General features: G+C 39.2%; 1 protein-coding gene across 1 annotated transcript; it reads right to left on the bottom strand.

Moving 5' to 3' along the window:
• Positions 1 to 34,105: 34,105 nt before the first annotated feature.
• LOC121955895 (ephrin type-A receptor 7-like) lies at positions 34,106 to 66,169 on the bottom strand. Its single transcript, XM_042503980.1, has 13 exons — positions 66,166 to 66,169; positions 64,040 to 64,164; positions 61,342 to 61,510; positions 57,445 to 57,589; positions 54,271 to 54,326; positions 51,142 to 51,267; positions 50,504 to 50,689; positions 49,622 to 49,683; positions 49,187 to 49,396; positions 48,264 to 48,479; positions 42,089 to 42,282; positions 41,296 to 41,451; positions 34,106 to 39,392 (listed from the first exon to the last, which is right to left on the bottom strand). The coding sequence occupies exons 1-13, from the start codon at positions 66,167 to 66,169 to the stop codon at positions 39,278 to 39,280; spliced, it is 1,764 nt and encodes a 587-aa protein (XP_042359914.1). The 3' UTR covers positions 34,106 to 39,277.
• Positions 66,170 to 72,089: the final 5,920 nt, after the last annotated feature.

Below are 72,089 nucleotides of genomic sequence, written 5' to 3'. Positions count from 1 at the left end.
CTCCTCTTCTCTAGATTCTTCCCGACACACATAAATGCTGCTACAATGAAGGCTCGATTTGTTTGTTTACATTTTTCTCTACAACTACAGTGGTGTATATAAAGGACGCCCGCCGACAATGCTCGGTTAATGCGTGTTGACGTCGATGGATGTGGGTCGTAGCCTGTGATTCAGTAGGTTATATCAACGCACAGTATGCACACATTAACTTAATGTCGTACCCAAGTTTACCAAGATTCATGTCACACAATGAAGCTTGCACTAAACTTTCAATATTGCAAAAATCTCACAGTCTGCAGGAGGCTTTATTTTAAAGAGAGGAATCTAACAAGTTGATGAAGACTTGTTTTTCCAGATGACAGTGTTTAGTGATTAGTTAAATTAGTTTGTAGTCACTTGTCTAGTTGTGGTGTCTGTAAACCAAACTTCGAAATGGTTGGTACCACACTTTCCAGACAAAACAATGTAATGTTTGTATACTCACACACACACACACACACACACACACACACACACACGCACACACATTTATCTTTATCTTCTGAATCTACTGTTTTTTTGGGGTTTTTTTTTTTTTGATAAATGTTCATAAGAAATAACTTGTCAAGATTTATTTTTTAATAAAATCACATACAGTTAGTTTTGACCAGAAACATCTTTTATGGCAGCCAACACATTGGACCAACCATGGAATTTGTGATAATAGTGTAAAATGGAGTTGATTATAAAATGTCACTCATCATCTGGCAATCTGGCATCTACTTTATTTTTGCTTTGTGGTTAATATTGGTCAACGACATCCCAAATGGAAATGATTTCAAAGAGACAAAATAACTACAGAAAGACACAAATAACCACAAGAAGACACAAAACTGACAAGAAGACACAAAATGAGAGTGGGGGGATGATTCTAAATGACCATGCAGAGACACAAAACCACATAAAATTGATAACGACTACGAAAAGACACAAAGTAGGTGTGTGTGTGTTTTGCTATAATGTTGAAAAAGTGGTGGGGCCTTTTGCATGTCTGTGCCCAGGGTTCCATTTTGTCTCATAATCCACCCATAGTTACAGAAATGATAGACAAAACAGCAAAACTTAGACAAAGGTGTTAATTAACTTGAAATTTCCCTAAAAAAATTTTCATCACGCTTTAAGTCACTAATTTCGTTTTTAAAATTTGTAATTTGAAATGAAAAGTTTGTTTACCGGCCAGTTAAACTGGAGAAAAACTTTCAGGCTGAATGAGAACATTTGCAATTATTCATACAAACTTGAGACAATTACATTTGGACTATTTGGACAGTTTGGTTCATGTCAGGCGTTTAGGTTTTCGAGGGCTTTGGACTCCGCATGTACACACAGGCACTGGCCAGCCTCCATTAGAAGACGTCCCATCGCAGTCCAACAAGCTCCTCAGAGCCCCAGCAGGGTAATGAGCACAGCCCTCAAGAGTAGCAGGTTAATGTGTTTTTATTGCCGTGGTGAAGCTAATAGAGTTGTGATGACTCCACACCTGCCACAGGCAGACGTGGGGGGGGGGGGCACCGTGAAGTCTCCCACAAGGCCCAGGGCTGTCTGTGGGCAAGAGTGCAGTTGACAGATAAAGCATTTGACAGTGACACATTGCTATGGGATGGCAACAAAAATGACTAGAATTTTAAAACACACATTGTCTCTTCTCACTACCCTCACCTCCCTTTCTGTCCCCTCCATGGTACTATCCTCTGGTCGTTTTGGCTTCTGCTTGAATTCTACATAAATAAGTGGAGAAGAGAGGAAATTGCATAGAGACACAGACATTAAGGGTCCGTCTATGTGAATTATTCCTTCCTTATTTCCTCTCACGGACATAATTTGGCTGATTTTCTCTTCACGCACGATTACTTTTCACTCATCCACCCTCCATAAATTCTCCAATTATTGATCATTACATTACCCCAAAATGCTCTTCATTAAGGTTATATCCTATTGTTAAAAATAATCTTAGCACCACCGGCAACAAAGTAATACCACAAATTAAAAGACCCACTTCAATGATATGGTGTCGTTCTATTCCAGACAGTCCCAGCGAGGGTGAGGAAGGTTACTTTCACAGTGTCATCTGCTACACAACACTGAACACCTGCTCTAAATGATACTGGGTAATGGAATGGACGGGAGAACTGAAACTCCATTGTAATCTCATTACTTTCTGTTGCTCTTGGACCACTTTTGTTCCAAAATCCATCGATATGCAGTTAAAGCAACATTCAGTTCTAATTTACAGGCCTTACTGTGGAGCGTATTAACACGCTCAACGACCACTATCAACTATTAGCCTATTTCAAGATGGCACACTTACCATTTTTTCTATTGGATTACTTAATGTGCCCACACTGCTAATACAGGGCAGCAGGCAAATACCTTCCACCACAAAAAACATCATGCCTTGGTTTCAAGACTAAATATATGCCCAACAAGCATCATAAATATCGTAACCCTCTGAAGGCCTAGTAAATTGGCTTTATTTCTTTCAAAACATGCAAAGAATGTGATAAGCGACATAAAAAGAAATTACCCAAAAAATAGCACAAATCTGTGAAAAGCACAAAAAATTACATTAAAATTGAAAAAAAAAAATTTTTTAAATAAATAAACAAACAAGGAAATGATGATGATGGGAAAAAATGCTACAAAATGATTATTCTATAAAATACTTTTAAATATATTTTTTTTAAAAATGTTTTCCACAGCTACTAATTGATTGCAATTTGTGAGACATTTCTTGTCTTCAAGTTGCTCAATGAATTAAAAAAAATAAATAAAGTTCACCTTTAACTCCACAAACATTGAAAGTAGCCTGTATCAAACATAAAATATGTTATGTCCACATAAAACATGATGTCACCATGATTGCTAAATGACAGTATTGAATCAAAGTATATAGACATTATACTATATGGACAAAAGTATTGGGCCACCCCTCTTAATCATTGAATTCAGGTGTTTTATTCAATCGCATTGCCACAGGTGCATAAAATCTGGATGAATGGGCAGAAATTCCCACAGAGACACTCCAAAATCTTGTAGAAAGAGTGGAAGCTGTTATAGTTGCAAAGGGGGAGCTAACCCCAAATTAATGCCTGTGGATTTAGAATGGGATGTCATAAAAACTCCTGTTGGTGTAATGTGTAGGTGGCCCAATACTTTTGTCCATATAGTGTATTTGTAAGGCATTCTGATTCTTCTTATACTCGTCTAATGCCTTATGAAGTAATACAGCAGCTCGTATGATGCATCATGCATGGATTATAATTTACTATGCAAGTGTCAAAAATACGTTTTTGTCCTCAAGTGATACAAAGAGTAGTTGTTTACTTTTTGTCCTCTCCCTGGATTGTGTACTTTGACATCAGGTACTCAAGTCCTACATTTCCCAGAATGACTTCTGACAGCACCCACAGGCACTCTCTTTGATGTAGTGGAGGCAAAAGCATAGTAAGTTTTTACCAGTTAAACAAAGTCAGAGGAGAGCACAATGCCTGGAAGTGTTGCTGAAAAAATCAAACATCTTAGCTGTTTGCAAAAGCAGCGAAATGTTTTGGGAATTTCCCTTTAACTCCAAGTGTGCAGGTGCCTGTGCAGAATAGAAGTTAGTTGTCAGATTAGTATTAATTCCATTTCAGCCCTGCTAAATAAGCACTGCATGACAAATCACTCAACAGTTGCATGACAGGGTTAGTTTGACACGGCATCAAGGCAATGTGAGTTTTGAGCAAAAAAAAAGTTTCTCTTGCCAAAATGTAATCAGTTTGGAATTTATTTAATCCCCAATTCAAAGGGCGAATAGTAATATGTCTTTTCCTTAATCACTGTGTCTCCAGCAGAGTTCAATAGCATGCTACATTCCTCCTCCCGACGGCTCAGCCTGTGTGCACAGAAAAGCCTTTCATTCCTCGTCACATCACTCTGACAACAGTATAAAATGCATGGAACATCTAAGCACAGCCCAGCAGCCCTACACAGTGTTGGTTCAGCCCCAACAATAATCCACCTCAGATCCTCCTAATTCTGTTAAAACAACAGATCAGGGCAGCCACGTCTGACGGGAAGATTTCAACAGCTTATCTTCCACCTTTCCAGCGATAGATGTAATATATTTTTCTCCATTCTGGATTGTTTGATTATGTACTGTACGTCTGTGTGTGCATACTCATGTATAGAGCCTGCAAATTCTGCGTACATTCTGTTCAAACTATCTATCATTTTTATGCCTCTGCGATGATGACAGCTGGGGACTCGAGGTGTTGTGTTTTTAGGTTGTCCATCGACATGTATGTGCGTTCATATGTCTCTTCATATGTCTGTTCATCCCGTTGTCATGTACCTGATATCTCTTCCAAAGGTCAAGGTCACTGGACCTTGCATCCATCTCAGTCTTGCGAACAGGGTGCATCAAGAAAGCCTTCAAAAAATTTTCAAATTTGGCAAGAACATCCACTTGGACTCAAAGATGAAGTGATACATTTTTTTTCAAAGGTAAAGGTTACTGGACCTTGCATCCATCTCATTCTTGTGAACATGATATATCAAAAACACCTTCAGGGAATTTCGAAAAAATTGGTAAGAACATCCACTTGGATCCACTTGGACTCAAAAATAAAGTGATATGATTTTCGTGTTCAAATGTCAAGATCACTGGACCTTCCATTCATCCTATTCTTGTAAACATAATATATCAAGAATGCACTCAGGTAATTTCTTCCTTTAGGGAATTTCTTCAAATTTGGCAAGACCATCCACTTGGACTCAAAGATGAAGTGATTAGATTTTGGTAGTTTAAGGTCAAGGTCATTCTTACTCTTGCCCATCTACTTCTCCTGAAAGCGATATATCAAGGAGGATTTGAGGAAATTTCCTGATTTTGGGCACAAACATCCACTTGTACTCTAAGGATGATTAGTCAACTACACAATGAAATGTTTCTACCCCCGCTAGCTGGCACCAGAATAACTCATCAGTTAAACTTATTATTGAGATACCCAGAGGAAAATGGGAGGAGATTTGATTGGCATGCAAGAACACTTGTTTTTCAGATTTGCGCTAACCCACTCTTCAAAAATCTGGTTTATCTACTGGATCAGTCAAATGATTTCGAGTGGGATCTGCAGCTTCCTTTGACACTAATCTGCAGATAGTGAATCTGACAGCATTGCAGCAGACCACCTCTGTACACACACTTCCACCTGCCTGTGTTGCAGTTCTGAATTCAGCTCAGCTTAACCTGCATGTGCCCCTGTTGGTTTAACAGATTGCATTCATATTTTCGATTCAAAGCTCCTCGCATCCTGGCTCGTCTCCCCCGGTGGTAGCATTTTCATTGTCTGTATTCAGTCACGGAGGATCCTGGATCCTGGATCCTTTCCTTGCTGTTTCCATCATGCCCTGCCTTCATAAGCTGGGCCTCCATGCTGAATAGCACCCCATTGAACATACTGTGGTCAGACAGAAAAGCTGGCCATTTATCTGTGTTTGCCCTGAAATCCAGCACTGTTCAGAACCTCCCTCCCTTTCCTCTGAAAGTGGGATTATTTCTCCTAAGGGGCCGCTAAGTCTCTAAACCCCAATTACTGTGCTACCATTTGATTTATGGGTTTATTTTTAATGACACATTAAAATGCAATTAGCATCTGTATCCAGAACAAACTGTGTGCATCCAACGCAGGACTTTCAGAGAAAAAAAATGACATGGATTCCTTTTCACTACATCTACACCAGACTCTCTGGCACACTGGCCTCGCAGTATTTTAGCACTTACTTTAGCTGAAACAACTCTGCCTTTAATGGTAGTCTATTAAAGCCACATATATTGACTTCTTTAACAGTATAGTGGAATAAAGACTTTCAAATGAGAAATACCTCCAGACTGCGACCTAAAAAGAAATCAAGTCTGAATCACTTGGGCAACATTCTTTGTTGTTCTCTTGCTTTACTCCTCAGTTTACACACCGAAAACCTGAAATCAACCACACACATGCCCTCACACACTGTGTACACATTCAAATTGTAGTAGTAGGACTGTGTTATAAAATATAAACTCACTGATTCCTTAAAAATATACCCTGATCCAGTCTGACAGAAATGCAGTGACTTCTCCAACCCCCCTGACCCGAGGAACTGTCACTGGATTTAATATGCCTGAAAACCATCTCAGTCAATACTGCGACTGACCTACACAGCACAAGACAGTGTGCTTCGGAAAGTCAGCTTTAGACACGGCAAAAGGCAGAAATAGCAGCGAGATCAGCAGCTTGCATTCCTGCATGCTGTGCTGCATGCTGATTGAGCTGCCAGTATTGTATTCTCATAAAAAATGGATTGGCTTTACACAGGCCAGCAGACAGACTATCTTTGATAATCTTCCTCCTCTCGGGTTGAAGATCTGTTTTATGGGCCTGTTGCGACCGCTTTGATATTTGGGCTAGTTAACTAACTTTAGCTATCTTAACTCCTTAGGAGCCAACCTGGGGCCAAAGTTAACTTCCTGTTAGAGGTTTACAGAAGTCAAAGCTCAGGGATTTCAGGGGCATGTTGGGAGGAATGTATGTCTTTTGTTTGTACATTATGCTCACTCAAGAACAAAATACATGAAATGATAATCCACTCATCAACAACATTGGGGATATTTCAGAACATGATGACTTCATTTAGATGGAATTTCTGCTGTGGATTTGCTAAAAGTAATTAAAACATAATTTTGTGCTACTGACTGATGGCAAACTGTAAATATTGTGCTTACCTTTTAGGAAACAAAGAGTTTGAAATACCATAGTTATGGAAGAAGGCTATTATAACAACACATTTGCAATGTGGCCCTACACCCCAAACTATGATGCTCTAAGTACCCATTTAGTATCAGTTTTGAATGGTAAAGTGTCAATTTTTAGTTTTTCCATGCACAATGTCTTTTCAAAAGTAACTTCCATGTTCATGGGAAATGTCGGTTTTGTCTCCAAAACTACTTTGGGTTTAGGTAACAAAACTACTACTTAAATATGTATGTTTGTCATGTAACCTAATGAGTGAATGTGTGAGTATAGTGAGTGACTTATGTAACGTCATGTGACTTTAACTGTGTAACATGCTTTGACAAATACTTAACATTTCACACAGGACACAAACAGTGGTCTCCTCTGTAAAAGTCCTGTGTTTGTTTTTAGCTCTTCATCTATAAAAGGTACTGTCATGGTGCCTGCCTTCCTCCTCCTCCCCTGCTGCCAGTACTTTTCCACTCACCCTCCCTCTGCTCCGCTCTACCTGCAAACCACGCCCACCTCTGCAGCCTGCTCACCTCACAGCTGCAGCTCATCACCAATCAACCCAGCATATAAGCCGCTCCAGCACACTCACTCACTGCCAGATGGTTCTTCTGCACCATGCGAGACTTTCCAGCGTTCTTCTGACAGATCTTCCGAAGCCGACTCTGCCTGTCCCCGACCTACTCTCCTCGCCTACCTCCCCGTGTACCTACCTGCCTTCTGTCCCCGACCACGTGCTCTGTTTCGGCGTCTCGGAAATCTGACTGCTCTTCTGGTAACGTCTCCTCTGCCTGGCTTCGACAATCCTCCTGCTCTCTCCTCGTCGGTACTGCTGCATTCGCGGACTGCTTTCCTGGTAACGGAACTCCTGCCTGCCCCCGACCATCCCTCTGCTCAACCGACGACGATTCCTCCCCACGTGTTGTCGGCTCGACGGGCTACGGGGCTTCCTGCTCACCAGCCACAGTTGCTGTAAGGTTCGTCTCTTCTCCTCGTGGGAATCCCAGAGACTGTGCTTGGGCTCTCAGTCCAAAGAACAAACTTTTCACACAACTGACTCTGTGCATATTGAACATTAACTGCGTTGGTTTAAATAAAGTTTATTACCAACCGTTGCTGAGCGTCAGAGTACTGCATTTGGGTCCTAAACACACCCGTTTCAGGTACCTTGTGTAAAGGTGTCAAATAGGCCTATAAATTAACTGTATGAACTTACTGAACTTTTGAATCAACTGATGTACAATCCTGAGAACAGAGTGCCTGAAAAGGAGTAAAGGGAAACTTGGGACGTTTTTTTGTAACATATGAGTACAAACATATTAGTTCACCAACTAGCCTCATGAGTACTTGCCACATCCCCAAGCCTGTAGTACAGTCTTTTTGCAAATGCACTTTGCTGTGCCACTTCTTGGTATAACATTTTTTTTAAATTTTTTAAGCATACTATAGTTGACAATGGACATGGGAGGGAAAAAAGGCAGCAAGAGAAGAAATGGCGTACAAAGATCCCACAATGATATCCTAGACTTTTGGAATGTGGGTTGTAGGATGTGGTGAAAGTTTGCTTTGCTGCATTTACCTGGCTTTGCTTGCATTTTACTTGTTATGCAGCAGAGAGGAAAAGCACTGCCAACAAATACAGTGTTGAAGCCCTATCAGCTAAAATCATCAAACAGTGGTGGGTAGTGTGGCTGACGATGTGGTAAACATCTTAATTAAGGATAAGTAGCACTAAGGTGTAACCTACCTGAAAAAGATACAATCAGCTGTGGGAACATGTAAAAGATGTAAGAAATGCCTAAATGGCTGTCAGCCACTATCATTCAGGCCAAACTATAAATCAGTTTCTGGGCATCCTGCAGTGATGGTAAAGATAACTGCCAATAATAACTTTTCATCTGGATTCAGCCATGCCAAGCCCCATTACTTTTGTAGAAATATGCCATTTTATTGCTGAACAAACTTTTATTTGGGTTGACACAGGAGTTGTGTTCTGACTTTGTGCTGAATTTAAACCAAGAGAGTTTCGCTTACGATCTCAAAACTTTATTGTTAACTTTTTATAACTCAGATCTTGGCAAAGACTGAGTTCTGGGAAATGACCAATAATGGCAGGATCGCAACTATGTATGCACAAATCCAAGTTTCTTGAAGAAATCAGGCAGAAAACAAGCATTGACTTCCAGCTGGGCATAAAATGTGGATGCACAGAGACCTTATTAAACTGATCTCATGCACTTCACAATAAATAAATTTTAACGTGAAAGCAGTGGTGGACCTTTACTGTGGAAGCAAAAGTGCTGACAATGACTGTTGCAGTTTGTACCAAAAATGCCATCTATATAGTTTTCAAAATGGTAGATATGAACTTTTTCTCCTGTCTGCACCTTTTTGAAACTTTGCATGGGTGAAATACATGCATGCTTGGTGACATGTGTGAACCCTCGATGATACATTACAGGAAAGTGGGAGGTAGAAAGACAGTGGGGGGTGAAGCATCACAGAAGTAGCTGGTTAGATGGTCAAAGGTTTTTGCTCTTTCACAGCCTGCACACCCTCTGAGGAATGTTCCAAATCCACAGTGATGGAAAAAGGTAAAAATGGATGTAGAGTCTGTCTTTTGATCGAGGCATTCTGAGCCATGTTCTCTTTCAGTCCTCTCTACATGCTCACAGTGTTCATCAATACTGGTCCCAGTCGAGACCTCAAGATGTAAACCTCCTGTTGAGATCAGTTGGTTGTTTTTATCTATGTAAAGTATCTCTTGTCTCGCATCACAGAACTGAACACAAGCTTGTAGTTTGACATGATAAAGGAAACATTTTTTGCTCTCTTCTGCTCTAAGTTCTTGGACAAATAAAACTTCATCCAAGAAGGATCTTTTCTCCTAAAGATCCTTCCGATTGGATGAGAATTTTTCAAATATCCAAAAATAATTTACAAAATGAAAACCAGCAATTACAACCTTATGTCTAGATTATAGGTACATACTGGATATCAGTGTTTGCCCCCTCATTTACTTACTGTAGGGAGGATAAAGTTACCAAATGTCTGCATCGATTAGCTATGCTCTTCTGAACTGCGGAGAGCACATGTGGCCACATCGATATCAGGTGAACACATCATTTCATAAAAATGAAGCATAACATTCCTAAATGAGAAATCCACCATTAGAAAAGAAATGACTCCGAGAAAATGACATTATGGGTCACAATTAAAGGTATAATTCAGCTCATGACCTTTACTCACATTTTCAGGACTGCATTGTGGGAAACATAATGGGGTCCTATTTTCCCAGGGTACTATGTTCCCAAGGTGCAATGTTCTCCAGCTCAATATCATCCTAATATGACACATTAAGGAGACCTTTCAAGGGTTTAATGTTTTCAGCAATGACATTTTTCTAGGTCATATATTCAATGTATGTTTCACTGGGCCAATATGTAGAAATCTGCAACCTACAGCTTATGGCCTACTGATCTTATACTCCTTGAAACCTTCGCCCTTAAATTTGCAGACAAGATTCATTGGCTTAAGAGGATGATTTTAACACATTTGCTGTGTGGGTATTTACCATTCAAACTGCATTTGGAAGATCCATATCCCTTCCTTCTCTTGCATTTTGAACTGAGAAGTCCCTGCCGACGACCTACAATTTTAGTATATATCAAGAGACACACATGCTCAAAACTCAACACAATATATTTACCAACTCAAAACAGACAACGTGCAACACAACAAATTTGAAAGGGCATGGCTTTTGTATGGTACAATATTATTTCACAAGGTTCAATTTACTGTGATCATGTGACTCTCTTTAAACCATAATGTGGAATTGTATGTAAAATTCTAAGAGCATAGGACCTTGGGAATTTAGGGATGACCGTGAATTGAGAGTGGTTAAGGCCTTATGAAGCTAGCATACATATTTGCAGTTCCAAAATATGACAAGTGTCTTGGCATATCAAAGATGTTGATTACTTATCGCCTGTTTAAAATTGTGCTTCAGTCTTATTTAGTAATATGATCTATCTTCATTTACTTTGCCACTAAATTCTGAGTCGGATTAAACCTTCAGGTGAAATAATATTTGTTTTGAATGCATGAGCGAAGAGTTGTTTGGTGGCAAAAAATAATCTCATAGATGCAAAGTTGAAATTGCAATTTCACAATATAAACTGGTCGGGTCACTTTATTATCTTTTACTGGGGTCCTGTGTTCCAAGTAACATTGAGGATATTGTCCAAAGATACATTTTAAATAGAAATATGACATGGTTAAAAACACTTCTACTTTGCGAATCTATCATATCAGAAGTGGAATTGTTGGATACTTTACAGATCAGATTCAAAAGAAGCAAAGAAACTTGATTAGTTGAAGGCTTGACATACTTTCTGCATTGAATGTCCACAGACAGCTGTGATCCTACAGATGTCCGCATGGTTCTATTCATAGTACCATCGAAGGTCCATGTCAGCCATTCACAGTAAACAAGGGAGTTGGGTGGTGAGCTTATCGTCCTCCTGCTGCCGACAAATAGTGAAAGTGAAACTAATTAGACACTGCTGGGTTTGGAGTGGGTGTCTGTGCAATATCCAACTTAAATCAGATTTGCTGGCTTGACAATAGTGTTTTGGACTAGACTGGAATTTAGAACATAGAGATTGAAGCAGGCGCAGTTGGCACAGTTGCAATGCATACAGTTCATGCGGTCATAAAAAACTGGCTGCACATGGAAGTTTGCAAAGGGCCTGTACGGACCCTTCCAGACATGGATGTATGACAACATTTATGTCATGCAGACCAAATAGGACCCTCACAATCATGCGGATGGTGAATTGGCCCATAGAAATCCAAAGGTCAAAATCTTTTTGAATTTCGAAAACAAATCTGTCATTTCAAATGGTGACTCTTACTATTGGCAGTTAGCAGGCAGAGTGGTGCTTTAGAAGTGAAATGAACCATAAATGTCAGTATTCATGTAAGTTATACAACCACATACATCCCACAGTATTCATAAAACACAAGGCTGGTAGCAACCATGAGTGAAGTGCACTCATTTTTTTACTAAAGAACTCCAAGGAGACACTTGTAGACTTGAACCTGTAACCTTTAAGTTGCAATCTTACTTTCTGGGATCAAATCCAAAGAAAAAAAAAAGCTTCAATGAAAAGAACAGATTTCTTCCACGGTCCCTTGATATATGGCTTCAGTACAGTCTACCTGCAGTTACACTTAAACCACCTTTTCCTCTATCCACCTCTCAAATGCTGTCAAAAGAGACATATAGCGCATGTTTTTCTATGTAAAGGGGGAAATTACAGTGGTTATGTTAAACAAATCAAAAGCAACAAGGAGAAGTGACCCGGATGAATGTGTGGGAGATCAAGAGGAGCCTCCGCACAGCTGAGTTAGTGTGTGGTGACAGCTCGAGTGAGTGGACTGACCTGCTACAAGACAGCAGCGTCAGCGGAAATGACAAGAATACAATTGATCTTGGCTCCGCCGTTGAAGCGACCTTGTATATAAAGTCTGACAAAGGGTCAACAGCTTCTTCCAGAGAGGGGCGTTTCAGCTCCCAGCTCCAGAAGCAAAACAAAAAAAAAAAAAAAAGGAAATGCCACATTGGATTGGAGATGACACAGCTATCACCGCAGGCGTTTCCTCTAAAAGGGAAGCTCTTCATGCAAGCCCCTAATCCCCCTGTGCTACCATTAAGCAATTAACGCAGGTGGAACATATGGGTGCTGCAGACTAAAGTAATCACTTATGCAAATGTACAAAATAAAATTCGGAGGATTAATTGCAGCACGAACACGTGCTGTGAGAGATGTCACGATTATCTCACGTACAGATGGAGATCAAGACGGCGTTTTCATCTAGCATGCTCGTCTCACAGTTTGCATCTTCAATGTCCCTTTGAAAACGCATTGGCTTTACATATGCAATCATAGTTTAGCTGTATGTTCATATATTCATTTTATGTCAATAATAATAATAATAAACTTAATTAATCTAGCACACTATAGAACATGAGGTAATAATACAGTCACAGTCAGTTCTTACTAAAATGTGTGTAGAGTGACTTTTCTAAGTCCAAATCTGTGCCACTCTTGACCAATTTGATAGTCTATTGAGATTTTATATCAAAATTAATTATTAAAAGAAGATTAAGATTGCCAAGTCAATATATGAAAAAAAAAGAAAGTGCTTGAGATATTTTCACCTGATTATTTTGTTGTTTGTCTCCCATCTGCCCTCATCTGCAAAGCCCCATGGGAAGTCATATTTGGAAGTCTTTGGTCAGAGACTCCTATCAATCATACAAATTACCCCTCACCTTGCAATATTTATGATAATGCAACCAATGACACAGCGTTAATTGCATCCATTCCTCACCTCTTCTGATGGTCTGACACACAGATCAGGAAGAAGCCGGTCCCCTCTCACTGCTGCTCACACTCAATCCATCATCTTTTATCCTTTGTGTGTGATGAATGCTGCATTTATGGGGCATTATTTCAGTTGTGTGTACCCTTCTGCCATTCCAGTTCAGCTGTTCATATAAAATTTGAATTTTGTTTGGTAAAGAGATATAAATAGTAACTGTTGTGCTTGAATGCAAGTACTTTCCACCAGTTTTGGGGGGAATTCAGTGCTGTCTGGATTGTGTGCTCTCTGGAAACTGGAAAGTTTTTTACATATCTGCAAGTTCTTAAATTAAGAAAAGGGTTAAGTCAGACTACTAAAGGTGCTTAGGAAAGATTGTGCTCATGATTAAATAACAAAAAAGTCAACAACAGCTTCAAGTGTGAGACAGGATGTGAACCTGTTTCTGAGGTTTTTATCAAAGTTCTGATATTTGCATATAGAAATGTTAAAAAGCCAATTTTAAAAAAAAGGTCATATTTAAAAGTTAAAGATTGTCTTTACTACCTTTTGCAGGATTTTATCCAGGGAATATTGAGGTCCTCCACAGTAAAAGATTAGGACTTGTCATTATCATCGTTTCCATGGTGACATTACATACTTATAACACATTATGTGTCACCACTGTATAATATGTTATTCAGAGTTTGTGGTCATTTCACATAGTCCTGTGACCAGGATGTATAAAATGGGGATCAAACTCCCATTTTCAACACAATATGTTATCTGGAAAATAAACTGCCATTGCTCTGAAGGTCCATTGCTCCAAAAATACACACCCTCCCAAACACATTATTGTACCTTCCTTATTGTTTATATTTTTTACTCTGGCAAAGGCATGGCTTGCCTTAGTCTGCCTCTGATTAGCCAGTAGCCTTTGCTGGGTTGGGTTGGTCAGGGTTAGGTAAGCCAATCAAGGTATGCCATTTAAAGGCAGAGTAGCATTAATGTACTTTGATCATGACCAATGATCCATCTGCAATCTATCAGATCTCTAGAGCTTACAAAATAAACAGCATTTTTAGGTCAAAGGAAAGGTAATAGAACGCTTCTATCTTTGAATGTCTGAGTGGGAGTAAAAGTGAAGCACATTTACTAAATCCAACATTTCACTTTGCAATATCCATAATACTTTGAACACCCACAACACATCTTAAGGCATCTTAAGGCCCAGACTCACTAAACAGACATCAAAGAATTTGTAGCAATGAAGCTGACTGATGCTTTGCCTCACTTTGCCTGTGTCTCAGCCAAAAAGCTGCACATGAACACCGGTGGAGGGTGTACGCAGATATACAGGGTATACCCACCTCTTTTTGTGGCAGTTTGGCAATATACCTATCTGCAAAGTGGTATATACAGGAGATTATACCAAGATTCTGCTTAGCAGCCTTTCCATCTATCTAGTTGTACACCAACCTCATCAACTACCACTATACTACTGATGAACACATTGCAAAGACTACAGCCAATAGCCAATAAGCACTTGTTCTGCGCTTGCGTGAGAGGAAATAACTACCAGCAGATGCCAGCAGACAGCATTGTCTGTAATTGCCATTCAAAGGGGAAACCTTAAGATTGCCTTTGCACTACTTTACCAGTTAGTACATGGACAACACAATCCACTGATGCAAGGACAAAACGTATTTACCACGTGCTAGTGAACAGTAACACAAGCCAGTGGGGAATGTTTCTGGGAAAGAGCTTAATAGTGAAAAAGAAACAATCTTAATTTTATATAGTTACTGTGAACTCACTCCCTCTTGACTTTAGCTCCGTGTTTACTTTCCTAACTTCCATCTATTTTTGTGCACTGAACAGAACTGCCAGCCATTAGACTCCACAGTCTCTGATGCCTACTCAGTGGAAAAAAAGCTGACAAGGGTCAACAGTGCAGGACATACATCACTGACTAAGGTGGTGGCGCTCACTGACGGCCCAACACCAATGGGTGACCATCAAGTTGGTGTGTCAGAGCTTTTAAAGATAAACACATAAGAACCCGTACTTTTTACAACCTGTCTTTATACTGCAAATGATGCAACTTCCTGCATTAGCACTATGTTAGTACTTCACATAACATTAAAGTTTACTGATTAAAACATTCCGTTCATTTTCTCCCATAAAGTAAATTTCCACTTTTCAACTCGTAAAAGCCAAGGAATGGGATTTATAAGTTTTTTTCACAGGCATCAAAGCCTTATTCTCAGAGAACATTTCAACACAGATGTCACCAACATTTTGTGCGAGATAGCAGGTGGAAGAAATCACTGGTTTTGTGACGGTCAAACTGGGGGTGAAGCTTGCTGGAAGACAGCCACTAATCCAGTTATTTCATGCTTTAAAATCACTCCACATGGATATCCCGGGTATAAAACTGAGATGAATTATTGCCTGCCTTGCAGTAATGTTGACTAAGTCTTTATATATATCGGAAGGAAGAGAGCAAAACTTCTGCTTCCCGAGTCCACTCACTAAACATCAGCAGAACAGCACTTTAATCTTCAGGCAATCATTTTATCATGCATTTAGTTGACCTTTCCCATAAATCACAGCTGAGTGATCCGATCGAACTCAGCAGGATGTGGAAAAAGTTTGCGGTATAATGCAGAGTATCCTTTCTGTGTTGGAGGGCGTCTCCGTGCTGGCTGCTGCGTGGTCTTTGCTCAGTTTGCCTGCAGATGTGCGCTGCAGCTGACAGCTGTGGTAGAGACTGAAATAGAATGAGCAATTGCAGGCGAACATTTCTTGTTAACAATTACAGTCGAATAGTGAGCTGAAGGTTAATTTGGTAATCAGTGAATCTGCAGTAATGGTAGCAGCAATAAATTATGGCAACGGGAGACATTTATCATTGAATCAAGAGAAAAGGATGTTCTCCAGCTGAAAGTTGAAAGGATATAAAAGTGAATTCTTTGAAACTGAGCAGGAGACATGACACAGAATAGTGATGAAATACTATAAAATACTCATTATTTTTATCTCTTTTTATTACTTTTGTATTGTGTTTCATTCATTTGTCTTTTATTGTGAAGCACATTGGGATGTCTGATCTAGAAACAGACTTTTTATTTCTTTTTACTAAGAGTAATACATTTCTAAATGTATCAAACATAGTTACCATTTTTAAGGTCAAACAAATGTACAAGGTACACCCCCGTTGGACTCCAACCATGCAACCCTACCCCTACAAGCCTGCCTCCTTGTCTTGTTTCTCTTTCCTGGAAAATAACCCAGCACACTTCTTTGCTGGAAATACAGCTGGAAAGTTACAGGATATATAATGAAGTAGACATTTTACATTCTTTTGGAATGTGCATACATATATATATATATATATATAATCTTAATCGATCCTCAAGAAGGCGAACGATTCGTTCTTCCCCCTACGCACATGCATGGTCAATCAGCAATCAGGTGTACTTTTGAAGGGTGTACTCTGTTGTATAGCAGGAAGGATAGTGTCTGCTTTAGGGCAAAACACCATTATGACCCCCCCTGTAATTCCTGAGAAATACAGTATTTACAAGGTCACTTTTGCATAAACACTCTCCGTAACAACATGAGCAAGGTCACGAAATGCACCATGCTTAACAACATGATCTTGACAGCGTAACCAGCTGAGTTCACAAACTGTCTCGATATATAGATGTAGATATCAATGTATTTGCCACATTAAATTATAAGGTACTATCCTGGTGAAATGCTATTCTGTTAGTCCCTTCAATTGTGCATAACAATGAATAAATACGTGTTTGATTGAGAAGTCTTAGATAGTGTCTTCATTTGGGATCCTTGTGACTTGAAGGCAGAAGTTCTTCCAGAAACTCTCATATCCCTTTTTGACCACCATAGAACTGGCTCTGTTCCGGTTCTTGCACCCTAATTTTAAACTGTTCAGAGCATTATGACGAAAAATAAATTGGTTCAGAAGAGAAGAAGAAAAGGTTTTTTTTTGCTGGAATAAAAAAATACCAGGATTTCCTTGACCTGAAGTGCAAATAGTGACATCAACGGGCATGTCATATTCTGCAGGTTGGAAAGACAGGATGGAGAATGGCAACCTTGGAGAAGTCAAGAGAGAAAACGTCAGTACCTTGTATAGGTTTAATAGTTGGTCTATGTTAGATTTGTGTGGGGTAAAAACAAACAGCAGTCTTTGCCTTGTCTTTTTTACCATTGAGCCAGTATGCAGCTCCTGGGTCAAGCCCTGAAAACTACTGATATGAAAACTACAGTATCCCCCCTCTCCAACAAGGACATGTCAAAATTATGGGAGGTGTATTAGGTTTGCTGCCCTACGGAAGCCCTAAGCGGACGTGTTTTTTTTTTTTTTTTTTACAAGCCGTTTTCTCGATATAACGAGATATTATCTCGTTATAACAAGATATTATCTTGTTATCTCGAGAAAACGGAGTTTGTTTTCCTGAGATATTATCTCGTTATCTCGAGAAAATGAACTTTGTTTTCCCGAGATATTAAGTCGTGTGCAAGGTAAGATGATTATTACAGGAACACATCACCCAAATTCATCAGTAATCATAACTACATTTATTATACGGTTGCTCCGGTGCTTTTTGGTACGTGCAGGGGCGAGAACCTGCACGCATTTGTCCGCGCTGAACACCGCACGGCACCTGCTGTCACATCATCCACCCGCCACTTCTTCTTCTGACGTTCATTCAATAAAGTTAAAAAAAAAAAAAAAAAGTTTGTTTTCTCGAGATAACGACTTAATATCTCGGGAAAACAAAGTTCATTTTCTCGAGATAACGAGATAATATCTCAGGAAAACAAACTCCGTTTTCTCAAGATAACGAGATAATATCTTGTTATAACGAGATAATATCTCGTTATATCGAGAAAACGGCTTGTAAAAAAAACAAAAAAAAAACACGTCCGCTTAGGGCTTCAGTACTGCCCAAAGTCCACAACCATCTCCGTAGTTTTTTTTATGTTTAGCTGTTCTCCTGATAACATTGGAGTAGGGATCAACCCTAACCCTACGGTGTGAGTTAATTAAAATCTATATAAAATTTCGCACCTGAAATGTTATATATGCCACATCATGGTGATAATTTAGTTCAATATGCAAATATTAAAAGGCTTCTGTTTAAAATTTGGAGTCTTAAAGACATGCTGTGTATGCAACACACAGCAAAGACATCCTGCAAAACTCCAGGTTTATTTTATTTATTTATTTTTCATATCAAAAGCCAACCTTTTTAAAATAACTTCTTTTTACAATATCTGTGCATGGTTGCAATGGGAAAATTGATGATTATGGCCAGAAAATTAGGGTTGTAGTGTGGCTAAGATAAGGCAAATAAACACCCAAGGTTTAAAATATAGTGGTTATGGTTTTTAAAACAGAGAGCATTGAATCTGAATTATCACTGAATGCAAATAATAGTTTTCCATACATGAATACACCAGTTAAATTGCAATACATAATCTATCCATTTCATTGACACTGAATGTTGACACTGGATTTATATATTGTGCAATATAAGCTTAATTCCCAGAGATACTGCTCTGATATGCGCCACACATCAGCAGAAACACATTACTTAACCTGCACTTTTGCCACACAAGCCGCCTGATCTGAATCAAAGCACAGCTGCCTGTTTATCTGGCCTCGAGACTGACGATGACCCTTTAGCACCATGAACCACACTTTATGCGCAAACATTCTCTGAAACCTAGTTTACATTCAATATAGCACATCAAGGTCATTAGGGGACATGTAGACTATACATCATAGCTGGTGGTTGTGAGCTCTTATTCAAAGGGGGGGGGCAGAGCGCTCAGGAGCGGCACGCTTTCCAGCATGAGCCTCGGTAGCTGCTCTATTACAATATTAGCTCACCTCACATTGACAAAACTACTCTCAAATAAACATGTTCTAGAGTAGTTTGGTGGATCTGAAGGGCATGGCAAAGTGAACACTTCTGCCCCAATGTGTGATCCAAACTCTCAGAGTGGAGAGCACTTTTTTTCCTTTTTTTTTTTCTGCAGTCTTTTCCATTAGACCCATGGGGTGAACACCATGGTAGGATCAATACAGGCCCCATTAGGGACCCCTATCGGGTCTGACTTCTGAGCATCGACCCGCCCACCCCGCTCTGTGCTACAGGCCCCGCCGGCTGCTGCCGCACTCATACATCGGGCTCCTAAAGGTGTATCACTCGCGTTTACCAACCTCTCATGCATTCTAGCTGAGCACTGTTATTATTACAGTCATTACTGGATACTGTGCGAGGCGCGTTTATTATCAGCTGTGTTTATCGAAATCAAGCTTCCTGTGAGAGGACAGCCAAGCAGCTGTTTGCCAGTAGGGCCGGACCATTATACATTCAGTGTAAGAGTTGCAATGAATTGTGTCTGATTTCAGAGGCTTTCCAATGTTATCTGCAAATGTGTTTGTGCAAAGCAGGGAAGGGGACAGATGTTAACAATTGCTGTTCGTTTTATGAAAATCTGCAGATCTGCACAGTCTAATCACTCCTAAAGGAATGGCATATCATGCATGTTATATATCAGTTTGTAAGTAATCTCCTGGCAGCGCCTCCACTACAGCGACTGCATAAATACTCATCTATTATTTTGTTTGCCCGTCTCCGCTCACCCGAGCCTTTTGGGATCTTCCATCTATTCATTCGCCGTGAATAATGTGGCACATCTCATGTCAGATGGAAAGATAATAGTGTCACAATGCTGGCCCCACATCTCCCGCTCAGCACAATTTACAATAGGCCATTCTGTGATTTCCCCGCCACTTCATGCCTCACATTGCTGCCCAGTGAGAGGGTGATTTGCAGAGAAGCGCGTTCTGACCTTACACAGGCACACCCACACAAATCACTCTTGTTCACCTTCGACTGCTGGGATGCTACTGATCAGGCCTGATTGGACTGGTTTGTTCACTTACTGCTTCTCTGCTGACAAGATGCTGGATACAGCATTGCCTCAAGGGTGAATCACTGGCTGTTTGGTACGCACAGTGTCAATGAACTTTGCTCCTTACCAACCAGTTATTCAGATTCTTATAGATTCCTATTTTATGAAAACTTTACAGATATAGAGATCGGAGAATACATAAGACGTATATTAAGCAGACAACATCTGAAATCAATACTGCATGAATCATTCCTGACTTGGCATTTGGCCTTCATTATCTTTTTGAGTCCTTCATTATATATATTATATATATATATATATATATATATATATATATATATATATATATATATATATATATATATATATTTGCCGCAACCTCCTCACCAATGTCCCACTGCAGGTCAAGGAACAAAGGTGATCGGGCCCTCTTAGTGCCTCGACTCTGGAGCATGGATGGTCATTCTTGACCTTCAGATCAGTATAAGTGGCATAAAAAAGGCCTACTTGGAGGCACTTTATGACCTTTTAGTCGCTAGAGTTTCAGCAGCAAATGGAAGCATATGAAAACAACTACTTGTATCAGTATGGGGGAGGATGGGGGGGTCTCAAAAAATTCTAAATGCTGCATTTAATGGTATGAGAAATTTTCTGACTTTTAAAATTACAGATAAATTTACAAGTGCACAAAGCTCTGACTTTGTCACACTAGTGAGAGTAAATGTAGTTTCACCCCCGACAATTGCTAACTGGAGCAGACCTGCTGCCAGCTCCTGCAGTTCAGCAGCCTCTCTCCCATCATGTCTGCCACACATTAAAGTTAAGGACCCCCTCTGTCTAATAGCATTCTGTGGCCTTCCTGATGATCACACAACTTTGTGCAGCAGGTTCCTCCATGTCAGCCACAAAAATAGGGCAGGGCACACAGAAATATATATTCTTGTCTGTTCTATTATGTAATGTATCTACAGAAAGTCATTGAAATTGTTATAAATACCAGAAACTTGGCGATTTTCACTGGGTCCAAGATGTTAACACATTTTGATGTTAATATTGAGTATTACTTCTGCTGTTCTGTACCAGGCAGCCTTTATGACAGAGCAGTAACAGTGCTGTTGCAGATGAAGGGTTTTTTTTTTTGTTTGTTTTTTTCTCACAAAACTCATTCATTCCACTTTAAGTTTGAATCAAATCAAACACACAGCACTTGTAATTAGAGTGAATATCAACACAAACTATTCAGTTTTTTTGTTTTTTTTCTCCAAATGCCACTGCATTATTGCCAGTCAAGTGAATCTGTTGAACTTTTCCAAAAATCACTCCGTGGTATTACAAAAGTCATTCAGTCCGATCATCAACAGTGGGCTCCTCTGCAAGTTGTTGAGGTACTTCATCAGTTTTTTTCAAACAGGAAGTACTTCAATCAACTCTTTCAGATTCTCTTTGCTTTTAGTGCTGCAGTGAAAGCATAATATCTGTATTCCATGCTAGTATCTCCAGGGGCGGGTTTAACTATTTCCAGGCCCAAGGGCAAAACAAACTCGCGGGCCCCCTTTAACTCTCTATTTCTCTCACTCCCTGTACAATACATCTGCACTTTTTTTTTTCAAAGGAATACAATTTGGCCCCAGATTTACTCTGTGTGGATTTGATTAAATTAGAAAAAAGCTTTGATAAGAGAAAGAACATAAAAATAAACCTCCCATTATATTAAAGCATATAGATAACCATTTGAATTTTATGGTTTGGAAAAAATATGTCTGGTTTGGTTTTATTTTATCAAATAATATTTATGTTAATGCACATTTTAAAAAGAAACATTCAAAATCAAGAACAAAGAAGAAAAAAACAAACCAACATAAAATTCAAAAAGTAAAGTATGAGACATGAAGTGTATATGCAAAGATGTAAATAATAAAATACACTCAAACAATGAGCTAAAAATAGCATGGCAGTAACACAAACAACAGCCTTGCATGTAATTAAAATGTGACAGGGTAAAAACACTTAACTGATTTACATATTGGTTCTGGTCATGATTATTACAGAATCTATGTGCAGTAATAACATTTCCATGTAGTGCATTAGTTTATGTGGTGGATTTTTTTAATGAGCCTCTCCTGAACTGGAAGCAGAGCCGAGCTCCTCTCAGCGAGCAGCGCGCTAATGGCAGCAGCACCATCACTCATTCTGCTCCACCGTGTCTTTGAAGAAACCATTGTATCTGCCAAATCCATCAACCTCTCCCACAGAGGCATTTGCCAGCCTGTGAAACTGATCATCTACCTTGGGGATTGCGGACCATAGCGGGGGGAAACCATATTTTACTGCCTCCTTAAATACTTACTGCAGGAAGGTGCCACAGGGCCCCGGCCATAAAAGGACCCCATGAATCCAAGCAGGCCGGGCCACTCTCAATCAGCCCAGAGCATCCTGAGACACTCTGAATACAGACATGTGATGAATCGGACTGTAGCTGCAACACTTAATCAAGATGAGATTTAGTTTCAGGGAATAAAGCAAAATGGTGAATGCGGTGTTTGTCAAGGTATGGCGGTCGGATTTGCATTGGAAACACATTATCCTTTAATCTGCCAGGAACAAATGATTGTAATCAACTTGTGGTGTACTTATACTATGCTTTATGAATAACAATATCTAATTTATGCGAGTTTTCCCCCAGGTAAAGTTATATTTTTAGTCTATCTATGATGAATAGATAGACCTTAGATTCTATTTAACACTCATGTTGTTACCAAGATTTTAACATCCCTCTTTAGTCCAATATACACTGTGCAATTTTGGGTTGTCCCTGACAAAAGATGATCAACATGGAAGAAATGTGGTGATATTTTTGGTCGTGGCTCCAAAACGGTGGTCAGAGTTTCAAGGATGACTGTCACAGTCGTGCGATCAAAGACAGCCTGGGATAAAATTTGGACAGTGTCAGAAATTTTTGCTGACCATTGCACATTGTGACTGCAGTGACCACCTACGTCTATTAACCAACCAATAGAAATGCAGCATGAAATGACGCACTGATCAGTGCCACTCTGCTAAATGCTAGTAGATCCTAATTCTTAATTTGAGCTTTCGTTGCAAAATTGGTGTGCCAAGTTTGCCTCCTGCGTCCACATTCTCCTCCTCCTCTTCAGACTTTTTCCAACACAGATAAATGCCACTATAGCGAGGGCTCAATTTGTTACATTTTGCTCTTACCACTACAGACGGATATGCATAGATGGATGATGCATGCAGGAAACATGTTGTTCTTGTTTATTGATGTTGATGGACATGCTTTGAAGACATTTCCTTTATGAAACTTGGAAGGAATATCCTGCCAAATGTTTTTCCTCTTCTTCAGATCAGATGTAAAAAATGGATCAAGAGATTTATTGAGAGATTTTTTCCTCACTTGCCCCTCCAGACTTCCGTAGTTATGCCACATGCAGATATCGTAAAAGGCAAAGATCTTTTTAATGGATGCAAAGAAACGTGATTGAGTATAATCACAGGTTTTGTAGAATTGTCCAATTCGGCATTCTCGTTTGGCAATGGGATTGAGAATTATTATTTTGTCACTAGTAGGGCTGCTTTTATGACCAGTAATCTTCTGTCTTCGTGCTTCCTGTATGATTATCTAAAGTACAACCTGGATAATTAACAGTAGTATTTACTGATATTACTGCCTGGCCTCCCTTGACAATGAGTTCAGGATATTTTCTTAGCTTGATTCAACATTTTAAGAAAAAAATCTGACATCTGAGGGACTTTTGTCCTTGATATCACTGTTCCTCAACTTTAACACAATGGAGGTGAATTGAACACACTGTGGACAGTATTTTTTTCAACAGAGAGAGAAAAAAAGAAGAAAACAGACAGTGCAGTTTGTCATTTATCCATTCACTTCCATTATTTTGTGTATTGAATTGGAAAGAAATATTGCAGAAGGGTTTTTTAAAAATGCTTTTCTCATACTGATAAAAGTGCAAGGAAATTATATTCATCCCCATGTCTCTGAGGTGGAGGAAGAAATCTTCAGAAGATAAATATCTGTCCAGAATAACTGCAATCATAATATATAGGTCTACACAAATAGATACCACTAGGTAACTGGAAAAAGACTTTGTACGTTTTTTGAAATTCAGGCAAACTGACCCTTTAATGGACAAGTGAAAGAGATATGCTGTGTTGTAATGTTGGAATATAAAAGTTCACCTCAATAACATTCCAAAAAACAACAACTCTAAATATTAATATTGATTCAATAGATTAAATAGGCAGGTTCTCCACTTAAAGTTTTCAGAGAGGATGAAAAAAAAAAAAAGCTTGACTAAATCTTGAATACTGATATTTATTGTGTTTTCTTCCACAAAGGAATTCATTCAATCAATGTGATGATCACCAGCCTTTTTTCAGAGTGCTGCTTTTATATTCACTTTTATATTTTCATAAAACCGAGCTACTTTTCAGATGCCCTTGTAACTGTCACTCAGGGTTCTTAATTACCTCCGCCATAATTGTTTATCCTGATTTGTCGATCCAGAGCGGCTTCAGAGGAACGCGGGTACTTTGTGCTAAAAATATGATGTTTACCCTCCTAATGATGAAACCAGAGAGAAGATTAAACCCAGAGACGATGTTTGATTTTCAGATTTTTTTTGACATCTGACACATGGAGCCTCAACAGCTTTTCACTCAGGATTACACATAACAATAAAGGAGAAATAGAGGCAAAGTTCGGCTGTTTTCCGAATCAAGAAGCACCTCATCATCCTCACGGCTGCAGGCAGAGAAAAAAACAGTTCTGATGGGTAGCTGGGTGGTGGAAGTTAAAGAGAGAAATAGTTGGGATTTGATGTCCCTTACTGTAATAAATACATTGCACTTAAAATGTGATTTGTTGGAGCTTTTGGCCTAAGTGTGCAATGCAAAAGGGAGACCTTTCATGTACGCGTGGAACGCTGCTGGATTGCATCAGTTCAGAACATGGCCGGACAGAACCAGTCTGTGCTGTAGTTAAGTTCTCACTCAAGAAAAAAAAGCAATGGGATTCTTTTTTTCTTTTATTGCAATTTCTATGTCCATGGGGATATAATTTTTTAAACCTTTTTTTAGACCTTTACCAAATGGTTGCGATGGCCATTCCAGAGACAAAATCAAAATGATAAATTATTTAACTGCACAAATGCTTTTAATATGTTGGCATACTAACAGGTAACAATATTAATTTTTGACTATTGAATTAGTGGTATTACCAGTGGCAATATTATTTCCATGCATATTTACCATTACAGTGCTTTGAAAACATCTCAGAAATGTTGAAAAAAAATCAAAGTAATATAATTTCTTGTTGTTATAAACTTCCTGTAGGAGGTGAATAAAAACGGCAGACTTTTTAGAGACAAGGCATCATCTAGTGGATTTTTTTTAACAACAAACTTAAACTGAATTATAGCCATAGCTTCATCAGGTTGACTTGAATCCAACACATTATTTCACACTTAAAATGTTCTCTACCAAACGGTTAAGCAGGACGTTAAAGGGTTAACTGAGACCAAGTCTTGATCGAGACCAGAGTGTTAACTCTATATTTTAACTTGCATTGATTTATGCAATAGATTCTCATTTTACTGGCATGATTTTTTTAATAACTATTAATGATTACTTTTGCCTGAGATCCAAGATTTCCATTGCCAATGACTGCTTCTCTGTATTTCTTGCGCATATGATAATGAATAAGTTGAACTTGGCGTGTATAGTGCTGTTTTGACTGATCCGTCACTCTTTTATGTTTTATTATTTTGTAAATCACACATCCATCTGCACTCGTATGAAATTCTGACCTGCCACTTGGACTTGAAATGGCAAACATGTCAATGATAAGCACCACACACACATTTCTAAGGACATTGTCCAGAAACTGGGAGTTTTCTTCAATTTTGAAACATGCAAAAACAAGAACTGTATTTACAGCTTGGTCAGAGAACAACAAATCTTTGGAATTAGAAACTTTGAACAATACCCAAAGCATAATGAGAATGGATTGATGCTCTTTTCCTACAGGCAAGTCAATGGCTAAACTTTTGATGAAGCACCAACACCTTTTTAGGATACAGGGCCCCTTTCCCCAGAAATCACCTCTATTTTTCTTCAAGACAACAGCAACAGATTAGCCGTGAAAAGTCTACTTTGTTGCATCTGTAAATACCACATTATATTTCCCCAAAGGACACACCTGAACTGTGAAAAGCACGAGCCTTTTGTTTTCTAAATGGGTCATGATCTGTTTTCCCTGTGGAGTCCAACAGGTAAACCATTAGTCAGGCCTGCACGTTCCTCCTAATCAATTTACACAGTTTAAAACCATTCATCTCCATATCCCCATTTGACTTCTATATTAGATGCAAAATGTCAGATACTGTAATAACGGTGAAGCGGGGCTCGGGATTATTGCAGAAACGCCAAATACAAATGATTTCTTTCCCTGTTATCTTCCTCTGGCAGTCTGCCAGGTTCCACTGTTTTTCTGTGGCAGTACATCAGTGCATTGGAGAGATGTAGATGAAGACATTTTGTACTCTGATATACAAAGATCCAATATGTGATCCATTACGGAGAGCTGATAAGATAACAATTGTATTAGAAACAATTGTGATATTTATCTGCAATAAACTAAATATTGGTTTATACTTCTTTGTTAAGAGATTATGGCATCCACACCTGCAATGGTTATGTAGGCTTCATATCTCCACCATAGGTGGGTCGAACCTCTTCAAGAGCTGATTAGCTTGGACCGCCTTTGTCATTTCCAACAGGTTTCTGATGCTGGAAGAAATAGCGACAACATTAAGTTAATTGGAAAAAAAATCATTGAGGGAAGACAGAGTGAATGAAACCAGCCCAGTCACCAGAGGCCAATGTTTGCATCCTAAGCTTCTGCAAGCCATAGATTTGCCAGTCTTGTATTTATCATTAGCATTTCTAAAGTGACATGGTGTATGACCGGACATTGTCATTGGGAGGTGGAGGGGATGGTGGAATGCATGATACCTTGGTGAAACACCTGTCAAGAGTGTTCTCTTAGCAAACCAACACTGTCTTTCCACCGGGGATAGTGCCATGAAAGTGGTTGTTTTTTTACCAAAACATTCCTGCTGGGAAAGTACCTCAAGATATCACTGTGCTTTCACTGACAATAGCGCCTTGAAAAGCAGTTTGTTTTTTTGTTTTTTTTTTAAGATCAGAATATCACTGTGTTTCCAGCGGGGGTTGGGTCTCAAAAAGCACTTGTCTTTGTGTTTCCACCACAGATAGTGCCTCAAAAAGTTTTTTTTTTTTGTTTGTTTGTTTTTTATTAAACCATGACTGTGTTTCTAGTACTGGAGAAAAGTGTTATTTACTGAGATGTAGCTACATTTTCAGCCAGGATAGCAGCACCAAAAGCTATTGTTTGTTTTTTTTTTGTTGTTTTTTTTTTTTTTTTTTTACAAGACTTAGCAGCATTTCTAGTCAGGATAGTGTCATGAAAATCTTTTTTTTTTTTTTTTTGTACATTAGACACAAAGACATTTCTGGGTTTCCACAGGGGGTAATGCCACAAAAGGTGATTATTATTATTTTTATTTATTTATTTTTTTTTTACCAAGTTAATGGATGTAAATCTAAATGTAGTGACACTGACACAGAGGTAGCATTACTCTTGATGTATGTAAGCAGAATATTATTACATGCTGGACCCGAAGTAATAACGGAAAGACCACTTTTAAGAAATAGACAAGAATCATTTCTGCCATGATCAAATTCTGACTGCATAAAAACAGAAGGGCTGAAGAGATAAAATACAACAGAAAACCCTCTTTGTATTGAACCTGCTAAGAGTATTGCTGAAATATTTATGATCAAAGTTTATATACCTCTCACTACCTGCTAAGATGTGCAGGTGTTCAATCCTCAGAGATAACAAATAATGCACATGACCTTGGATGAATGATAGGCTCTTGTCTTTGATGATGGGTTTGCATAAGCTCTCTTTAAATGTCCTTAACACAAATTAGCCAACCATCCCATTATTATGTGAATGCAGCAAAGAAAATGTTTCCATTCACCTGTTTTCATGCTCTTTTTGGGTATCAGAAACACTGAGTAGACATGCTGCAAATTGGGGGGGTCCAAATATTAGGAAATAAGATTTATGCTTTGGGTCAAATAGTTCTTGTATCAATGAAAACAAAGCAGAGGTCATACACTGTATTAAATAATTAACATAGCTACTTTTATATCACCCATTGGTTGGTGGACTTCCATTTTGAAGTCGTGAGTTTGTCATTTTGGCCATTGCTATCTTGCATTTTTACAGCCAGAAGTGAAGTCATATTTGGACAAAGGGTGGAGATAACCGCAAGGTGCATTTACAGCTGTGATTGTTGGTGAGATATTATGTCTTCAAAAATGACACAAAATGGCAAAAAAACGTCATACTATAGTATGCTGGCAAAAATGATCCAAAAACGTCATAGTATAGTATGTCCTCAATAATGGCCCCAAATGGCATTAAAATGTCATAGTATCATATGTCATCAAAAATGGCCAAAAAATGTCATAGTTCAATATGTCATCAAAAATTACCCCAAAGCGGGGTACTATGGTATGTTGGCAAAAAAGGCCCAAAATGTCAAAATAACGTCATAGCATAGTATGTCCTCAAAAATGGCTCAAAATGGTACCGAAACGTCATACTATAGTATGCATTAAAAAAAAAATGACCCACAATGACCAAAAAACTTCATTGTATAGTATGTCTTTTTGGACCGTTTTTTTCCAAAAGCTATACTACAAACTGCTTCAACATGCTGTACCATGACTTTTTTTTAACATTTGGAGCGATCACTTTTTTGACCATTTTTCGACATGCTATAGTATGGCTTTAAAACACTTTAAATATTGACTTTTTGGACTGTTTTTTAAACATACCATGAGTAAAAAAAACTTAAACATGCTATACTATGACTCTTTTATATCATGGTTTGGGGGATTTGTTATTCTGTGGACTTTGTTTTGGGGTTTTCTGTGTTCTAGTTTTTCCTTGTTTCTAGTTACTGATGTTCTATTTCCTGTTTTATTTTGTATTTTTACTCCGTGTGTTGACTACCCTTTTTCTCTGTGTCTCTCTCTCCTTGTCTCTGGCTACGTTCAAAAAGTCGTTCAACATGCCCTCGTTCACTTCCCCTTGGCACTTGCCCTCGGAGGAATCCCCACCGCCATCTTAAGGGCCATTTCAATAGTCTGAAAAACTGAAGTGAACATATCTCACTAGTCTGTACAGGTCGGCTTACACATATAAAAATCCACTCATCTATTAGCAGAGAGTTGCTTATTGAAAACTGTCATATAATTAATTGCAGCTAGGCTAATATTTATAAATATTTGTTCTGTTTGGCTTGTGTGATTTCTGTATTTCCGAATCACATACTTTTTCTTTTTACTTTTAGTAAGTACTATGGGTGCCCTTGCAAAGTATGCACTGTTGCTTGCTGTATGCACACAATCAGGACATACTACTTCTTCATAATACTGCACCCTGAACTTTGACCCTCTTTCTCATATAACTGTTACTATGGAGATAAAACAAATCGCCATTTGCCAAACTCATCAGAGACAGAGGTTAACCTGAGAGCTCTGCTATTGTTACTTTTTAGTTATATATAAGTTATAACTGCATACATCATGGATTCTAACATTATATATTCATTTTATTATCCTACATATGCATTTCTCTGTCACTGTTTTTTTCATGTATGATTTTTTATGTTCACTTAAACAATATATATTACTATTATTACCATGTGACTGGTCATCGGTCCCTTGGATGCAGTCATTAATCATTGCGGCTTCTGTCAACTTTCATCCACCTTTCAATATGTAACGGAGCTGCAGCTGCACGGTGGATTGTGGGTAAGAATAGCCAGAAAAGCATGCTGGCTTGCATACTGCAAAATGCAGCCAGATGTAGTCGGACATCCTGGTATTTTTGGCATACTGCATTTCACATACTTCATATTGGCACATACATCCTTTTTCTGCCATACTAAATAATATTGTAGTATGGGTATTGGAACGCAGGGGGAGTTTAATTTCAGTCCCCCGCCAGCTTTCCCTCGGCTTTCTGAGTGGCCTCCATGCGACGTCAGCTGTAACGTACCACCAAGGGCCGAGGGGAAGTGAGGGAGGGCAAGTGGAACAACTTTTGGAATGCAGCGTCTGTGTTTCCTGATTCTGTGTCCCTCTGTCTCTGTTTCCCTGATTTGTTTCACCTGTGTGATCAGTTTTATCTGTCCTTCCCTGTCAGTCTCCGCTGCACACCTGTTTCTGTTCAAGTCTCGTTTGCTCCAGCCTAGTGTTCCCAGTCACACTTCTTTTAGTTAACCAATCCCTGTGTTTCCCTCCTGCTTCTGTGTCCACCCACCCAGCTGTGTGTCATTGTCTTGATTAGTTCCTCTCTGTATATTTACCTGTGATTCCATTTCTCCTTGGTCAGTTCGTCTGTCTTTCTCGCTTTGATCCTGTTCCCCCTGCCGCTTTATTCCTGTTCTCCCAGCAGTGTTCCTGCCCTGTGTTTCACCCGAGTGCTTTTCATCAAACTGGATTGTTTCATTTTAGTTTTTGCTTATGTTTGAATTTGTTCTTTGTATTTTTGGTCACCTGTTGTTTGTTTGTGGATTTTCTTCAGCATTAAAGCTCGCTTTTTGTTTGTACTTCTGGCTCCCTTTTTGTGTTTCTGATTTTTGGGTTCACATCCTACCTAAAATGCGACATTTTCAACATTTGGAATGAGAAGTTTTTGGAGCATATTTCCAGATGCGATAGTATGGCTTTTCTCTACATACTATTTAAAACACTTTAAAAATTGACTTTTTGGAGCGTTTTTTCAACACTCTGGCCAAAAAAAACACTAAACACGATATACTGTGACTTTTTAAGACATAGACTTTTTGGACCATTTTTTCAACATGCCATGCTAAAAACTTCTTTTAATCATGCTTTACAATGACACTTCAACATTTGGAAACAACTATTTACCATTTTTTGACAGGATAAATTATGAAGTTTTTGACCTTTGATTTAATATTGTATACTATGACGTGTCTCTATAAGCTATAATTTTATATATATTATATATTTTTGGCCTTTTTTTTCAACTGTGTGTATGATGACACATTTCAACAGGCTATAATATGTTGTTTTTGGTCATTTTTTTGACATGCTAAATTATGATGTTTTGGGCCTTTTTTCCACTTTGTACACTATGACATGGTCCTGCAAGCTATATGTTGTTTTCAGCCATATTTATGACGTCAAAATTTCACATTCCATCCCCCCCACGTAAAAACTTGACGTTTTTCAACGCACTATACTATTGCGTTTTTTTCCACATGCTAAATCATGTTGTTTTGGATGACACATCTCTACAGAGCACTATGTTGTATTCAGCCATGAAATTTATGAAAGTTATTCAACATACTATGCTATGGCGTTTCCGGCCTTTTTTTCGACATGCTGAATTATGATGTTTCTGACCCTTTTTTTTGACATTGATTACTATGGTGTGTCTCTACGAACTATAATATGTTGTTTTTGGGCCATTTGACGTTTTTCATCAAAAATGACAAAAATGACACATGGCATCATGGTATGCCATCATGGTATGCCATTTAAAATGGCCCAAAAACATTTTAGTATAGTATGTCGTCAAAAATGACCCAAAAATATCATAGTATAGTATGTAGTCAAAAATGACCCACAAGGACACCAAAAAGTCATAGTATAGTATGTTATCAATGTGGCCCAAAAACATTACAGTATAGTATGGCATCAAAAAGGGCCCAAAAATGTCATAGTTTAGTATGTCATCAAAAATGGCTCAAAATAGCACAAAAACGTCATGGCATAATATGTCTACAAAAATTACCCAGAAACGTCATAATAGAGTATATTATCCAAAATGACCCAAAAACTTCATCGTATAGCATGGCATCAAAAATGGCCTAAAATGGCACTAAAACGTCATAGTATTAGCATGTCATCAAAAATGACCCACAAGGGCACTAAAAGGTCATAGTATAGTATGTCATCAATAATGGTCCAAAATGGCACAAAAACATGATCGTATATTATGTCATCAATAATCATCCAAAAACGCCGTAGTATAGTATGTAACCAAAAACCACCGAAATTACTCAAAAACGTCATAGTATAGTATGTCACCAAAAATTACCCAAAAACGTCAGGTTATAGTATGTCGTCAAAAGCCGGATATGACTGTGCATTTTGAGTTAATGGAAAGCGAGGAATTGCCAGAGAGAAACACATGGAAGGATTCCAAATTGATGGGAAAACCAAATTCACTCAGACAGCTGAGCAGAATTGGAGACAGCATGTTGAGCCACTACCGGACTTACCAAAATAAATACTAAAACTGCTCAAAGACGTCATCGAGTGAGCTCTATTCAAGCTCCTTCAAAGAACTGGAATTTCAAGAAGATTAAAGTACAAAACAGGGAAGTTTGGAGGACTGTTTGGATAGTTCTGGCTGTCTTAGCATGTATGCATGTACAAACAAGCTGCAAGCATGTCCACACAGTCTTACAGGCACACGCACACATAAATCTCAATGGAAGCTGTAAGTCTATTCAAAAGGAACAAGAATGGAAAACACACTGTATCAAGATTAGTGTTCATTTTGTTTATTATGGGGATGAAATATATCTGTGAACTATGATAGACAAGACATTGATGAGAAGAGATCAATTCCAAGAAACAAATAAATATGGATACATAATCCATATTTGCTACGGTTATCTTCCCATAGCCAGCCAAATATCCTGAGTACTTATGTCTATATGATTCGCATCTCACAATTTACTTTAAGTCTAAGTATTTAGTTGCAACACAGGAAGTAGTGGGACCTTTATGTAGTAAAGCAGAAAGGAGGGTGTAGAGGTCGGTGTAGTGAGAATGGCTGGTAAGTTTTTAACTTTCAGACAGGAGATTGTAAATGAAACTTTGTCTCTTTATTGACTGTAACCACTGTCTGTCCTGGGCCATACCATGACCATTAGTCTCTGTTTAGTGTGCACTGGGTGTATCTTTTCCACCAAATGTGTTGAATTAATTTCCCTCCCCATAAAGCACTGGAAGCATGTTTGGAAGATTCCAATTCCTGCATTGCTTTCCTGGCTTTATTGGCACTAATGAGAAGAAGACCGCCTCTTTAAAGTAACTCATGGTTTGTGTTGTTCACCCACACAAACAACAAGCAAAGAATTTGGCTATTGTAGTTCACCCACAGGCAAAACTTGCAAGGGTGCAAAGGTCCCACAAGGTTGGCGTATGACAACTGTTGGACATTATTGTCTTCTGTTGAAGGGCCGGGGGTATAGACCGAGTGCCCCGCCTTCTGCAGGAAGTACTATGATACTTGCAGTATCATATCAAGGCAGGCTGGGCCGCTGCACTCTTAAAGGTACACGTGGCAGCTATTTCTGTGAACCATGCTTGAATTAGTGTAAGGTCAGTTGTTGTGCATTATAGGGTGACAGTTTTGCACAGTGCAAGGATTATGCACTGGCGTAGCTCAGTGTCGTCCCCACCGCTCTCCAGGGTTAAGCGTGCCACAGAATGGGACCTGCCTCCGGTCCTGCAAACCTTCAGAAAGTCACCTTTTGAGCCTATGGCAGAGGTATCTCCTAAAAGTAAGTTGATAACAACAGCTACATGTCACTCGCATGATTTTGTTTATATTAGGTCTTGACCCGCACGTAGAGCGAAGCGACATATCCATTTTGTTTCAGTCATCCAGGAATTCACAGAAACATGGTTACCTTCAAAACCTTGATTTCTCATTAGTTTTTGTTCTTGATTGTAATAAATACATTTATCATAAAGAACAATAATAATTTGATGGTGGGCAGAGGGGCAGGGGCTGGCATTTGACGGTTGGCAGGGGGGGTTGCCCAGGGCAATGAATGTGCTAGGTCTGGCACTGGATGTAGTTTACTAATAACCAAAACTTTCATGAATGTCTACTTAACACTTGTGTATTAAAATGAGTTAGGGTAATGATAAAAAAAACACAAGGGACAACCCAAACTTCTATAGAGATTGTATTATATTTCCAAAAATATATGTACAGTCTATTACAAAGGTTACAAAGCAAAAAGAATTGTCTATGTAACAAGAAATTGTCTAATTAAATGATCTTACAGTTCTGCTGTTGGGGAAAATACTTTTGACCAGTGAATATTCTGAATACTTTCATCACAGAAAAATAAATAATAAATTGACAATTTGTATTACTGTACAACAACCTAAAACAAAGGCAAAATCAAAACAAAGTCAAAAGAAAAGATGGAAATCCTATCAGCTGTCTTTGGTCCTAAATGAAAAAAAATTATGTACAACTGAAATCTTGTGGGTGACAATAATTCATCTGCGAGATAGAAAAATATAGTGCATTTTCAATGTATTCAGAGCTCTCTACTGAGTAATATGTGTAAAAAAACAATATAAATAAAATGTACAAGTTTTACAATTAGAACATATACAAAGATTCCCTCAAAGTCTCGTCTCTCTGACACAATCAACAGTGCTGCACTCTTTGGAATTATCCACCACCTCGACAAAGCGGTGAAACTAATTTCCAACTGCTGAACCAACAAGATTTGAAAAATAACGTCATACTCTATCAGCTATTCCTGATTCCAACCAACCCTCTACTTTTTTTTTTTTTTTTTTAATATTTTTAAATTTTGTATTATTTTTTGTGTTTTTGCTGAAATAGAGCCACAACAAACCTATTCTTGTCAAGAGTTGAGCAACCTGAAGTTTAAAAATGTGGATGAAATAAGCTGGAACAGACAGTAAAGTGACTTTTCATGGTGAAGGTTACAGGTGATTTGGATGTTGGATCGATTGTATCCTGGCCTTAATCTCAATTTGGCTCAAACTGCTGTTTCCCCAGCACAGGAAAAAGGGGACTGAGGCATTCTACCCTGGGGTGTGAGGGGCCTCCAGGGGCCCTGGTTTTAAAATCAGAGCAGGGGGTGGGGGATGGGGGGGTGGATGGTGAGAGAGAGTGCTGCCTGTGAACTGGGGAGTTTTGTGCTGACTAAATGACTTTATGCCGGTATTCAATTCAAAGGTCTGGCCAAGGCCCAATTGCTGAGCTCTGCTGTATGGATAAAGGGAGGGTGTGTGTGACACAGGGGCTCAGAGCTGGTCAGGGCTAATTCCTGGTGTCTCCTCACAAAGGTGAGTCCCACAGTGAAAATGGATCAATGCATACATCCACGCTAAGTCGGATAATTTTGAAAATACATGTAAAAATGAAAGCATCCACATTAGCTTTTTCTTTTAATTTTTGTTAAGATGTCTGTCCTCACAAAGCAGCTGGACGACAGAAAATCAGGAAATGTAGTCTATTGGTGGAACTATGAATTACAGATTAAATCTGATAAAAACAAAAACAAAAAAAACCCAATAGCACAGATTGATTAAATCTCTGGGTTTCTGTGATCAGAAGTTTTTTAAAGGGATACTTCACCCTCAAAATTATTTTTTGTATATCAGTATATTACTCAGTTACTCACCCCGTGTTACCTTGATTTTGTGAGCCAAACTTTGTTTTTCTCGCATGCCTCAACGGTGAATAAAATCCAAAAACTGAGAAAATTCTTGATGAATTGAAGTTAATGGGGGCCATTTTAACAGCAGAAAAACTATATCAACACATCGGTTAACATACTCTCAAACAACTTGTGCAGTATAACTCGACTAACATTTATCTAGATGTATGCTTAGTTCTTACCAAACACATGCATTTTTGCTATAACAATAGTATTTAAAAAACAAATTCCACATGAACAGCTTCAGGGATGAAGTGCACCTGGTCAACCACGTGCCTTTAAACTCTGTTCAAGCGTTCCACTGAAATAGTTAAACATGACCCTGATACACTTTAATTCATTAAGAATTTTCTCAGTTTTTGGATTATTTGTTCACCATGGAGGCATGCGAGAAAAAAGTTATAAATTAAGCATAACGCAATTGGAGTAACTGATATACAAATGATCATTTTATGGGTGAAGTATTCCTTTAATACAGTCAAACTCGACAGTAAGTATTGTTTAATTACTTCTTTTTTCTGTTGTCAGTCAATAGTACTGTTACAGTGAAAAATAGTATTCTGATTGTAGCTAGTCAACATTACCTGCAAAATGGCATTTCAAATCCAACAGTGCAAACAAAATGTAAAGCTGAAATTAACTAATGAAACTAAATATTTCAATCATTCTTTAGGCTAAAAGTGTCAAAAATTCACAGGTTCCGACTTTAATGTGAATGTTTGCCTCATTTTCTAGTCCTAATTGAATATCTCTGGATTTCAGACAGTAAGTTGGACAAAACTAGGAATTTTGTACATAGGATATATGCTGGGCTTTCAGAACATGTGTTGGGCACTTTTTACTATTTTATACACCAATGGATTGACGAAGAAAATATCAGGGTAATCATAACACCCGTATTGTTAGATCAGCCACCGGACCATCTGAATCTAGCCCAATTATGTTTGACTTCACCGACTATGTGTGCAAACAGTGTGTGTGTGTGTGGACATATCCGTCTTTGCAGCCATGACTGTCTGCTGTGCACGTCTGTTTCAGGATTATAGCTACCCCCTTTATAGGTGACAGACTATTCAATAGTGTCTAAGCAGGCTTACAATGTCCTTGTTTCCTGTACCTTTCAGTATTATCCACCCAGGAGAGCCTTTTCTCAAGGCTCCACACCAGAGGAGTCTGGACATAAGACCAATATAGAAAGAAAAAGATGTGTTTTTAATGTAGCTTAACGTGGATGCAGTTTGAAATATAATAGAGAGAACGGACAAAGCTAGTAATGGTTTTGCATCTTGTCAGTGAGCCCATGGTTGATGATTTCTGATGTGGTTTTGTTACTTTTTTTTCTTTGCATTTGAGATGAATATAGTTGAATGAAGTGACTGTAGCTTTGAAAATATAGATTTATCTGCGGTTACAGCAGCAGTAAAATATATGGTTGTAATGGTTTTCCCCTCCGAACAACGCTCCTCTTTACATGACAGCTGAATAACTGCATTTTCTTATCAAAGAATACTGCACTAAAACATACTCAACATGGAAACAATTTTTTTTTTTTTTTTTTTTTTTTGCATTTGAAGTGGAGACAGATGGCACCGAATAGGTTGATTGGCTTTTAGCACGTCTTTTGCAAAGGCCCCTCGTCTCTGTTCTCCATACAAAGCTGTATGGAAGAAAAGAGGAGCAATCTTGAGAGACACTTTAATGCATGTTCCGTCACATCTACGCCTGTGAGGGGATGAGCGGCGGAGACGCGTGAATAAACAACGGGAGAGCTGCATGGCTGCCTACAGAGCCGGGACGGTGGGATTTAACGGCACGATCTGACTCGAGTTCCATCGTTTGGTCCTGAATTTTCAGACCCGAACCCTGAAGGAGGCTCTTTGATTTCTGGACGGTGCTTCGTGAGTCGGAAGATGATGTCAGCGTGGCTAATTGGAACCTTTCTAGTGTTCCTAATGGCGCCTCTTTCATCTCCGCAGCCACTTGGTGTGACATTTCCATGCCATGTTAGGTTTCCATCAAACGTTTAGCATATCATAGCGGCAAAATGTGACATGATCATTTCATTCGATAAATTGGCACGGCAGTTTAGGGTCTGTGCCTAACCCTAACCCTAGCCCGAGCACTTTTCAAAACTGTTTTTTAAGTCAAAGAGGTACATTCCTTTTCCTTTTTTCTGGAATCGTTCCGAAGGGTTTGTCTCAGCACACACATGCGATAAAACCTAGCACCTTAAGAATCTCAGGTGAGGACCATTTCTACCTGGTATTTATTGCTCTGTTTAGTCCGTCTCGTCTTCGCCGACTGTGTCACTCGTGGCATTAAACCTTGCACTTGATTTCACCGGTTCAAGTTCCAGATAAAAAGACATCACACTACAAGGAAAACAAAAAGTAGGGAGCTTGTCCACCCTTTAAATGAACCCAGGAAGCATTGCCATTGAAGTGCCTAAAATAGTGGCAATACTTAACACATTTTAAGGCAGTATTACGTCTAAGACGTTCTTGGATCCACCCTTAAAAAAAATTGTATTTGCACCAAAACAAACACTGTGTGCAATATTTTCGGCAAAATGATGGCAAAACAATTTGCGGTGGTGGCTTCGATTTCAACTTCCAGAAACATTCTACCCAACAAACCAGGTTCTGCGTTTCCTGTAGTGAACACTAAGACAAAGGATATTGCTACGCTGATATAAAAGTCTGTTGATTCGAAGAACGTTTCGTCCCCTGCGTCTCCTCAGTGTTGCACTCTTCAGGAAATTCCTTAATACAAAAAAAGGTTGAAACACATTTCCGTAGGCCGCAAACAAGCACGTAAGGATTTTCACTTCAACAACACATGAAGGGAAAAACACTGCAAACAGTTCACACAGTCCAGCATGTGTCAGCACAAAAAGTACCTTTGAGTCTAGAAGTTCCCTCTGCGTTTGGATAAAAGAGAGTTTACCCTGTTGTCAAGTCCAAATACGAGAGAAAAAAAAAAAAACAGCTGCTGCATGGGCCACAACGTGTCACTGTGGCGGACACAAAGAAAAGTAACAAATTAGAAAAAAAGGAAAACCACCGCAAGATTTGTTCGTTTTAAAGGAAATCCATAGCTGTGGTGTGCACTTAAATCAGTTGTTAAGTTAAAGAAACTCCTGTTCAATGCGCCATTTGATATGTGGTTGGGTTCATAAGCGCTTCAAAAAGAAAAGAAGAAAAAAAGGAAGTCATCCAGGTAGTTTCTTTTTTTGTTGCTGTTTTTTGCCCTTTTCCTCTTTAGTGCCCTTTGAAGAGGCGGACCACAATCCTTCACTGAGGAACAAAGGAATGATTTCACTCCAGACACAGCCGGAAGAGTCAGACATAACAGATGTCCGTTAACTTTGACGATTATCCCGGTTACGTCCCAGGCACTGCTCCGGATAAGTTCTGTCTTTGTGTGTTTTCCGCCCTGCCCGACGAGGCCTGTCGCAGTTCGTCACACCTGGACGCCCGTGCCGTGGAGATGCAGCATCTGGGCTCTCATAGTCTGTATGCTGCTCATGATCTTTTTCTGATGGCCCACCAGCGTGATCCCCAAGCTCATCACATCCCTGGGAGACAGGACAACACATCAATCAATGCACCGGACCACAGTGAGGGGGCAAAACAAGCGTGATTTACAGCTGCGGCTTTTTCATTATTGGGAGTAAAGGGTACAAAAGAGGCAGCTAAACACAGCAGCACGCTTGTTTATGAATCTCATCAATGTCAAGGATGATATAGCAAAAAAAAAAGTAGGATCTGAAAGTTTTCTTGGGAAGAATTTTTGGGAAAGTTTATTTCAACCCTTGAGCGTTTTATGGGGAAGCGGAGACGAATGTTGACATCTGATGGTCACTGGAAGTTTTGAGTAACAAGGGCAAGCCACAATCTGGGCTGATGCTCATATTCGGCTGCTCTCAACTGGTAAGAATGCAATAAACAGCAAAGAGTTCACACAAGTTCATGACGACTATGATGTGTGATGTGGAGGATGTTGATATGGAATTGTGAGACACCATAAATTTGAACGCAGAACTTAAAACTTGATTCCAATATTTTTTTTTTTCTATCTGTGTTTAAGTTAAAGGGACAGTTCACACCCAAAACAAAATACACATTTTTCCTATTACCTGTGGCGTAAATCTAAAATGTTTTTTTGAGTTGCAGAGTCTTGGAGATGTTGGTTGCAGAAATGTCTGCCTTCTCTCCAATATAATGGAACTAGATGGCACTCAGCTTGTGGTGCATAAAACACCAAAAAATACATTTGAGAAACCCAACATAATGTCTCTTTCCAGAAATCATGACCCACTTACTCAAGATAATCCACAGACCTTGTTTGGAGCAGTTTCATGTAGCAACTATTTTCTTCTCTTGAACTATACCGACCGGCTGTAACACCACGCAGAAGGAAGCTAGTGATTTTTGTATAGCCCTATATTTGGGAAGGCTTCGATCATGTTACAAATATCCTGATTGGACTAAAGAAGAAAGCAGTCCCTTAAGGAGCCACGTTGAGTTGGCGAATGGGTCACAAAACAAATACTTTCCCCAGGAGACTGTTGTTTGGAACCATGTGAGCTCTGAGTGAACTGTAAGTGATTTTAAGGTATTTCCCTACCAAGCTTTTTTTCCTAAACCATCTTACCTAATCCTAACCACAGTAACTTTACTTGCCCAAAACTACCCTCTGTAACATAACTTTAAGTACACATAAGCTTATGTTAAGTATGCAATGTCATTTGTGGGGTGTTTATTCATAGGATATCTTATGAGCTGTTGTGAGAAGGATGCATTGATGTACTCATGGATGGGAGGCTCGTGCTCATGGCAACGTGGGATGTAAACATTAAGGCATCCTCCTCAGCTGAGCCGTAACGTGGTGGTGCTCAGTGAGCTGGCAGCTGCACACTTCTTCTGCACGGTGATACAGTTGGCGGCTGTAGTTTGGTAGAAAGACGTAGTTCCTACATGAAACTGCTCACAACAAAGTCTGTGGATTATCTTGAGTAGCCAAGTCATCATTTCTGGAAAGAGACATTTTTGTTACGTTTTTTAAATTTTCTTTTTTTTTTGTGCTTTGAGCACCACAAGCCAAGTGCCATCTAGCTTCATTATATTGGGGGAGAAGGCAGACATATCTGCGGCTGATACCTCCAACACAGCAATCTAAGACGAAAAATATGTATTTTGGATTTTGGGGTAAACTATTCCTTTAAAATGAAGGCCTGGTTCACTCTGTAGTATGAATAAGTAAAGGCCCAGGCCAGTATTTAAAAATAATGGAAAGTCACAAAAACTCATAAACCTGAGGGGATGGCAGTCTACCAAAACCCTGCAAAATACACCAAAGTAGATTTGTTTACTCAGACTGGAATAAAGGGAAGTGTAGGTGAGATCACAGTCTGAATGTGGCTGGTATTAATGTTCTCTACTGATGCTTAACCACTCGAGGGCTTCATATCTACTTACTCGATTGACATCCTGGCCACAGATTCCAGGGAACTGTAGCCAGCTGCTGTGAAGTTGTCTCTGTATCGCTCCATCTTGATGGCTTCCAGCCACTCTCCCACTGAGCGGAAAGCGGTGAAGTCTGGTGTGCTCTGATCTAACAGTGGACTAATTGGTCTGTGGGATGAGCACAGAGCGATGTTTATGTCTTATGTGAAAAGGAAACGTTCCGCTGAAAACACAATCAAGCAGCAGACGAGACAAAGCGACAACCAAAAGCATCCAGCGGTGCAGTAAATTGCGAGAGGGGGGGAAAAAAATAGCTGATTGGAGTCTTCAATCAATAACAAATTCCCAAACAGATGCAGCATGTCAGCTTTCTGCTTCTGAAAATTATTTTTGTCGATAACTTTTCAGTCTGAATGCATTCACTACATACAGTCCTCATATAACAGAGTGCTTTTTAACCAGCTCTAACCTCCCGATCTCACCTCGGGAAAGTATGTTCTGACTGCAAATAGAACGCATCTGACAAACGTCACAGTGAGGTCTGGAGTTCCCACTGCACTTTAAAGTACCAGGAACTCATTACAGAGATTGATTTAAAAGCCCTGCTATTGACCATAAAGCCATGGAAGCTGCTTTGGGGTATCGATCCCCCGGGATTTATCTTTCATCTGTGAACTACAGAGGCTAAATCATCCGCTGGACACTTTGGATCATCCACTAATGGGCTAAATATAAAAGTTCAGATTCTTTATTGTGCAAAGCCACTTTTTTCATCTTGTTTTTTTTTTTTTTATTATTTCTTCACCTTGTACATGTTCCCACTGGGGTTTTCAACGTGTTAGGGTTGCGGATCATCTTATCAAGGATGCCGACTATCTGGTCGAATTTGGGACGTTCGGCTCTGTCTTTCTGCCAGCAGTCCAGCATTAGCTGATGCAAGCCAGGTGGACAGTCCATAGGGGCTGGAAGACGGTAGCCTTCCTCTATCGCCTTTATGACCTGGAGAATACAAAAAAAAAAGAGGAAAAGTCTTTAGTATCAGCATTTAGAATCATCCTAACCCTAAACTCTTTAGTAACACTAATCCCAACCTCTAATCTATTAGTATTGGACTTTAGTGCCACCCTAACCTTAAACTGTAGAGTACAAGCCTTTAAAAGGTATACGTGACCCCACAAATGATCACTTGTGTATCAATTACTCACCCTTACTTTGAATGTGTGAATAAAACATTGTTTTTTTGTTTTTCTTGAATGCCGCAATGCTTAGTACTAATCAAACACATGCATTTTCATCAAAACCTGCATAAAACAATCCTTAATTTGGACAGATAGCAGAGTCTGTTAATTCTTTTGCTGTTTTAAAACACAGCTACCATTTACCTCAAATGATCAAAAATTTTCTCATTTTTTGATTGTTCAGTCCTGGTGGAGTCATTTGAGAAAAACACAAGGTGAGTAAGTAACATATACAGATCATTTTGGTGGTGAGGTATTTAATAACCTCTTTAATACCACCCTAACCCTAGCCCCCAACTCCCTGAACCTCAGACTTTAGTACTAATCTCTATCTGTCATGGCAATATTTAATTGTCTAGTGTGATTGCTAAGATCTGGGGACAAAAACACACCAGTAAACAAAGTCCAGAAGAGTAAGCATAAGCAGTCACACTTTCATACATGTTTTACACAAGAAAGATGAGTGGTGAGGGGGTTTTCAAAGCTATGTGACCATCTGACAGCAGTTTTGAAGGAATTTATTGGTAGCTTAACTGTTTTGACTTTCAAGCATATGGTAAAGATAATATATTTGAATTGTGAATGTAAGGTCTGGCTTGTAGCTTAAGTAAACCTTTGTCTATCTATGCAGCGTGTCCCTACATTGTTGCTGATAATAGCCAAAACAAAGGATGTTTTGAACTTTCACTTGATGGCCATTTAAAAAAAAACCTTGATTTATTCAGCTCAGGCACATTACCAAAATCAGACCTTTTCTTGGATTTTCTGATCCTGAAAAGGGTACTTTTATTTTGCCTTGGCTTGATTATAGTAGCTCTCCTCTCACTGGGCTCGGTCGGAAACAATCTCCTGCCTTCAGTCAGTGCTAAACGCTGCAGCTCGGCTTTTGACCAACTCTTTGGGAGATGGGATCATATTACACCTGCCCTTGTCTCCCTTTACTGGCTACCTGCAAGTTTGAGAATTGATTTTAACATTTTACTGATAACCTTTTTGGCGCTGCAAGGTCAAGGTTGCATTGTAGGTATTTAGGACGTGATACACCACAGTGCAGACCAAAACAGCCCTGAGCTTAATTTCCCCTGCTACTCATGTGTGTAAACAAAAGGCTATATTTATACAGCTCTGATAAATAATAGAAAAGATCTTTCTGCGGAGTCTTCGAACCTAATCTATTGTCACTCTGCATCATGCATGCAGTTAAGCACAGAGTTCATTAAAAGTCGATGCCAGGAGAACAGTCGGTGCAGCGGACACTTTGATTCAAGCCCCTGGCTCCCCTTCCTTTATTGTTTGGATAAGGCGCTGTGTAGGTTTCTGCATATATTCATCAGCTATTTCTGTCAGGACTGCTCAGACAAGAATGAGTCATGGAGGGAAAAGGTGTCAAAACACTGAAACTGTTGGGAAAAATGCAAATAACGTTCTTCCTGCATCCCTGGAGGATGTTTGCTGACATCTTGACAAAGTGCAAAAATTTCTGACATTGATGTCTGTCAAGTAGCAAGAGCGTCAAAACACCACATACGCCGCTTTAATGTCCGGCCATCTTGTTTAGCATTTCTAACATCTGATTGTTCAATCAGCACGCCTCGGCTTTGGAGCTACGGAGAATCTTAATAATGTTTAGGCCTGATGCCGTGGGTACTAAACGCCGGGCACCGTACAGGACTCCTAAGGCCAGAACTAACTCGCCTTCCACCATCAATCAAAATGTGCCAAGTGTCCGACAATAAGGAACGGCTTCAAGTGGTTTGACGCAGTTGGACTCCCTCAGTGGGAGTTGGCAGGAAAGCAGGCAACAGCACTCAGAGAACTGCGGGTGAGTCAATCATTATAGCAATTTGTGACATTTGTAAAAAAAAAAGAAAAAGAAGTGTGGGACTTTAAAAAGTAAATGTGTTCTTTTTAGAAGAAATAAAGTCTGTGAAATGTCAAGAGTCAGCTCTTACCACTTACTTGATGGTGAGGCACCTTTAAAGATACATTCTCTGATTTAATTACAGCACCTAATAGAACCCCGAAATCTCCAAATTCCCCTTCCAGCTCTGAGTTTCACAACATCAGCAGTCAGGTGGGTGAAGATTCTGGGACTTTGAAGCTGTCTGTATCTTTACTTTTCTTCAGTTTCTAAGAGCTGCAATGCCAGAGCTAAAATATCTTGTTTTGACTGAGTTGTGCTCAACTGAGATTTGACTTGATTTAATATTTATAGTGACTCATATTTAAAGGCGTTCTACGCCCATTTTTAAAAATCATACATGGTCTAAGACAGTCCAAAAATATTAGCAAATGTTAACTCAGCCAAAATATAGAAAAGAGTGTTAAAACTCAAATTTGTGATGCTTCAAGTACTAAGTCTCAAAATGTTCTAAATACAATGAATTGGGGAATATGTTGACTGCTGGCAGTTGATTTCAGTTGCGGAGGTATGTGAAATCCATAAACTTGTTTGTTTCTATTACCATTTTCAGCTGTTACATTTAAGATGTAGAGTTAAATACAGTGGTCTGACCTATTTGACATTTCTGCTGTGCTTATTTTATGCTTTGTTTTGCTTTGGTTGCATCTTTGACAAACCATTTTCACCCAGTACAGAAGATAACAAATATACTGCTGTGAATGGGGGGGGTCGTAATAAAGGCATTAAAATCAGTTGAAGTGTGTTATATTTGGCATTTTGTTACAGATTTACTTTAGGCACGAACTGCTCCAGGCAGCAGTAGACCAGCAACTCCCATGTTGTGAGAAATATATTACTGTTTTTGTTAATGGGGTGTGGTGGTTTGAGATAGCTGCTTTAGAGTTCGATTATTGCATAAAATGTTAATCTTTTGTCGCAGTATGAGCCTTAAGTAATATGACGGCATGTTGGGGGCCTGAAAACGCAAACTTTTAAAACAAGGTTCCAGGGTGTAATCTTTGGAAAATGCAACCCTTGTCACAGTGTAAACTGGCAATGCACAGATCCTTAGAGAAAGGTGATGCTATGGCTGCATTTTGCGCATCATTACAAAGTTACACTGCGAACTACTGGCCCTGCATGGTCTGGCATGCATACTACAGCGTTTTCGGTTGTTTTTGCAGATCCGTGTACATGACGATCATTTTTGAAATGTTCTCATATCAACACAGATATTTTTTTATTCTTTTTTAAATGCAAAGGAAAAACTTTTCAATTTTCAGTAGTGCCGTTTTTGTCTAAATGTGGCCTTAATTCCCCTTTGAAAAAGGCTGCCTGACACCAAGGTAAGGTAATGAAAATATTCTAAATTTTATGCGCACTTAAATTGATGTATATATTGTTTTGTTTAAGTAGGCCTTTTTCTAGATGGCTAAAATTTAAAAAATTAGGCGCCATTTGCTCAAGACCATGCAATTGTATGTATTTGACTGAGCTCATTTGGGTATAAAATAGCAAATAAACATTGTGGACTTACAAAATTAATTTCCCTTTCATTGTCTGTAGAGCAGCTCCAGACTTAGTACAAAGACATCACAAGTTTAAGACATCTTTGCTTTCTGTCTTCGAGAGTAGTTCATTTTCACAAATACTGATTTAAATTGCCTAGACCATGGAGAATTCTTAATGTAGGTAGTATTCAAATAATGAATTATGTACAACTATTACCTTTTGAACTGATTTGGGTTACAGCTACAACATAATTTTAACTTGTTTTAAATATCCAACATAAATCTTACTATGTTTTATGTACAACAAAAGAGATGTTAACTAATTCTCTTACAGTAATTGAGTGTATAGGGGCCTTTAAATTGTTTATTAAAGGGTGTCAAAACATCTATAAAAGAGGCAATTAAAGCAGTATTTTGTGTTCATAAAGTTGGGGTTTTTGCAAAACACAGATGTAAAAATAGAAAAAGATCAAAGAAGCTGAAGCCAACATACCCGGACATTTACACATGAGCATGAATACCACTAATACAGAAAACTAATGGGTAAGTGTATAATTGGTGACGTGCCCCTTTATAATCATCCTTTGCCTCCCATTCTGTCTTTATATTCTTGACTTCTATGCCTAAAACAAAGCAACGAGCGCAATGCAAACTGCCAAATATGCACGAGCTGCTTGCTGTGTAATTGGTTCAACACTGCTACTCACACTGGTTCCCATTACCATAAGTAATTATAAAACTTTTAAAGGCATTTGAATCAAAAGCATTCTGCATGACAAGTGTTTTCCACTCCTGTTATTTATATTTGCACCAGCATCAAGCCCATGTTCCCGGGACTTCATTTTTATGCGTGTCCCATTTCAGGACTGTTTCTCCTTCAAATGGATTCAGACTGCATGATTATAGCAAGACTTCTTGAACTAATTAAGCCCAAGGTTAGCGTCCCCGCCGCGCTGCTCTCAGGAGGGTCCCACAAGAAAGCCTCAAAGAAGAATCACAAACTCGAATTTTCATCTGTGATTTTCTCTGTCTTAGTGGGATGACTTCATTAGGGATAATTAGGGACAAATCTGGGGGAAATCCCTACCCCCTTTCAGATGATGGTTAATGAAAAAGTTGTTCTCCCAGACTGGAAGTAATACATAACCTCCACTGTAGTAACACTCGTGTATACTAGCTTGTTATTTGTGAAAAATACATTATTTATGATGTAGAAAGTCATCCAAAAATTAAAATTACCACAACGCCTCATCCATGTCTGAGAAAATATGGATACTTCAAACACACTGTCCCCTCAGCAGCATCAAAGATTTAGACATTCAGCACAGTTTCAAGATGGACACCCAAGATTAGTGTCAACAATTCAGTATCTGGCCAAACGTCCCACCTTCTGTTTCTGATATGTGACACTGAGGAATGGCTAGAAAAGTGTTTTTGCATATGATATCACAGTGAAATTGACCTGTGATGCTTTGGACATAAAATGTCAGCACTTCAGCATTATGTCCTATTAGACATTTGTGTGAACTATTGTCATAATTAGCATATTAATTATTGAGTTACAGCCAAAAACTAAATTTGTGAAGTGAATGTTAGTGCCAATTAGGGGAAATGCACTTGAAGCCTTTTTGAGATCCTGTATTCATTAGAATGAGATGGAGGCAAGGTCACAGTGACCTTGACTTTTGATCACCAAATCCAAATCAGTCTATGTAAAACTGAGGCTTATATCATATTTAAAGAAATCCCCCCAAAGATGCAAGGTTAGAGTGACCTTTACCTTTGACCACAAAATGTGTTCAGTTCATCCTCGACTCCAAGTTAACATTTGTTGTTTGGCACAAGTTAATTTTTGTGCCAAATTTCAAAATATTCTCTTAAGGTGTTCCAAAGATATTGCATTCACAAGGATGAGATAGACGAGGTCACAGTGACCTTCCCCTTTGACCTATGACCACCAAAGTCTAATCAGTTCATCAGTGCTACATTTGAAGAGAAGTCCTCAAGGCATTCTTGAGCTATAGGGGTTACAAGAATGGACTGGACAGACAGAGCGACTAACGGACAACCCGAAAAGCATAAAACAATGTCAGAAAATCGTAAAAATGGCCACTACAAGTTCAATGTGCTCAAGGCAACATTGTTGAAATAACTTGTCTTTTACTTATTTTGTAAAAGTGGAAAAATCTATGTAGTACCTCTTTTACATCTAATTATAGCTATTTTTACTTAAGATTATGAACCTTGGTTATGAGGTAGTCCATCAGCAGAATGACAAACACACTGTTTTAGTATCTTAATTACTTTAAGTATGCAGGAGTAACTTACGTCTTGATTGGACATATCCCAGTAGGGCCGTTCCCCATAGGACATGACTTCCCACATGACAATGCCATAACTCCACACATCACTTGCAGAGGTGAATTTACGATACTGTATGGCTTCCGGCGCGGTCCATCGGACGGGTATTTTGCCACCCTGTTCAGTAAAATGCAGGTCAGTGGCTGGAGTAAAGATCAAATTCATAACATCCTGCATCTTCCCCTAAAACATCAATTAGAGAAAGTTTTACAGTTACACACAGGGTCAAAACAATCACTTTCCCACAAACTTAGCAAAAATACAGGCACTGCCCTCGACTAAGGCACCCTTTGTGGGTTCGTAAGATGCAAACGATTATTTTATTCATAGTTAGTAGATAATTAATAAATGTTTTATAGATTACTTGCATGTCATTAATAGGAACAACAAGGTTGTGTAATATCCCAATGGTGGGTGCTATTGCAGGGCACTTTTACTCATTTTTGGTTTGTTTGTTATTTTGCTGTTTGCAGCGTTTGCACAGCATTTCATGGCAACTTGCTCATTATATTCTTTCCCATGTTTTCGACAAATATTGCACTAATATTTTTTTAGGTTTCAGAGGTTTAAATTCTTGTGAAAGGCATCTGAGTGCAGTACAAGAAACGGTGACGATATGTAGGTGTTAAAGGGTTAATGGTAAATATCAAATGTATAAATTGTTAATTAACCATTAATAAGGCATGAATTACAACTTGTGATTCATTTATAAAAAGGGTAAACTGTCACAAAAATGTAGAGACACATAGATGTTTTGCATATTAAAAATGGTGCAGACTAGCTGGGCGTGCACCAGCACTTCTGCTCTATTTTCATGCACCGGCTGTGACTTGATTAGAGGATTCAGACAGGGCTCTGGGTAGGGAGAGCGAACGCTTTAATTGACTCACAGTTGTTGTGTAGACAGCCTCGGGATCGTCGTCGATCACCCTTGACAGGCCGAAGTCAGACACTTTACATACGAGATTGCTGTTGACAAGGATGTTTCGTGCGGCCAGATCTCGATGGACATATCCCATATCGGAGAGATATCTCATTCCTGCCGCGATGCCCCGCAGCATCCCCACCAACTGGATGACTGTGAACTGACCGTCGTGTTTCTGCGCGACACAGAGAAAACACAGGCAGGGTCAGCCATCTTCACTGACCATGAGGGAAATGTAGGTCACAGCACTGCAGCAGCTCTAGCACAAGATTTATGATATTTATGCGATGCACAGATCCTCCTGCAGACTGCCTGCTTGCTGGGACACTTTGGAGCAAATGCAAAAAAGTTACAAAAAGCTGCTTTTTTGAGCCTCCTGTGCTCCGAAGGTGATACTCACCCTGAGGAAACCATCTAATGAGCCGTTCTCCATGTACTCGATGACAATCATCACTGGCTTTCCTGCAGAACAAAAAAAAAAGATGGACAATAAAAGAAGATGATTAATTGATACCTGAATCTGTTTGCTTACTAAATGCTTCACAATAGACGACGATGCCGAAACTGCTTCCAAGTTATTTTTAGCCGCGTGTTTCATTGGCTTTTAATTAAAAGTTACCATCTGCTGCTTTTATTACAGTGTCTAAATGAGAAAATGTTAAACAAGGACTGTGGCTAATTTAATCAGATATAATGTCACTCTAAATACGGCACTGTTACCTCCCCAAAGCTAAATATACTTTGGTGATACTGATCTTTCAGGATATTAAAGGGACACGTCACCCCAAAATAAGTTTTCCTCTTACCTGTAGTGCTATTTATCAATCTAGATTGTTTTGGTGCGAGTTACAGAGTGTTGGAGAAAATGGCCGTAGAGATGTCTGCCTCCTATCCAGTATAATGGGACTATATGGCACTCAGCTTGTGATGCTAAAAGCACCAAAAAAAACCCAACATTTGAAAAACTCAACAGCAATGTGTCTTTTCAGAAATCATGACCCGGTAACTCAAGATAATCCACACACCTTGTTGTGAGCAGTTCTATTTAGGAACTTCCTTCTTTGTAACAAACTGCTCTTGCCAACTATATTACCGCAGGAAGTGTGCATCTACTCATGCAGGAGAGGCTCGTGCTTGTTGACAAGTAGATACAGAAAAATATGTTTGTGTTTTTGTGTTTTGTTTTTTTTAATTTTGGGGTGAACTGTCCCTTTAAATTGTGTCACGGCGTCATCATTAAGTCCACACATTTTATCTTCATTTTACCTCCAAGCATGCTTACCTCTCGTCACAACCCCCTCCAGATGAACGACGTTCGGATGGTCAAATTGTCCCATAATGCTGGCCTCGCACAGGAAGTCCCGCCTCTGCTTCTCCGTGTAGCCCACTTTTAACGTCTTTATGGCAACTGACACATCCCGTTTCCCGGGCAGCTTGAGCCGGCCGCTGCACACCTCCCCGAACTCTCCTGAGTGGGATGAAACCATTCATGAGTGAGGGGTTGGTGGGTGGGTGAAAAAAAAATCAAGCACTTCACAATGACAAATTTATTAGTGTATTTTGAGACAAAGCAGCTGTGCAGTGGTGGAATACAAATTGGAGTGCGACATCTTGTTATACTCAGGGGAGTGTAACCGAGACCTATAATAAGACATGCTAGAGATGCATAGATACTGTCATTGACCGCCTATGTAAAACCCATGTGGCAGCAATTTCTCACCTGCAGGAATCACTGTGACTGCCTCTTGCAGATGCAACCCACACATTAATTGCAATGAACTTTTTCCCCTCTTTGCAATTGCACTATCAATATACAATGCATGAAGCTGTGTCAATGTGTAAATATTTGGCTGTCAGTGTGATATATGAGAGCGCGGAGTGACTAAACGGCAATAGCTGAGAGAATCCGTATGGGCTCACCTGCTCCAATAACCCGCTCGATTTTAATGCAGGAGGCGTCCAGCTCCTTGGCAAATTGATGGACAGCCCTGTTTGGGTCCTCATAGGTTTCAGGGTCAATGTAGGTTTTGGTGCCTGGAAATTTAACTGTAGAAAGGTAAGAGGATTACTGTTATGATTAAATATGCACGCTACGCACCAGCGGGCACTTGACAGGCAAACGATTACTTAGACCAGAGATTCAGAGGGAATTGCTGAACAGTCAGCGGCCGGTGTCAAAAGGGTTTTCAACACAGGGATATTCATCACAAATGGCAAGCAAAGATTTGAGTAACCAGCACATGGGGCTTTCATGAGGCTGCCGGTTACCTTTCACCTCCCTACAGCTGAGACTACCACTGAAGAAGAAGCTGTTTCACTGGCTTTGTTGCCTCATGCATTTATCATACTTGGTGGTTTGGTTTATTGACACATGATATCATTGTACTGTAAGCCCGGTAGCAAGAATAAAATGCTGCAATTGTGTTTCTGCAAACCAGGGATATGTTACATTTGTGCATTTTGTACTAATGACAGTTGAGATTACATATGAGCCGAGTTTATTGGGACAAAGAGTGGTCGATTTTGTGACACCTAGGTATGAAAGCTATGATCTGTTCATCAAAGAAGGCAGGTGCATTTCAACAATAGATTGGGGTCTTTCTAGCCATTTTTGGTGAAATCTATCTGCATTTTTTAACAACAGTTTGGGAAATACCCAGCCATTTGTTGCAACCAAACCTGGTATTTGTAAACCATGCCTCAGGATATTCTTGCCATTTTTGTACCAAACTGGGTATTGCAGCGACCAAACTGGGTATTTGAGTTCTGGTTATATCCTGGAGTTTTTGTATCAACCAATCAAGTACTGCAGCAACCAAAGCAGGTATTTTTTAACAACAGTTCAGTAAATGTCCAGCCGTTTCTGTCGTGACGGGGTACTTTTTGACAAAAGTTTAGGACTTAGCCAGCTGTTTTTGTAGTGACTAAACTGGGTATTTTTTTAATGACAGTTTGGGACATGCCTAGTCATTTTTGTATGATCATACCTGGTATTTTTTAAAAACAGTTTGGGACATCTCCAGGTATTTTTGTAGTCACCAGACCAGGTATATTTTAACAAGAGTTTGGGGCCTGTCCAGCTGTATTTGTAGAGAGTAGTGGGTATTTTAAACCAAAACATGATGTTCTCTGAACCCTAACCAATTAGTTTTTGTGCCTAACCAATTCCAATTAAATTGAAGGTTTAGAATTTATTTCCACTGTATAGCCTTGAACTATTTACTTTGAAAACCACCTACTTGAATTTGTGTGGCCTGAATTAAACTCACTCAATTTACTACCAGATGAACGTAAGCAACTTAACTAAAGCTGGATTTTTTTTTTTTTTATGAAATTCAAGAACCCTAAAAAAGGAGAGTATATACTTAAAATAATGTTTCTCAATATGGCCTTTCTTCAAAACAAAAACAAAACAAAAAAAGAGCTGAATTTAAACCACATGAATGAAGAATTAAAGCATTAAGAATTAAGATGTGATGACAGTTTGGTGTTTAATTGCTCATAAGGCTCAGATTCATATAGCATCTATTTTATGCCCAGATTTTCTCCTATTTCTTTTGCAGACATGACTCACAGCTAATGAAAAAAAAAGTTTTTTAGAACTTTTATTTGGATTTATAAATAACAGTGTGTAATATTCTAGGCTAAGACTGAAGATAATACCAAAGATAAAGTCAAAAAGGACACTGTGCCAATAATTTGCCCAACAACACTGATATGAGAGGAGTTCATGAATATCCATGACGTGAGAATGGAAGCAGTTTGTAGAAAATAAAGCAAACAAACAAGGTTGGAGAAAGGCCAGCGCTGGGGTAGGGGGTTAACTTTTTCCACAGTGCTCCAAATTAACAGCAAATTACAGTATTATGCACTATTAAGTGCAGACACCACTCACGGGGGCGATTACACTATGCATTTTAAATTCCGCTGATAACAATATAACCTGTCAACTTTAAATTTTAATGAGCTACTACAGCCATAATATACTGGATAAACGCTGGACCACAACATCGGAGCAGAACTGCGAGCTCATCCAGCCTGAGAGACACTTATTCTCTGTAGGGCAGGAGGAAGGCAATGTGGCCAATCCGGCAGCGTAAATACAACAAAATGCATTGTGCTCTCCGGCGAGGGGGGACGCCAGCAGCTGAGATTTCCCTCCACTTGCTCCCATAATTGCTTCGTCCATCCGAGATGTCAGCGGATCTGATAGGAGATGTCTTATCACGACTTCCTAGCCGCTACATGGCAGACAAATTGGGTCTACATGTTGAATTTGTGCTATCTAGCTCGTGTCGCCCTGGCAGCCTCTCGTCATTTGATATTGCACGGCGGATCCCTCCATTAAGCAAGACACAAGCCTTGTTTGTGTTTTCTCCCGGTTGTTCTTCAGTTGGTGGGACCTGAGGTGGATCTGTCAGATACTTAGCGGGAGCCAACCTGGCCGGCACTGCCTCTGCTGTAGCCGTACACTTTGTGTGACACCCCCTGACCCTTTGTTTCCAAATCAGCAGTTTGCCTACAGCGTGGATCATTACGGCTCCACTCGGGGAAGCTGTCTGCAGCTGTATCTCCAGGGGCATCATTAGGGGTGTTGTAAAAAAAAAAACCCTCTTAGTAATAGAAGGCGCCTCGAAGCAGCCCCCTCTGACAGAGTGTGTACAGCAGAGATTCTGTCGCTCACAAAAACCTTTTTTTTTTTTTTTTTTTTTTTTTTTTTTTAAGAACACGCCTTCCTCCCGGGTCAACCTCCCTGACAGCTGTCACATTCATGCGTTTGTAGTTTCCTAACTTCTTCATCTCCGCAGACCGAAGTCTAGCCAATCAGCAGCAGATGTTAGCCTGATTGTTCCCGGCTTTGACTCAAATCAAATGAACTGGGATCAAAGAGTCACGCCTGTGGGTGCTAATGGGTTTTAAGGCACCCTTCCTGCTCTGTATGCAGTGATTGAGATGTCTCCGTCTATGTGTGTGTGTGTGTGTGTGTGTGTGTGTGTGTGTGTGTGTGTGAGAATACATATATACTTTATGTTTGCGGCAGGCACTCACACTGGAAGTAGAGCTCCTCGTCTCCCTCCTGATCGGCTTTGCTGTACCCGCAGTGCCTGCACGGGGGGGAAGAGGAAGAGAGTGGCAGAATCAACTGATTGTGCAGAGGAAATAAACGCCCCTAAATTGCAAGAATTCTAATGCGGCAACTAATGCCGAGCATGACAAATCTCCTGAGAAAGAAACCCAGCCGAGCAGCAGGAGCGGCGGAGCCAACAGCCTGGGAAAAAATGCAGCTCGAGTATCTAATCATGTAACATATCAAATAATGCATGCAGGGTAAAGGACTGTTCAACATGTCATGTAATATTAATTTGTAATATTAACGTGTTGAAGGTTGCCTCAAACAGGTGATGAGCTGCACAACGTTGGTCTTTGAGCGTGAAGTGGAAAAAACAACATGACGTGAGGAGGTGATATAAGCCACGAGTGATGGACATGCACTTACTGTTGATGTTACACATGAGCAAACAATTCCTTCATCTACAGACCCTTTCACTGCGTCTATAGCAGGGAAACAACTTGCTTTGCTTGAGGGCCAAAATTACAGGAGCCCAAAGCCAGTTGCAGCAGACCTGCACATATTTCTATGATTTCAGGACTATTCTAGGATTCTAGGATGCTTCAAGGATTTTGAACATTTCTAGATTTTAGGAAATTTCTCACATTTTAAGACATTTCTAGGATTTTTGGTCATTTCTCACACTATAGGACATTTTAAGGATTTAACGGGCATTTCTCACATTTCTGGACATTTCTGGGATATCAGGACATCTCTAACATTTTACAGCGTTTTGGGGAATTTTAGGATGTTTCTGGGATTTCACATTTGTAAGATTTCAGGACAATTCTCAGATTTTAGGATATTCCTTGGATTTTAAGATGTTTTTAAGATTTTAGGACATTTCTAGGATTTAAGGATGCTTCTGGGATTGTAGGACATGTCTAGGCTTTTAGGACATGTGTAGGCTTTTAGAACGTTCTACATTTTTAAGATGTCCCTTGGATTTTAGGACCTTCCTCAGATTTTAGGACATGTCTAAGAACTCAGGACATTTTCTAATTGTAGGACTTTTCTCCGAAGGAGATTTTCAGATTTTAGGACATTTTTAATGATTTTAGCATGTTTCTAGGCTATTGGGACATAAGGACTTAGCTGCAAACTTTATTGAGGGGTGAGAGAGTTTTTCCACTTGCACTATTTTGGATAAAGAAGCTCTATTTTGACGCTGTTTTATGCACTGACACCTTATGAATAATGAAGGTACAAAATAAAGTGTAAATCACTTTATTTCTATCATGAATTAGAAAATGGTTGGGCCAATCAGGGGCCAGATTTGCCCTGTGGGCCGTAAAATAAATAAAATGGGAGTCGTCCATGATTCTCAAGGGAAAAGACACACTTATTTTCCACACGAATAATGCTGGTGACTCACAGCTGGAGCGCTTGAAGCCTTGGTTGTGCATTAAAAGCCCAGTGTTGAATCATCAGATCATAAGATGAGCAAAGGTTCAAGCCTAAACTCATTAAAACTTAAGGAGAACAGTCAACCACGACTCCCATGGTGCATCCACGCACAGAGTTTAACTGCAGAGCTAGCTGTAGGTGGAAGCTAATGATTGTCGTACAAAACTGAGAGGAAACATGATTTTTCAGAAGCTTGGTTGAAATAATTATAACTGATTGCCATAACCTCAACCAATAGTGGCATTAGATTTATCTCCAGACTGTTTTAATGTTGAGGAACACTGAGGGGTAGCTCTAAAAGAAAACTGAAATGGAAACTTGAGCTCTGTTTGCATCACTTTGGGGAGGAAGTGTGATGTTACCATGGAGTCAGCGAGTCTGGCTTTCGATGAAACTCCACCTTGAAAAATCTAAAAGAATTGATGGGTGTTGTGTTTTGCAAAATCTGCATTTAAATAGTTTGCACTCAAGGAAAAGTCTAACTTTGATCATTGTTAGGTAAGATCTAAAGTTATAAAGTGCTTTTTTTAAAAAAAAAAAAAAAGATTTCTGCTCAGATTTATGGACCTTTATCTTTAGCTGACATCTGAGAAACTGCTATCAGTGGAAAGGGAAAATCTGAGTCACTTTGGGACTTGGGACTCTACAAGTCCCCAGCAATGTCCCAAGTCAAGTGCCAAATCGTACACTTTAAGTTTCAAGTCCTATACAAGTCAAAGCACTCTTTACCAAAAGGAAGACCATTTTAACAAAAATATTTGAAAAAATGATGAATCCTTTGCAAAATTTGTAAAAAAGAAAGTTAAATAAGTGCAACAGAACTTCATCATAAAAAAGATGTGCTGACATTGTGCTTTCATAAAGCATGTAGCACTATTTACCACAACGAGAAAATAAAAATGTATTTTTCTGTCTTATGTTTCTTTTGTATGTTCTCCCGTAACTTGAACGGATTGGTCTCGAATGAAGTGAATAATCTGGATAATTTAGTGTTGACTTACTGGAAAGGAATAGCATAGTTGATTCGTGATATTAAGTTGGACTTGGTGAAAGGTATCAAATATTAAGTCATTGGTGTTAAAGTCCAAGTCAAGTTGCAATCTTTTTCTGATTTTATTAAATTTACGATTCATGTCCGAGTCATGTGACTCCAGTTCACATCTCTGTGTGTATGACATCATCTAGACTAACCCATGACTCAGAGAGGAAGGAGGACTCAAAAAGTTAATTCTTTTTTTAGTCTTTTAAATTCTGATAAACCTTTCACAAAAAGCAAGATCTGATATAATGCTGTTCGTGCAGATGAAAACACAGATGAAGTATGTGAGGTAATGGTGATAATGATGATGGGCTGGAAGCTTTGTGATGGTGGTTAAAAAAAAAAAAAAAAAAATCTGTGCCATACTTCATCCTGCCCTCAGGATCTCACACACTCTCTCATACACACATATAGGAATGCAGAGCCAAAGCTTTCTCGCTCTGGAGGACTTGTCTCATAATGGCTCTGCAAAAAATAGCTTAAAAATTTTGTTAGGGGATTGGCGGGTGAGGGGGAGGAGGATCGGAAAAAAAAAAAAAAGATGCATCACAACCCATTAGCACAGCATGCCACGACATGATGGGTGCACGTGTGTGTGCGTGTGACGACTCCACAGGCGCGGAGGCCCGTGAGTGACAGAAAGGCTAATTGACAAGCGCAGACTCACAGGAGCGGAGAGTCAATGGGGCCCGCGAGAGCGTACCTTCTCCCGATGATGAAGCCGAACACCATGAACACCAGGATGATGGTCCCCGCCACGGCCACCACCGCTATGATGATGACGGGGTTCTGCTCGCTGGAGACAATCGCGGCTGATGAGACGGACACACACGTCAACACACACGGACAGATATGGAGAAAAAGACAAGAAAGGCTCAGTGTGAACTTCAGCACATCAAAGAGTACAATCTGCAGGACATAATTGAGCCCAATGAGAGGCGTGGAGATTGATAACCCCCCTCCTTCCTCTCCTACCCTCGGAGAGAGTGGAGGAGGGACGCTTCTATTTTTGAGCCGTCCTTATACACACGGCTCTACTGTTTCAGAAAGTGGGCTTAATAGTCCCAGACGGCGACGGCAATGCCCTTCATCTCAAACAAAGACACATTCAGGTTGGATTGTTTCCCATTCAGAGCTCCCATAGTGCTCAGACTGTTTGCGTTGACAAACTGCCGATTGCTCCGAAGAATGGCTTGCCGTAGCATCGTATAAAGTCAACGCGAGTGGTGTATGAGGGGGGAAATTCATGCATTTTAAATCAAGTGGATCTGCGCTGTATAAATACTTTGAAAGAGAATGATTTTTTTTTTTTGTGGCCTGTCTGTCTGAGTCTGAAAAATGTGGTGACATTCGATCAGCTGTTCCTCAGTCAAGCTTCAATATCACACCAACTGTCTATTTCTGGAGGAATTAAGAGCACTCAGCTGTTATATTATACACTTGCAGGTTTCCCTCTTGAGACGGACACAGAGGAGGCTAGTGGTCCACCGTGCCCGGTCAAGGACACTTTGACTGGAGGGAAAACTTCTAACCTTGTCACAGGACATGCTCTGCATGTGGTATGAGTAATTAATGTGTCCTTTTGTGCAGAGATGTTGGGTGGAAGGTGGGTGGGGCGTGTTTGGGCAGGCAGGTTGGAGGCTAGGGCTTGAAATAAGAGAAATGAAAGAGAAATGAGTTAGGCTTATGGGACAGTGGCTAATGGAGGTTTACACCAATTAGAAGAGGGCTAAACATGTCCAGACTATAACGCAAAGACATGAGATTTATATCAATATTCCCATCCCGCTCTGGGTAAAGCTAATAAGCAGGATATCCCTTTTCCTCTGTTCCTCTGTTCCTACTGTTTGTGCTAAACCCAAAATATGCACAACTGGACATGTTCCAGCAGGAATATGATCCAAAATTGGGGGGAATTTAACATCATCAACCAAGATCACATGTGTCTCTGTAGTTAGCATGTAGCTACATGTAGCACTGTACATACAACAATGGCATGACTATCAGAGTTTAGCGTCACTTTTTAACCTTGAAAAATCACAGATGACAACTTCCAAACCAAAATATTCACAACCAGACATGAAAATGATGCAAAATCATCCCTTGTATCAGCATGTTGCTACATTACAGCTAGGGAATGGCTTTAATGTAGTACGGTTGCACTTTTACAGTGAACAATTCTCAATAAAAGCTTCTAAACCAAAGTCCTGACAACCAGAAATGTTCCAGCTGCAATGTGAGGCGAATCAGGGAGAAATTAACAACATCTGCAACCAAGATTACAGTTTTCCCAGATATAAAAAAATAAATAAATAAATAAAAAAAAAAAAAAAAAAAAAAAAAAAAAAATATATATATATATATATATATATATATATATATATATATATATATATACTGTATATTGGAAACAGAGTATTCAGAATGATCTGAAGCCTGAGGTTTTTGCCACTATTACAAATGTTTACCTCATTATTGGAAAGTTAACAATATCTTACACTGCCAGACATTATAATCCCCAACAGTTCACAGCAGCATCTCTCACCAAAAGTCCCAATAACACACTGTGACACTCGGGGCAGAGCTAATGTAACTGATTAGATTTAAATGAGTTTATCCTCATGACGCTACAGTAGCTTGTCCTTGTGCTTAGTGATTTTTCCCATGACGTGTTGTCAGCATAAAGTCAGAGCAATTTCTGTTTGCTTTGCTTGAAAGCAAATAATTTCCCTGGGCTATTACTGCTAGCTGGAAACATTAACAGGTTGTGCATAAATTTGGAGATGAAAGCCTGTGTTTTAAAATGATGTGCTGATATTACTGCTGTGGTCAAACTCTCCCTCTGTTAGGTGCTTGGCACCGGTGCATTTGGAGACATACTAATGTTCTCTGTGGGCTTTTCATTCAAAAGGTGATCAGACAGGTGCAAGGAAAGAGGGAATGAACTCTGAAGAGGTGAAACGTTATCAAATGAAAAGCAGCAGAGAGTGTGGCAATGATACATCGCTTCTCACTGACTGCCAAACCAACCTACATCTTTTTTTTTCCACTTTTACTTTTATACAGATTCTCACTGTACACACACTACACCCACTGGGAATGTATTAACAGATATTCAGATATTTCAAATTAGAATAAAATAAAAGAGTAAAACAGAACAAAGTATATGAAAGTAGCAGTAAAGGAAGAAATGGAAAGGAAAACTTTTATATATATATATATATAAGATATAAGATATATATTTACATATGTACATCTTTTTACATACTTATACACAAACAAGACCCGTAGTGTGTGCAAAAATATAAAATAAAGTCTTTTAAACAGTAAAAAAAAATCCTATAGTTATTGACAACAATCTGAAAAGTTCTTTTGGCCATTTTACGTGAACTTTTAAGACAGTCAGCCTCATTTTTCCCATAAGAGTCTAAAGTCTTTAAAGAGTTACTTGAGTCTTTGTCAACATGGATCATATCTTCTAATGTTTTGTGAGTGAATAACTAATGTAGATAAAACATTTTGAAATTGGTCCAGAATTGGGCGAGCTAGCAGAGGTGAAAAAGACTCAGTTGATATAACGTTAATGGGCAATGTGCACAATCAATGTTCGTCCAATAAAAGTGCTTCTTTTTGCCACCGACAGGTTCAAACTGTTTTTCTAAATGTCTGAAAACATTATGGAAAGGATCACTACAGAGTTGGACGTTTTAGTTCAAGTCTAAAATTCTTTTTGTTTAACCATAAACAGCCCTGAACTCTTCTTGCCGAATTTAGCAGACTCCATTTAAAGAAACAAGTATTTTATCATTGTAAAACACAGTTTATTCAAAGTCAGCAGACACAAAACAAAACTAACGAAAGTCGTCTTTGTTCCACTGTTTAAACAATCACCAACTTAAGTTTGGTTGTAATAAACCCTTAATTCACCCAGTTAGATGTGTAAATATGCTGGCACTATACTATGCTAAAATTACTGCATTTTTAAATGGATAATAAAAAGGTCTGTCTCTGTAGGATGCTTTCTATAATGGTTTCAGATACGTCTAAAAATAATCTGAGCCTGTCAGTGGCAAAAACAATTACTTTTAGTGGACGTAAATTGACAGTGCACAAATGCCCCTAGTGGTTACATTTGCAGCCCTTTTGGCACCTGTCGGCTGCAGCAACCTGATTCATTCATTCTACTTTCAAGAATTGGTTTATCACTTAAACACAAAAACATCGAAAAATAGGGTCCAAGATGAAAAATACCAAAGTTACTCTTTAAAGTTTAATGCTTCAACACCAAATCAGTCAGGTTTTATCACTACAAATCCAGTGATAAGTGCTGAAAAGTTATTGAGAAAAAAAAATGAATGAACAATGAATATCTTAACAAGGAACTTCAACTATTTATGAAAATTACCACATAAATTACTGTTTGTACCTCCTCAGAGCCCATTCTTTTGTTCATTTATGAATAATGTATTCGCATTCATTTGTATTCCTCCTACACAAACAACATATAATGCACAAGTAAAGCAATATCAGCTGAAAAGGAGTGTGTTCTTGCTATGAATCTTACCTGTGGCCTCTTCCTTGGTGGTTATCTCCAGTCTAGGGCCGTAAGTGCCGTATCCTGCCTCTGTGAAGGCCCTGATCTGGAACACGTAGGCCGTGCTGGGCTTCAGGTTGTTCACTGTGGCCGATGTGGACTTGGACCTCACCGTGGAGTACACTCGGTCCTTCTGATCCTTTACAAAGAATAAATCATGTTTTATTCAAAAATGAACTGGTCACCATTTGGGGCAAAATAAAAGAACATCCAACTGCTGTGTGAAAGTCTGGTTTATAACTGAGTCCCCTGAAATGTTGTTATCTGGCTTTCGGAAATACAGCAGATATACTTCAGAGGATGTAATTACCTGCACTTTGTAGAGGGAGCGAACGTGATTTCACAATGTTTCATCCCACTAGATACAGAGTGTGGCAAATTTAGATGAAACCGTTCAAATTTATTCGTCATTAAACTAAAATTCATTTTATGTTGCACTACTTTATTTTGCTCAGCTGCAGATAACCAGACCTTCATGAGAAACATGTGTTTATTCATAGTTCTCCCTGCTTTTATAAGAATATATCTCCCTGTATCGAGTCTACATGTTTTAGTTTGCCACTGATGCACCTTCAACACTTCCTCCATGTTTACCTGTTGTCTTGATACATTCAGTATAATGTGCATTTCTAAGCATTAATTCCATCAGTCCAGTGAATATGTCAGTTGCCACTGTGCTGTTCTGACTTTCTGTTTTCTAAGAAATACTGTTTTTATTCACAATTTAAATTCAAAACACGCTTCTACATTTTCTCACAACAAATAAAACTTACAGATGCTTCACAATAAAAGCCTTGTAGTGACTTAAAGGGCAAAATTCCATCCTTCCATGCGCCAATGTTTGCCTTTCATTGACTGATTAGTTAGAAAATCAATATTTCTGTTAAAAAAAAGTCAATACTAAATACAGTTAGTGTGGTGAAAAATTTACCCTGTGCTTTTGAAAAACATATGACCTAATAATACTGCATTCATAAGGATTCAGGCAGATGGAAGACAGCAGATGGACTTCTGGACGGCACAGGAAAAACAAACCAACACCTCGAATGGAAGGATTGCAAAGCCAAACGTGCATGACAATATATTGAAAAGGTGATGTTGTATTGTTGACAAAGAATAAAATAAAATATATTTATTAAAAATATTTCAAGTCAGCAACACTTTAGAGTCGTAGGGCTAATCCACACTGTACAGTGCCAGAAAAAGGTTGTCATAATTAAGAGGGAAAAAAAAGGTGCAAAAATTTGTGATAAATCAGAAGAAATACCCTGGGAGAGGGTAATGAAAAACCTGTTTTTCATTGGCCAGTACTGTTTTTACTTCTATCACTGATGTATCACACACTACTGCTACTGTAAACCCTGCTGTTGCAATATAAGATGATTAGAGCAACTGAAATAGTATAAAGAATGGACCTGGGTCAAACAAATACAGAACTTGTACCCAGAAGACAGCTGTTTGTGTCCTGTATGAAAGATAACTTATGGCATCTGCATCTGATGCTGAAATCACTAACAAAGTGGCGGTATTTGATGACTTCAGAATAAAAACTGGCTGGTAGCATCAACTGGTACGATACAGTAACATTACACTTTGGAGTCATGGAGTTAACACGCTGTACGGTGCCAAAAGGTTGTGATAATGGAAAAAAAAGGTGTGAAAATGTGTCATAAATCAGAAGAAATAGGTGAGAATTCTGACTCCGGGAGAGAGCAATAAGAAAAGGTTGGATTGGCAAGTATTTTCTACCCTCTGCCTGAATCCATGTGAATACAACGTAAGCAAAAATCCAACAATTTCACTCCATTTCTTGAATACCTATTTGAGAATTTACAGAATTAAACAAATTTAAAAAATGGAAAAGATTTTCTTCATGTTTAATACTGATCTTTATGCTGATGGTAAATTATAGAAAATCTCGTATTTTAATTAGGAGTATCATCTCACCATTAGGCAGCCTGCCATATAGGCATCATAAGCACACATAAAAATATCTTCTTCATCAGTGAATATATTTGGATGCACAGGCTGCTCGCATTGTGTACTTTGTTGTTGATCTGTAAATGTTTTGCTCGGCAAAAGCCCAAATGGAATGCCAGGGTCTGTTAGGGGTGTAGTTGTTGTTTCCAATTTTCCACTTTTACAGCTGGGCAGACCACAGCCACAGTACGTGACACAGAAGACTGATTCGTCAGTGTTTTCACGCGAGGCTGTGGCCAGCAGGACCGGCATCAGAGCTCTGCTACCCCTGCCTTTGATTCGCTGGGTTAAATTCGCTCCATTAAACCTTGCTGTAAAAAGCTGATGTGTTCAGACTTGAAACACAGGGAAGCAGCGGCATAATCTATGTGGAAGGGGATGGGAGATAACAGTGACAGATTACTAATTCTGGCAGTGCAGCAGCGGCGGATAGTGTGTGTGCTAACATGTGCGTGGGGGCGGCTGTGAAGGACTACAGCCTGATTAAAATCTTATGAGCATCTCATTCATTATTGCAATTATGAGACAAAGAAGGTACTTGCAGAATCTTGTGAATTCCACTCACTGCAGCGTGCATGCAGAATACAAAATGAAGAGTCGGCAGAAGTGAATGCAAAGGGAAAAATGGAAGGGGGAAAGGGTTCCAGAAAGAGACAAGGACACAAACAAATCGACTGTGGGAACTCACTTTTTCGTAGTATTTGATTTCGTACTCCGTGATGACGCCGTTGGGCTGCTGGGGCTCCTGCCAGGAGAGCTGGATGCTGCGCTGCTGCACCTTCTCCTTGATGACCTCACTGACCTGGGACGGAGCTGTTTAGACAAGAGCATGTCAATAAGCAGAGGGCACTCAGCGCTCACACGCATACAGGCAGGCACAAATCAGCCACATGACTCCTCCACCGACACTCAGCGGGGCCTGGTCTAAATGTTTACACCTGCTGATTGAAATTTCAATTGCAATGCAAACAGCAGAAGATGGCGTTCCCCCAGCCAGCGGGAAAATGCAATATGTAGATTATGAATGACAATTCAGCTCAATTCAACATTTTCCAGTGGAACAAGCGGGCACTTACTCCTGCTGATGACACAACTATTGAGAGATCCTCTTAGAGGGAGAGGGTTGTACCTGTAACCTTGTGACACCAGTCTTATGCACACCAATTATCTCTGGCTCTTTTGCATGACTCATTTTAAAGTGTCTGGCTGCCTGGATTAACTGCTGCCACATTTAGATTGCTAAACAGTGCCCACACAGGCACAGTTCTATTTTCCAGCTGTCAATACCCAAAGATAAATGATGGAACTTAAACCTACACTGGTGCTATTTAATGTCTTTGCATATAGCTCTATCATTTACTAATGGGTAAAGGTTAGGGTTAAGTGCTTCTACTGCTACTGCTGCAACAATTAGCACCGCCACTGCAAAACCATTACTGTAAAACTACTTTTACTATGCTATCACTGATGTGGAACCCAACTACTGCATTATAAGATGCTCAGAGCAACAGATGCAGTATGAAGAGGGAAAAAAATCTGCCTATAAGGAGAAGATCTGGGATGCATATGGATCAAACAAACACAGAACTTTCACCCAACTGTTTTTGTCAACATTGACATATAATATAATATTAGTATGTGACATAGGTCACATACTTGCGTCACAATTGAGTTTGGTAATTTGGAGAAAATCAAATATTACAATATTTTTGACCAGTTTCTCCAAATCGACACTGCAGCATCACTCTAGGGTTGACTATCTGTGCTTTCACAAAACATTTACGCCAGGGTTTCCCCTGCAGTCATTTATTTGTGGCGGCATCTCCCACCAAAATTAGATTTTGAGATTTAGAGCTGCATCATTCATTGGGGCCATTGTTGAAATATATATTCCATCCAGTTAATTATTAATCCACACTCTTGGAGTGCAGAGCGCACTGGGAACACATGGAACAGAAGAAGAAAAGTGCAACACTTGCAACATCACAAAATCCAAAATCTAAGATGAAATTTAGTCTCACATCACAATATCATCATGTCATTGATACATAATCCTGCCCTATATCACACCTGATGACATATTTATGTCACTTTATGTCACATCCAACCCTAAACTCATAACAAATGTACAACATTTGTCAACATTTGTATACTGGACCCATGTGGGTATTAAATGGGCCTTAAATGGGTTATCTGAATACCAACTTGGTGTCATGTCTAGGAAGTTATGTTGATGTTGCTTTTTGTTTTTTGTTCATGTTGTCTTGTGATTTCCTGTTTTATTTTGAAATTCTAACTCTCCTCTTGTTTCAGGTCACTTACTTCCTCCCTTTGTGTGTTTTCCCGCCAGTGTGATTGTCGGCCCCGCCCTGATTGTCTCCACCTGTTTCCCCTTACCTTGTGTCTATATAGTCAGCGTCTCCCTTTGTCCTGTGCCAGTTCGTCTTGTCATGTCAGTCAGAGAACCAGCACCATTTCCATGCTCAAGTCACGTTTTGTTTGTTGCTCGCTCCCTCTTATTGATCAGGCCAATTACCTTGTTTTGTTTGATACTTTGTTGGACTCTTGTTTTATTTGCTAGCAGTTTATTCCTCGTCAGAGTGATTTTTTGTTGTAACTTTTGCAGCCTCTTCAGAGTGATTTTGATTTTGCCTTCCTGTGAAAGACTGTTTTCATTGCCTTTAATAAATTTATATTTTGATACTTTGATCTCATGTGTTGTGCATTTGGGTTCAGCTCCTAGTTCAGTCTTGTCACTTGGTAATCAGATAGCCCTAGCATAACCCATGTTGGGCCCACTTGGGGGAAACTCACCCATGTGGGCAATTGGCATGGGGACATTATGGAAGCCATGGACAATCCCATATAGGGCCCTATTTTTCAGCCCATTTTACTACCCACATGGGCCCCACATACACAGAGGAGACATGACAAAGCGGCTCTATTTGAAAAGAAAGTTATTGAAACCAGTTAACTTTTTTTTTTTTTTTTTTTTATAGAAATAGGTTAAAATCTTCCTTTTTACAATTGCATAGTCTTCCCTTCTCCCTAACTTCTGTACTTAAAAGATTTTTCTCAGCGTACTGCTACTGCTACTAGTTCTGCAGCTGTGTCGTCTGTTCCTGGTTCAGCTTCCATTACCTTTACATCATCATCATCATCACCGCCTTGATTATAATCATCGCCATGTTTACAGCACTTTTCTTAAAGACCCCAGTGAGAAAAAACAAGAAAAGCTTTTTGGGTTACTAAACCTCACCCTAAGGAGATGATGCTTTCAAAAAAAAAAAAAAAATCTGCTTATCTGCACTCTTAACAGCCCAAAGATCCTTTCTGTAAACATTCTGTGAAATCTTGATGACTCATGCTGCTCTTGGGGCAAAAACATATTAATTAACACGTCTTAGCACGTTTGAAAAGGCGTCCAGGGGACAACGTGAACTCCAAAGTAAAAGGCACTTGTCAGGAGCTCGACTTTGATTTCTGCTTCTTGGGTTTTTCACGGATCAGAGAAAGTGCTTTAAAATGAAAGGGAGGCTTGCGAATGATGAATTTACACTGAAAATGTCTTAAATGACAGCGTGATGATATGAATTTAGTTGATCGTCTCATTTTGGGCAATTTACAAATGATGGAACGGAACAAGCTTGGCGTTTGGTATAAAATAAGCAATAATCACATTGATATACTTGTATTAGTAGGCCAATTCTCTGAAGATAACCAATAATTTTATAAATGCATTAATAAACAAATTTCCTAAATTAATTTATAACTTAATTTATACATTTTTGTGTGCAAAACATAAAAGAACGCTGCTAATTAACTGTTCAAAAATGTTTTTGCACATGAATTATTCAATAAAGAGGAAAGTGTTAAATTTTTACCTTAAATGGACAGTGTATTACAGAGATGCACACTGTAATTTGGAAACTAAAGGTCATATTTTGAAAAAGAAAGAAATTCTGTTACTGTAGCTTAGAAAATAGCAATTAAATGATTTTCCAAAATATTTATATGGCCTGCCATTTTAAGGGCTATTTTTTCGGTGCTGAACAAGAACCAATAGGAGACAAAAACAGTCTTTCCCATGACGAGCAGAAGCTGCTGAAGTGCTGAAGTGTCTGTGCCGTGCTCAGTGACCCATTGGGAGCAAACCTCTGCAGCCTTAATGCAGCCTGACCCCGGCTTGTTTTAAGATGACCCGCCACTAATGACTCCGGCTGGATTAAAACCTCATTAGGCCTCATCGGCATTCCTGACAGTAACGCGCAAGACAGCGGACACTCGAGACCTTGTCAAAAACCTGCTGTTGTGACATGTTCCCCTCATAATCCACCCAAAACACAGAAACAATGTATCCTTTCTGAGCGCAGTCGGCCGGTCAAGGGGACGATTGAGTTTTCTCTCACGAGTCACAACAAGCAGTTAGTGCAGCTTAACTTCATCCAATTTGGCTGCTTTCTCGGCCCCCATCCAGGCGGTGTCCTTGAAATATGGACCGTTCTCCTCCCGGTTCCTAAATCTGGTTCGGGTTTATGGGCACTAAATGATGCTTCTTGTCTGTTTACTGCTTTAATCTGACATTTGCTTTCATCCCCTGCAGATGTCTTTTTCTACCCTGCGTACGCATAGAGAAAGGCTGCCTCAGGGTATATATTTACACTGCTAGGAACTCTTGGACCTGAACGCTGTTGAACAAATGGGATTCATCGGCCCAGTGGTTTGTTTCTGTGCTTATGACCTGAGCTGGACCAGTGTTTCCATCTATTTTTTTATTTTTAATGTGTGACTAAATGCTTTGCAATATTGTTTTAGCTTAAATACTTTTTTGTTTTGCCTTTGTCACATACTAACTGAGCGGTGATTCAGTGCTTATGGCTAAAGTTATACAACGTGCAGCATTAACCCTCTCAAACCTGGAACAACATCACTTTTCTTGTGCTGTTTTCAGATGCCTTTCATAAGTATTTAAACCTTTGAACCCCAGCAAGTTGGTGTTAATTCTTTCACAAACATGGGAAAAAAGAAAATGAGCAACTTGGCAAGATATGTTCTGAAAAAAGTCAAGAAATAGTCGATTTTGAAAATTATTTTCAAAAAGCTATGGGATAATGTCTTGGTAAAAATGTCCCCATGTCATTCCCTTATTTATTTTTTTCATTTATTAATATTATTATTATTACTAATGTTATTATTTACAATTTTTGGGGTCATTCCTCCTTTGTTGCTCTTTGCCTTTTGTCACATGTAAATTGTAATATGGAATTAATGCTACATTAACTATAAAAAAATCTGAATCTGTATATATAATATATAATGTATATTTAAAGAACTAAAATAATATCGAAAAATATAAATAAACTGGATACAGCTACCATCCTCTTGTTTAAACGCTCTTAGCATTACAATGCAACACATCTTCTTTCTTTCTTTCCATGTTGTTCCCACTTTACGACCTCAAAGCACATAAACACAACAAAGTCGTAAAAACAATTTCCCAACTTGGAAACTTATGAGATCACATGGGGGACACTCCAGAAAACCTGGATAGCTTCCTGCCACTGACAAAACTTAAGACTGGTTTCTGCTACCAAGCTTTGATCTTTTTTGCCTCCAGCTTTTGCCTTTTACATCAAACATCAAATAATTGTCATACATGTGCATATGAGATTTTTTGTGCCCTTGTACTAATTACAAAAATGATGGCTCTTGCTGACAGAAGAGATAAATCGTCATTTTCAAAAACCACACACTTGTCAGAGATACATGGTTTTCAAGCAGCAGCGGGAAAATCTCCTGAGCCACAGAGCCAACACGCAGCATGTGGAACTCCTTTCCCATACAGCTTCCTCTCCCTCCAGAGTGTGACGCAGGCACCAGATCTGCCCCATTTAACCCCCTTTGGCCCGCGGCTGTAGTAGCAATGACTCAGCCCGGCCCCATCCCCACCCCATCTTTCACTACCTAACCCCGCCACGGGTGACAGAGCCAGGGCCCTGTGTTTCCACAGAGATCATGAGATCAGCGAGTGGTATTAGCAGATGCGTTGTTTCACAAGGCTAAAAGGTGAGCATTTTGGGAAAGGTGATTTACAGAATAGAAAAGCAGTCTCTCTCAGTTTCTCTGAGCTGTGAGTGAATACCAGATTTGAGCATTAATTCTAAGAAAAATCTACTCCTCTGGCTCTCTAACCCAGGCGGTTCTGTGTGACAGCCATTAATGACTGACTTGATATCATGGAGCCCAGCACCAGTCAGCCACTCTCAGACTTTTACCATACCTGAGGGGCTTAGCAAGGCGGAAAATTGTATAATTGTTATGCCGCTCTTTAAGAGACTGTTTGGGCAGGCATTTGTGCATTCATTTTGCAATATTAGAAAATGTGTTAGTGACCCCGAACACCTTCTCCCTGTAAAGCTAACTGATCCAGAAGCCAGTCGCCACCGTGCTCAGCATTCAGATACGTTATGAATACATTAGACAGTGCGTTTTAATATCCTCTTCTTTCACTCAGTCGCCTGATTCCGACTCGGAGGCGAACAGCAGAGCGGAGGTAGTTCATTACATAAGCATCTTTCTCTGCCTGCGTGCTTGCCTCATGGACCGTACCAATGCTATAAGCTCATATATTAATTACTGATGTTTTCAAGATGCAATCATGTATCTTGACGCCGGTGGCACCGTGATTGTTGAGGTGCACAAGATTGCTGGCGTTTAATAGTGTTTTAAAGGTTTTTAATTTGAAAAGGAGATTATAATGTCTCCATGAGAAAATAATAATAATAAAAGATAATCCTCTGGGCCCAGTGTGGGCACATAAACAAACGTAAAGCACAGCTTTCTTACAATTCATACAGTGGAAAGGACATGTTTTTGGAAAAGGTAACTAACTGTATTGTGCATGTTTTCATTCAAAAATGGAGCTTTTCATACAATAATTGACACTGTCTGACAGATAAAAACAAATGTGACACACTGAAAAATCCTACCATCATCTTAAAGAGTTAGTTCAGATTCTCTGAAGTGGGGTTGCATGGGGTACTTATCCATAGTTAGTTAATTATATACAGAAGATGTCTGTTAGCACACCTCCAGTTTGTTAAAGCAGGCAAGAGAGACAAAACAGAAGCTAAGAAATGTATTGTTGTGGATGGGGACCAGCATCAATATGCATTTTAGCCACCTAAACATGATAATTGTACACTTGCCAGTGACCCATAAATTAGCAATAAACTAATAAAAAGGCATAGGAAATTAACCTGAAAATCTAAAAAAAGATTAATTATTGTCACACCAATTATTATAATTATTGTAATTATAATTATAATTATAATTAATTATTATTTCCCTAACTTTTTTTCCCCAGACATTTTCTCTAAGGTTTATTTTTATCTTTTTATTTAAAAAAAAATAATTTTCTAAATCTACTAATTTCTCACAATTCGATAAACATGTATCACCAGGTTGCTCATTGCCTTTTTCTCATGTTCTTGAAAGAAATCAAACAATATTGCTCATGGTACGAAGGTTACTTGTAAATGGCATCGGAATCCAACATAAAGTGACAGTTACAGTGATGTCACTCCAGGTTGACAAGGTTTATTTGTTTCAGTTGTCTATCTATGCTCTTAAAAATTGTGTGATTTTGGTAAGTCCAAACTAACCCTTTTAAATGCCGAAGTCAAGTAGAACACATTAACTAACTACTCAAGGCAGCGGTAGTCCAGCAGCTCCTGTGTTTGATAATGTTACATCACAGTCTTTATTACCAGTCATCTAATAGAAAGGTAAAACAGTGAAAATATTGGTGTAAAAATAAAATAAAATATGTAAACACAGCACACATTAAAATTAAATTCATTGTTTAGGTGGCTAAAATATGTTTTGTTGCTGGCCCCCATCTGCAGCAGAACATTGTTTAGCTTCTTTGTCTGTGCTCTTGTCTGCTTCTCCAAACTGGGGCTATACCAACCACCATCTACTGTAATACACTCGCTATGTATAAGTAACTCAAAAAACCCCATTGCAAAAGATCCGAACTGTCCCTTTAAACTTTATAGTTTTATTTTCAAGCACCTGTGTTAGGTTACTTAAAATCCAGCTTCTCCAGCTGGCTATTCTCTCTGTCATATCAAGTATTTCAAGTACCGATGCATTTAACACACAGTATAGGCCAATTCAGTTCCCTCTTTCATCACTGCATAGCTGAATATTTACAGTTCAGGGGAGTCTGGGTTGTTAGACTGAAGCCTTTTTAACGCATCATCTCCAGCAGCCTGTGAAACAAAAGACCGGCGACAGTTTGGTTTGGCTGGTTTGATGCTAACGAGGTATGACATAATCAAGATTACTTTGACTTGATGTTGTGACTCTTAAAACAGAGAAAAGAGAGACTGCTCTTAAAAGTTGGCATCTTGGGGGAAATGGATGTTTAAGGAGTAGTCACTGCATGAGAGTCTAAAAATGGTGATTGTTGTGGATGAAAATAGTTCTCCTTGAGGGGATTACGAGACACAAAGTTGAAGGTACACCCCAGCTATTTCGTAATACGCTGCCATAAAGTTGGCAGACTCACAAGAGATAGATTCTAAAAAATGAACGGTCAGAATTGAACCAGCAGAGGCTGAGTTATGTTGACATTTAAGGCCTGGCATGAAGCAAGCTCCCAAAATACCAGATCCTACATTCCCCACAAGGAGAGTTGGTAGTGTCTGAGATTAACAGGTCAGGGGGCAAAT

Source organism: Plectropomus leopardus, chromosome 16, assembly GCF_008729295.1.
Source record: "Plectropomus leopardus isolate mb chromosome 16, YSFRI_Pleo_2.0, whole genome shotgun sequence".
Lineage (NCBI taxonomy): Eukaryota > Metazoa > Chordata > Actinopteri > Perciformes > Serranidae > Plectropomus > Plectropomus leopardus.
Note: the sequence above shows the minus strand (reverse complement) of the source record. Positions and strands in the feature narration are given on the sequence as shown.

Coding starts and splice junctions, on each gene's coding strand:
- LOC121955895 (XM_042503980.1), bottom strand. Junction 57,590..61,341: donor CACCAAGGAAGAGGCCACAG/GTAAGATTCATA, acceptor CCGTCTCATCAG/CCGCGATTGTCTCCAGCGAG. Junction 49,684..50,503: donor GGAGGGGGTTGTGACGAGAG/GTAAGCATGCTT, acceptor TTTGTTCTGCAG/GAAAGCCAGTGATGATTGTC.